Source organism: Neurospora hispaniola (assembly GCF_033458365.1).
Source record: "Neurospora hispaniola strain FGSC 10403 chromosome Unknown B0T23scaffold_8, whole genome shotgun sequence".
In the NCBI taxonomy this organism is placed as follows: domain Eukaryota; kingdom Fungi; phylum Ascomycota; class Sordariomycetes; order Sordariales; family Sordariaceae; genus Neurospora; species Neurospora hispaniola.
Genome location: NW_026944413.1, coordinates 21297 through 93385, shown reverse-complemented (window position 1 = coordinate 93385; position 72089 = coordinate 21297). Strand labels below are relative to the sequence as shown.

At 32.6% G+C, this 72089-nt stretch overlaps 8 protein-coding genes and 1 pseudogene across 9 annotated transcripts; 4 read left to right on the top strand and 5 right to left on the bottom strand.

Annotated features, from left to right (window-relative positions):
• The first annotated feature begins 19075 nt into the window (after positions 1–19075).
• B0T23DRAFT_t351 lies at positions 19076–19162 on the top strand (annotated as a pseudogene). The gene has a single exon. The product of its transcript is annotated as a tRNA-OTHER (tRNA).
• Positions 19163–37331: 18169 nt separating this feature from the next.
• Positions 37332–39214, bottom strand: B0T23DRAFT_407398 (threonine dehydratase mitochondrial precursor; the record flags this gene model as incomplete). The annotated part of the gene is made up of 2 exons (XM_062839184.1): positions 37332–38864; positions 38993–39214. The coding sequence occupies 2 exons, from the start codon at positions 39212–39214 to the stop codon at positions 37332–37334; spliced, it is 1755 nt and encodes a 584-aa protein (XP_062688987.1).
• A 658-nt stretch (positions 39215–39872) lies between these two features.
• B0T23DRAFT_225283 (altered inheritance of mitochondria protein 31, mitochondrial) lies at positions 39873–40985 on the top strand. The gene is made up of 2 exons (XM_062833802.1): positions 39873–40156; positions 40265–40985. The coding sequence occupies exons 1-2, from the start codon at positions 40074–40076 to the stop codon at positions 40845–40847; spliced, it is 666 nt and encodes a 221-aa protein (XP_062688986.1). The 5' UTR covers positions 39873–40073; the 3' UTR covers positions 40848–40985.
• Positions 40986–41090: 105 nt separating this feature from the next.
• B0T23DRAFT_422952 (TLD-domain-containing protein) lies at positions 41091–43328 on the bottom strand (the record flags this gene model as incomplete). The annotated part of the gene is made up of 2 exons (XM_062839814.1): positions 42897–43328; positions 41091–42821 (listed from the first exon to the last, which is right to left on the bottom strand). Exons 1-2 carry the CDS (start codon positions 42963–42965, stop codon positions 41091–41093), a joined length of 1800 nt encoding a protein of 599 aa, XP_062688985.1. The 5' UTR covers positions 42966–43328.
• A 10344-nt stretch (positions 43329–53672) lies between these two features.
• B0T23DRAFT_324452 (uncharacterized protein) lies at positions 53673–53828 on the bottom strand (the record flags this gene model as incomplete). The annotated part of the gene is made up of 1 exon (XM_062835425.1): positions 53673–53828. A coding segment is annotated over one exon (156 nt), but the record flags the coding sequence as incomplete, so codon positions are not given.
• Positions 53829–54899: 1071 nt separating this feature from the next.
• On the bottom strand, positions 54900–55064 carry B0T23DRAFT_325101 (uncharacterized protein; the record flags this gene model as incomplete). The annotated part of the gene is made up of 1 exon (XM_062835481.1): positions 54900–55064. A coding segment is annotated over one exon (165 nt), but the record flags the coding sequence as incomplete, so codon positions are not given.
• Positions 55065–62444: 7380 nt separating this feature from the next.
• B0T23DRAFT_225162 (uncharacterized protein) lies at positions 62445–63584 on the top strand. The gene is made up of 3 exons (XM_062833801.1): positions 62445–62801; positions 62897–62952; positions 63020–63584. Exons 1-3 carry the CDS (start codon positions 62660–62662, stop codon positions 63128–63130), a joined length of 309 nt encoding a protein of 102 aa, XP_062688982.1. The 5' UTR covers positions 62445–62659; the 3' UTR covers positions 63131–63584.
• Positions 63585–64252: 668 nt separating this feature from the next.
• B0T23DRAFT_324545 (uncharacterized protein) lies at positions 64253–64561 on the bottom strand (the record flags this gene model as incomplete). The annotated part of the gene is made up of 2 exons (XM_062835435.1): positions 64253–64362; positions 64423–64561. The coding sequence occupies 2 exons, from the start codon at positions 64559–64561 to the stop codon at positions 64253–64255; spliced, it is 249 nt and encodes an 82-aa protein (XP_062688981.1).
• A 371-nt stretch (positions 64562–64932) lies between these two features.
• B0T23DRAFT_407394 (uncharacterized protein) lies at positions 64933–65608 on the top strand (the record flags this gene model as incomplete). Its single annotated transcript, XM_062839183.1, has 4 exons — positions 64933–64981; positions 65308–65359; positions 65460–65483; positions 65521–65608. 4 exons carry the CDS (start codon positions 64933–64935, stop codon positions 65606–65608), a joined length of 213 nt encoding a protein of 70 aa, XP_062688980.1.
• Between the last annotated feature and the right edge of the window lie 6481 nt (positions 65609–72089).

Genomic DNA, 72089 nt, shown 5'->3' with positions numbered 1-72089 from the left:
TAATAATCCTATGTTCCCTATTTAAATTAGCCCTTACTACTAATATATATATATTTATAATTATCCTACGTACTAACCCCTACTTCGCTTTCGAACCTAATTAATATATTTCTTTTTCAACCTTCTACCTTTCCTTCCATTACTCTTTCTTTATATTCCTTACTAACCCTTCTACTTTTCTTCCCCTCCATTTTAATAATATTCACCCCCTTACTTATTTAAAATATAATATCGCTCTAATTTAAACGTTCAATAACACTCCCCCTCTTAATTTATATATTATTTTCTATTTAATTACTAAATATACTTACTAAATTAAAGGTAATCCCTTCCTTTTACTTTCCCTACCTCCTTCCTTACTAATACTTTCATAGAATTTATAAAAAAATCGCAATATTCGCTATTATAACGTAAATATATATTAGAAGTCCCCTATAGTATACGCAACTTATAGAATACTTTATAAACTATAGCGGTTAAAGTTATAACCCTCGTTATAATTAATACTCCCTTACTTACTTTAAATTTATAATAATTTAATAATATATATTAATATTCTACAATACAATATAAATATACTTTATTAATAACGGTCTCCCTATAATATTGCTTAATATATTCTATATTAATAATTTCAATCGTAAACAATATTCGAAATTCAATTACTATACTATCGGTAATACTAATAATAATATTAATTCAGTAATTATAATTAATAGTCCTCCCAATAGTAATAATAATTCCCCTATATAAATTTCATTACAAAGCTCCCCTACCCCTATCGACCCTTCTCCTAATTATAATAATACCCTTCAATATTATAATATTAATATAAAATTAAAAATTATAAATAGAAAATTAAATAAATTACTAATACTTATAAAAGTAGATCGTAAGGAATAGATAATATAAAATAGTATTTACTAATAATATCGATAGGTATAATAGCATATAAGAGTTCTCCTCCTAAAATTGTAAATTCTAATCCTATATCAATTATAATAGTACTACTAAAGAATTTTTCGTATTTAGGGGTAATAATAGAAAATATAAATTATATTTTTCCTAGCGCTTTATTAATTCCCTACAATAATTCTAAATTTCCTCCCGTCTTCTATTTAATCCCTACTCTTCCGACTTAACTCTATATTTTATACTTACATCTTACGTCCGTATCTCCAATTTTACATTTCTACTTTTATATTTCTACTTTTACATTTCTATTTTATATTTTACATCTATATTTTACATTTAAATCTTATATCTACATTTTACATCTACGTTTTACATTTACATTTTACATCTCTATTTTTATATCTCTATTTTACATTTTATATCTACGTCTTACATTTATATTCTTACTTTTACATCTCTACTTTATATCCTACATTTACATTTACATTTTGCATCTCTATTTCTACATTTCTATTTTATATTTTACATTTACATTTCACATCGGCGTCTTACATCAGCGTTTTTAAATTCCAAAAATTTAACATTTCTTACTTATTAATTAACTAATTCTTATAAATTTAATAGTCGGCCCCCCTCTATCCTTTTACCTTTATATTTCCTTAACCTCATAAATTTTAAAAAGGTCCGGGTAATTCATATTTTTTCAAAGGACCTACGAATTCTTATTATCAAAATACCCCTTCTATTTAACTTAAAATTAATAGTAGCGACCGGACCCGCAGTACTTTATAATCGACTTAACTTCGTACTATAAGTCGTCCTCCTTAATATTTACTACTTTTCCTTAGGGTATTACCGTAATAGAATCGCCGTAGTACAGTTCTAATAAAGTAATAGGAAATATTAAATAAATATAATAGTATATAGAAGGGGTAAGTCGGTATACTATCTTCTTATTTCCAACTACTTCAATGATTTAGAATAGCCTTAGGAATTTATTAGTTAATTTAGCGTTAGGATAGTATTATTTAATATATTTCGTATTAAATAAGACCTAACTCCCTACGTTAAATTCCTTAAATTTCCGAACTTTATTATATTATTTAATATACTTTTAACTAATAATTTCTAAGGTTATAATTATTTTAACCCAGCCTCGAAGCAATTCTTTAATTCAATCGGTAGTTACTATAGGGAAAATTATTCTTCGTCCTCGTTCTAAATCTACTAATCTTTAAAAGTAATACCCAAAGAGTAATTCTAATAAGGATTTTCTAATAGCAGTATAGAAATAATTATTATACGTCTATTGGATTAGTATAAATTTTTAAGCCTAATTGATTTATTCTATCCTATAGAAAATTCGAAAGTATAATTCTAAATTCTAATTCTACTTTTCTATTTATTTGTCCGTTTAAGGGTACTAAATAGTACTAAGGCGTTGGCGGATATCTAAGAATTTGCAATAAGTTTTTTAAAATTAATTAGTAAAAAAATTACCTTTATTAGAAATAATAGAGTTTAGGAAATTAAATTATTAAAATATATATTATTAAAAGAGGAAAGTAAATTATTGGGCATTGATTGTCTTCTATATAGGGATATATAAGATATATTTAGTAAAATAGTTAATAACAATTAGGATTATATTATATATTCGGTTAGAGATAGAGTCGAATATTTTTAGTAGTCCGGTAATAAAATTATATAAAATATCTTATTAAAGAATAGTAGGGATAGGCAGCAATTTAAGTAGATTGTAAAGTCGATAATTATAAAATTTAACCTTTTAATATATTGGATATTCGCGAATATATATTTTAATATCGGCTACAATAGTCAGTTAGTAGTAGAATTAATTAATATATTTTAATATTCTCTACTACTTTAAATACCCGGTTATTATAATATTATAATAAGTATAAAGTAATTCGGCCTATGTATATTCTTAGATATAGATTTAATATTAATACCGAAGAGTTCTATCCTCCCCTATTTTCTAATTCTTCGCCCGTTTCCCTCCTTTACTATTCTTCTATAATTTTTTAATAATAAATAGGTCCTCCTTCTACGCCACTAATAGCTATTACCCTAATAGTAGGAAATATCCTTTGTCCTTTTATACCCTTATTATTACTATATATACGTTTATATTCCCTTAATAATTCCTTTTATATTCCCTTCCGTTTTAGTAGCGATTTTATTTACGAATTTTATTCTCTTTACCGCCGACTTTTCCCTTTCTATATTATCCTTAACCCCCGTCCGCTTTCTCCCCTTTTTATTTAATTTATTTTTTCCCTTTAATTCCTTCCCTTCTTCTTATAATTCCTTCCTTCTATTTTCCAATTCCTACTCTTCCTCTACTTCACCCGCATCCTACCGCCATTCTTTTTCTTCTACCGCCGCCCTTTAACTTACCTTTCCGATTAATACTACTTACTTTACTAATATTTTTAATATTTAACCTCCCTTTCTTACTTAATTTTTTTTACCCCCTTCGATAATTCTAATTAACGAATATTCGCCCCCTTTCTCCGGCTCTTCCCCTTACAATTATAATCTTTTTAATAATCCATCTACTAAATTCAATTTTCCCGGCTAATATTCTATTCCGAAATTATACGCCGCTAATTCTAATACTTACCAATTTTACTTTATACTAGCCCGCTCCTTATCTTAAAAATATTATAGGTTTAAATAGTTTATAATTATTAAAAACGGTTTATTTATATATAATAAATATTATTTTTATACTTTTAAAGCCCTAATAATTATTAATAATTCCCTATCCCTAATTTTGTACCTTATTTCTTTTAGCGACTTTTTCTTCAAAAAGAATATTACTAAGTACTATTCATGATTATACAATTATATAAAAACTACCCTAATTACGAAGTTCAATACATTTATTTCTATTCGAATTTATAACGCCGGGTCGAAATATCATAGTATAAAAACTTCTTAAAATAACCTTTTTAATTTTATAAATACTTCTTTCGCTTCTATTATAAATTCGAACAATCTCTATTTATTTCCTTTTAATAGTTCGGTTAAAGGTATAATTACTTTCGAATATAATATTATAAAATATTAATAGAACTTAGTAAACCCTAAGAAGATTTAGATATTATATATGCTTGTTAGGGCCTCTTAATCCGTAATTATTATAACCCTTTCCGGGTTTATTAAAACGCCCTCCGGAGAAATAATATATCCTAAGAATAGTACCCTTTTCGTATAAAATTCGTACTTACCCAGGTTTATATAGAAATTCTAATCTTATGAATATTGTAGGACTTCTTTAATATAATTAGTATAATCTTCCTTATTTTTACTATAGATTAGAATATTATTAAAATAAACAATATATATTATATTTATTAGCCCCGCTAATATATTTTTAATATACGTTTACAATATCGCTAGTGCATTTACTAACCCTATAGATATAATTAAGAATTTGTAGTACTTATATTTTGTATAAAACACTATCTTCTCTTCATTTCCCTTCCAAATCCGAATTCTATAGTATACGTCCTTTAAATCCAATTTTATAAAGACTTTAATTAACGATAACCGATTTAAAATTTCTCAAATAAGAGGTAATGCCGTCCGATTCGTCTTTATTACTTTATTTAACATGTTAAAATTAATATAAAGCTTTAATTTCCCACCCTTCTTTAAAATAAAGATAATTAAGGTACCTACTGGGTTAATTGAAGGGCGAATTTACCCTTTTTAAAGCGCTTCTATTAATTATTCGTATAATATTTTTAATTCCTTGATATTTAATAAATAAATTAGTCCCTAAAGTGCCGATTCTCCTTTAATTAAGTTAATATAGTATTTTAATTAATTGTATTAGGGTAAGGGTATAGCCGAGGCTTCGAATATTAATTGGAATTCTTTATATTCCGGTGGAATCATTAGTTTAAAAATAGTAGTTTTATTCTTTAATTCCTTTAATAATTCTAGGGGTTATAATAGTATTAGTTCCGTAGGGGTTATTAAAGTAGGGTAAATGCTATTGAAGGCTATTCGGAAAATTTTTATTAGGGGGGTAGGGGTTAGGGGAATTTCGGCCGATTCTAATATAATAGGTAGGGTTACGAATTTTACTATGAAGGAAGGGGGAATTTTAAATAGAATATTCGTATACGTAGGAGGACGGAACCCCTCTTCTGTCCTCGCTATTTCCTAAAGGTTTAAAAGTGGGATAGAATCCTACTACGGCCTTGCTAAAATAATTATAACGTTGTATACCTCCTTTACCAGTGCTATATTTAATTTGAAATCGCTGGCCTTAATATAGAACCGAAACGACTACCGTCGCTAATTAATATCGGGATTCTATTTACGAAATTAGGAGTAACCGAAAACAATTTTTATTATTAGGAATTCAATAATAATAAATATAATTCGCTTTATTTACTAAGTACTATAGGAGTTATATATTTTAATAAAATAAGTAACAGAATTATATATTAGAATAAGCCGAAGAGAGAAATTAATAAAATAATAGGGTATAAGATTAATTTTCGTATTCGATAGAAATAAATATTTATTAATTAAATTTAATTCTACGCCCGAATTTATTAACCCTTGCGTACTCTGCCAATCTCTATAAGTTTTTACTAATAATTTTATTTCTAAGTATAATTATAATCTACTTATATTATCCTAAATAGGTACGGCCGCCAACCTAGCTGCAATTAGTATAGCGTTTGTATTGTATAAGGGGACGCTTGTAGGGAGAAAGTAATTCCATATTTAGTAACTAACCCTATTACAATTGAAATAAGCTTAGTTCGGGTATATTACTGCGAAATAGCCTATTATACTATACTTATAGTAAGTATTTAATAGTTTTAATTAAGTATAATAATTATATATATATAACTTTGTTATTAATAAAGGGAATAAATAAGATTAGATTTATTTGAAAAGTTAAGAGGGGGTAATAAGGTAAATTAGAAGAATTAGTATTACGGGATAAATAAGGAGGAATATTTAATAAAAAAGTAGGAGGGGGTTGAAATAAAAAAATAATTAGATATACTTTAAAAATAATTAATTTAAACGATATAATACAGATAATTTAATATTTTCTAAGCCCTTTAACCGTTCTGTGTACGCTATTACTTTATTTATAGTATTAATACTAATTTTCGAAAAGACGCTTTATTAGAAAAAAAGACGTAACTAATTAATTTATACGACGACCCGAATATATTCCGGCTGGTTGTAGGATAGGTTGAATTCCTTAATATAGTAACGATTATAGAAATTACGAACGGTTTTAGAGGCGCCCTAGTATATATATTCGAATTTATTAAAAGTAGATTATTTAATAGTCTAAATATTACTATTATATTCAATTTCTAAGAAAGTACGGAGGTTGGTCTATATAGGTGTATTGTAAGTAGTATTATACCCGGGTTTATTGCGGAGGGTTAGTATATATTTAATTTAAATATTTTTAAAATTGCCTTCGATATAATTGACGGTAAACAAAAAGGAGGTACGGGGGTATTCACAAAAGTACGTATTAATATTATAGAAATAATTCCGGAACTACGAGAAATTCTCGCCCATAAATTTAATAATATTATATTTAGGGCGGTATTTAGTACGAATTAATAAGGCTGCTAATAGTAAAAGGGTAATTATAGTAATGACTACGGAAGAGAGGGTAGTAAGGGGAGGTATAGTAGAAATATAGGTTTGATTATAGAAAAGGTAATTTTAGTAATAGAATTTAATAGGGATAGAAGGATAATTCTTAACCGAATTTTATTTAATAAGGCCTACGAAGGCGAATTATTCCTATTAGGATATATATAAGGGGAAGTAGTTTAAGAGGAGTTTAATAGTAGTAAATTAGAATTTGAAGAATTATTATTTATATATAAATTTATTAGTTTTAATTAGGTGAAAGTACATATAAGAAGCCTAGAGCGGCGTAGGGGGGTAATCTTTATTACTATTTACCTTAATAAATTCTATAGTAGGTTAGTAAAATTATAATAAAAGTAGAGGAAGTAGTATAATTTCGGTAGTAGTAATTAAAGGGGTCGCGGTACGTAAGCGACGAGGGGTAGCTTCGGTAATATAAAAAATAGATTAGTTACTACGTATATATATTTTAATAGTATTAATTCAATTCCTAGAGGAAGAACTATTAATTTATTAGGAACGTAGGGGAAAAGTAGGCTGAGGTGACTATAGTCGTAGCTATACGTAGGGGACGGCGAGTTAGGGGTTAATTTAAAGATATATTAATAGTTACCGATTACAATAAACTACACTCCTTTACGCCCCTTTTATACTAATACAAACTTTACTTCTTTATAATTAAATATTATGAAATCTAGTATTAATATACGGCCCTAGCGCAGCGCTGGATTATCCCTCTTGTATATCTAGTTCGCAATATACTTTACTATTATTAGTTCGGCGTTTTGTTAGGAAGAGGAGGGCACCGGTCGCTGCAACCCCATTAGGCAGAAGCTTTGTGAGGCGAAATAGGGCCTCGGCGCTGTAGGCCTGTAGAATCCCTTCTTCAGTAGTCGCCTCTTAGCCGCCTAACATTATTAAAGATTGTAATATAAATTCCATTGGAAGTAGTAGAAAATATATTATAGTAAGAGAAAGTATCTTAGCCTCTTTAAAACTAGTATCGATATAGTTTAAAATATAATTATCGGCCGTCGGACTACTCTCCAGCTAACTACTAGAATTATTACTTATTATATTAAAGTTCATTACTCTCGACTATAAAAGGTACAGATTATATAACAGGATCTTATAATATCTGGTTCTCGCTACAATATTAATTATCGGATTCTTATAACTTAAATAGTTAGTTATATTAACTTCAAATACTCTCAGGTTCTCATTGCTAATTACAATCAAATAACTTCGGGTATCGGGATCATTTAAAATATTATAATTACTATCCCTAATTAAGCATTCCACCAGCCGACTAAAGTTTACGGGAAATTGAGAAGGCTAGTAATTAGGCTAGCGAAATACTAGACTAAGTATTTGAAAATTGTCGCTAGGGTATATAAGGCTACGCCAGTACAAAACCTAGAGATAGAAACCTTCTATCCGCCGCTCGACCTCTACCTTAATAAAAGGGTCTGAGCTTTCGAAGAGAGGTTTGCTAAAACGGACTAAATTAAATTCGTTCGGGGGATTGTAGCCTAGGTTCTTAATTATATTTAAACCTGACGGGTTAGAGGTTAACTATTTACTAATAAATTAAAAAGTAATATAATTAAAATTCGGTACGCTAAAGTATAGGTATTAATAAAGAAACTATTAGCGATAATGATTAATCCCCCTTCGGAGTTAGGGACTTTATTATTATTATTATAAATCCTAGAACCGATAGGCGTCGACTAAGAGGAATAATTGGAGGATATAACGAATTAAGAATAAGTATTATATTATAACTACTATTTAATAATAGTAATAATTCAATTAAGTTAATAGTATAAATTTATTATTATTAACCTTACCCTTAAATTTAATAGAGAGGTTATTTAATAATATATAGTTAGTACGAAGAAGAAGAAGGGAAGATAATTAATATTGGAGGAAAAAGGAAACGAATTGTATTTATTAATCAAGAAAAAGAATTCCCTTCTAATCTAAGCTAGAATAGAAGTTATCGGCCTCTAGGTTTTCCTTTACTAGAGGAGAGTATTGGACGTCCTAATACCTATTTGCGTATACGGGTTTAAAAAGGAGATTTTTATTAATATAGTTTTAAATTGCTTTAATATAGATATTCTCTTTTAGTTGGACTTTGAAAATTAATCATTAGTCAAGGAGGAATTTTAAGAATATTTGGATGACGGAATTCAAATTGAGAGGATTCTTTGATAAGCATTAAGGTTAGGGAAGTTAAAGGAATATGATTTGGTAATTAAATCGGAAGAGGAGTAATATAAGGAATTTGCGAAGTATTCCTAAGAAGGGAATAGAATATTAATGATATTGGAATAATTGGATGGAGGAATGAGGAGGGGATAATTATACTAATTATAAGTATTATTTAATAAAGCGTTTAATTACATTTAAGAAATTGTTCGAATAGTGCTATTATACGGGTTTAGTTTGTAATAACTTTATGATACTATCAAATTCAATCTTTATTTATAGTAGGGCGGCCGAGAGTATCGATAGTTATAGGATTATTAGGAGTAGAATTATTACTATTAATACCGGAAATTATATAAATAGGAATAATAATATCACTACAATTAAATACAATATATATAAGAGTAATAGCGCTATTATTAGAATAAAAAGTAATCCGGACCGGATTTATAGCGTTACTATTAGGCAGGGAAGGGGTATAGTTATAATTAATATCCCTTATAATTAATTTATAATAACGCTTCCGTTAGAAATTAAAAATATTATAGTCCGGAGTACGAGGAAGATTACGGATATTAGTAGGTAGATTATCCTACTTTAAGTACGTATATATACGATCGATAAAATTATTAGTAGTATAAATGAAGGATTTTAATGTTTGATTAAATTTAGGTTAGCTATCTAACAATATAGTAATAATAATTATTTAGATAGTATTATAAGTATCATAAAGGCCGGTAAGGACGTTTAATATATATTTATTAGTAGTATAGACGTGGGTTACATTTTAGGAGCCGGTATTTTTATATAAAAATTAAATAATAGTAAAGGAAGAAAGAAAAAAAGGATAAGGAATTTATTGGACGTTGAAATAAAGTAAGTTTTACTAATAATAATTATATAAAAGGTATTAGTAAAAGTAGGCCTATTATTAATCTTTAGGAAGGTAATAAAATTTAAATTATAGTAAAGGTAAGGAATTTTATGAATAATATTAGTTGGGTTAATATATAATTTGAAAAGAAAGGGGAGGAAATTATATTAATTTAAGGGAATTACGAGGCTAGGAAGGCTATAGAGAATACGAACGAGAGTTGTGGGTTTTAAATATACTAGGAATATAGGGCCTAAAAATAAATTAGGGGAAGAGTCTTTTATATTAGAAGTTAGATTAATTAAATTAGGGTAATAATGGTTAGAGAAAATTATTTTAGGTAAAATTACAATAGGGAAAGAAGAGGAAGGGAATTGGGAAGGGGTACTATAAAGAAGATTATATAGAAAAAGGAAAAGGTCTTTATACTATCATAAATAGAGGTAGAATTACGGGGTAGGAAGTAAAGGGACGGGGCGGAAATAATTATGAATAGGGTAGGACGGTTGGGTTGCGGTGGCGGAACGCCGAGAGGGACGGGACTATGTTATATGGTGCCGTGACAGTAAGGAGGCGGAGAAATAGGGAAGCGGATAGGAAAATAAGATAGGAAAGTAGGGAGAAGGCGGAGGAAGGAGTAGTAAATATTGGAATAAAGAAATGGCGAAGGAAGGTAGCGCTTTAAATTCAAGTCTTATTCCTATTATCTTTATTATTTTGGTATCAGAATAATATAGTAATAAAAGAGACGAAATTAATTCGCTCTAGTCGTTGGTAAGAATTATTATAGTTATAAGTAAAGTAGGAGCGGTATAGAGATTTATAGCCGAAATATAGTTAGAGGTTTTTATCCGGCGGTGTTTAATATTGTACGGCTTTCCCCTTTAGAGAATTAGAGAAGGACCTTATATAATAAAGCACTATAGTTATATAGTATAGAGAATAAGATTATTATTATTATTCCTAGTTAAATAATAAGTTTTAATATTAAGATTATGTAAGGACGTATATAATTACGGGAGAAAACTAATTTAAGGAGGTTGTAGTACAATTTAAATATAATATTAAAATTAAAAAAGGAAGAAGAAGAAAAGTCTAAAGGTAAGCTAGCTACACGCGGTTAAGTATGTGCGTGCGTGTTCAGCCCTACTTTATTAGCGCGGGGTATACGCGAAGGCGGTACGTGTCTACGTAACTCGATCCTATACTACTTGGGTGGTTATAGTTTTGGGCTATAATATATACTAAGAATATAGATTAGTAACTTTATTATAGTACAAAAAGTGTAGCTAATTAACGAAAAGTTACGGTTGAAAATTCTTAAAACCTTTACAAAGACGATTTAGGAATATATTAAACTATATAATACCCGTCTCTCGAATAAAAAGCTATTGATTAGTAAATACTGTAAGGAGAAAATTAACCGCTAATACTACTTTCAAACTAAAAAGTAATATATTAATAATAATAATCTTGTTCCCTGTACTATATAACCATAGTGCTTTATTAGCATGGGGTCCTTCTCTAGTTCTTTGGAGGGGAAAACTGTACGGCGTTAAATACTGCCGGATAAAAACCCCTAGTTATATTTCGGCTATAGATCTCTATATTACTCCTACTTTACTTATAGCTATAATGGTGTTTATTTATTACTATAGCGAGTTAATTTCGTCTCTCCTACCATTACGCTATCTTAATATTAAAATAATAAGGATAATAGGAATAGGACCCAGATTTAGAGCGTTACTTTCCTTTGCTATTTTTCCTTTTTAATATTTACTACTTTTTCCTCCGTTTTTTCCCCGCTTCCTCATTCTATTTTCCTATTTATTTCCTTACTTTTCTACCTCCTTGCCCCGTTTATAATTACTTCCGCCCCGTCCCTTTACTTCCTACCTTACAATTCTATTTTTATTTATAATAGTATAAAGACCCTTTTTTTCTTTTATTAATTCTCTTTGTAGTACCCATTCTTGATTCCCTTCCTCCTCCTTCCCTATTATAACTTTATTTAAAATAATTTCTTTTAATTATTATTATTCTAACCCAATCGATTTAATTTCTGAAATAGAAATCTCCTCCCTTAATTTATTCCTCCGGACCTTACGCCTTTCGTATATTTAGAACCTACGATCCTTAATCGTATCTTTTATATTTTTTTAGCTTTATGATTTCCCTCAATTAGTATAGTTTCCTCCTTTATCTTTCTAAGTTATATATTAACCCGACTAATATTATTTATAAAATTCCTTACTTTTACTATACTTTAAGTTTTATTACTTTCCTAAAGACCGGCGATAGGCTTATTTCTACTAACGCCTTCTATACGGTTATTATTAGTAAGATTTACTTTATTTCAGTGTCCGGTAGGTTCCTTATCCTTTTTTCCTTTCCTCCTTTACTATTATTTTATTTTTATATTCAATTATTAGCTCTTAAAATACAATTTATATTTATACCGCCGGTAAATATATATTGAATATCCTTGCCGGCCTTTGCAACGCTTGTAATACTATTTAGGTAGTAATTATTATTATATTGTTAGGTAGTTAGTTTAGATTTAATTAGAGATTAGAGTCCTTCGTTCGTATTACTAACAATTTGATCGATCGTATATATACGCGTTTAGAGTAGAACGGTTTGTGAGATCACCAACGAGATTAAGCGGTTGGATACGATTGATTGAGTGTGTGCTATCGAGAGAGAGAGAGAGGGAGACTAGCGGAGTCTGGAAGGCTAGATGTGGTGCGGTCTGGGCAGGGCACAGAGTGGGGACTGGGCCCAGTGAATGCCGGGACCCACCAACACACCCCCATAGACTAGAAGACCGCCAAAGAGTGTCTAAACCTCTATATACTATTTATATTGTAATATCTTTTATAGTATTAATAGTATTTCAAGCCTAGGGAACCTTCTTCTAGACTATACTAATCAATTTAATGAATTTAACGTATTTATTTGGCGTTAACGATTTTATTAGACAGTTAGTTGGTATTTTATTACTTAGTAAGTGCTCTATTGTAAATGCCTTCTTGTCTACCTCTTAAATTAATTATTTATATTATATATTAATATATTTATTTCTAGCTAGGAGATTGGGGTTGAGAACCCGGTCTTTGGCGTTGCTGCTGTCCGTATAAAGAATTTTGTTAATTTTGTAAAGATCCAGATTTACGTTTGAATTATTTAGTATACTACTAACCTAATCGAGCGCTTTTATTGTAGGAATTAGGTTAGTAAATTCTACTTTAATCGTATTAGTTGTAATAAGATTTTATTATTTAGTCCTCTAAAGGATGGGGCTATAGGTAAAGAATATAATATAATTAATTATATTTTTCTTTAAAGGGATATTATTAGTAAAAGAGGCGTCCGTATACATATAGAAGGATAGGGCTATTAATAGTAAGAATATACCTCCTAGTTTAATGCTTAAATTAGGGTATTCAAATAAATACTGCTGTAAATATTTTATAACGACGAAATAATAGTCGGTTAGGTTCTTAATACCTTTTAATAGTTTATTGACGGTAAAGGAGATATCTAGCCGGGTGTTTATCAAAATCTGGTTTAATAAGCCAATTTTCTTAGGGTAAGATTTAGCTTCTTTTAGCGATATATTATTACTCCTATAAATCTTATAATCCAATAGCTATAGTATTTTAACACTATAGAACTTACCGTTATTAAACTTAGCGATAACCGACTTAATATACTATTATTGGGATATAAAGATTATACGAGTCTAGCAGTCCCTTATAATATTATAGCCTAGAAATATATATATTTGTCCTAATTCTTTGAGTTTAAAATAGTTAGCCAATTGATTCTTGATTTAATTAATAATAGCTACGGTTGGCGCGGCAACGAGAAGGTTATTAACGTGGAGAACTAGTAATATTCCTAGCACTTATTAGTAAGTAAGTAAGAATCAATAGAGATAGGGATAAATCCGGTTTCTTTACATATTAGGATAAGGGTGTTAAATTAATAAAGTAGTAAACGTTTAAAATTATAAAGAACTTTAGTAAGTTAGTAGACTACATCTTCTTTATTATAATTAGGAATAGGCTTTTTAAGTACTATCGGTTATTTAATATAATATTAAGTAGCGTTAGGAATAGAAGCGTTTAAGAAGGTAGTATTAAAATCGAATTAGTAATATTCGTAATTATTTATAATTATAATAGCTAAGAACAATTTAATATTAATAGAGTATACTACCGTTATATAGATCTTCTATACCGCCTAGTTACCTTATTCGAAATTATTTTAAATTACCTATTTAGCTCTAGCTTTCTAGTTTTTAGTATTAATATTGTATTTTTTATTATATACTTATTTTTTAGATAGTACTTCTATATTTAGAAATCTAGGGACTAAGGTATAGACTCCCCTATCCTCGAATGCCTTAACTTACTTTTTTATTACTAGTAACTAATATAATTTAAAGTTATTTTACTTTTATATAATTCGATAATACTCAAGGATAAATTATTGAACTTTACTAGCGGCGATAAATATTATATTATAATTGACTTTAGCGGTAGTAAAGTAGTATATAAGTAATGCGCGTCTTATTAAATATCCCTCTACTATATTATAGAAATTATTAAATAATTTTATGGAATTTTAAATAATATTACTATTACTATTTTTTATTCGTTAGATATTGTATTTGAAATTTAGGAGTTTGGCCGTAGATTATTAAAGTCTGCCTTCATTTACCTTTAAGTGTGATATTTAAATATTGATTTTAAAAGGTTAACTTCCCTATTCTAATTGTATTTAAATAAACGGTTAATCTATAGGGTCTAATTAATTTGTTGTAGGCCCCGAATTCGAGGTTGGAGGGCCTGAATTCGGGTTCGGAAGGTCCGAATTCGAAGTTTACTATTCCGAATTCATCTTCGGTTAACATTATAGTTTACTAACTTGCAATACTAGCAATAGGGTGTATTATCGCGTATAAGAAGGGTTCGGTATACCTATCGGTAGTAATTAAGTGGCTAAAGCGGGTTATTAAAAACTATTAGACAGTAGGGTACCTAGAATAGTATACATAATTAATTTATTAGAATCGTATTAATCGTATTAATCGTAGGGTATAAGATCTTCTTTATTAAGATTTTTAAGATTAAGAAGGTTATTGTTATATTCGATAGTATCTCTAATTGTAGAATCCGATGGTTAGTATTATAGTAGATTTGGCAATAACGGCGCTAGAGAGCTTAGTACTAGAATTGGTATTAGTAATAGGGATATTAGTAGCGCCGTTTTGACCGGTATATTAGGAGGAACCGTTATAGTTATTAGAATAATCGGGTTAATTGGAGCAATTATATTGATTGGAGCAGTTGGGTTGATTAGAGCAGTCGGGTTAATTAGAATAGTTACGACTAGAACGGTTGAGGGTATTAGTATAACCTCTAGCGAGAGTAACAATATAATTATGATTTCCTATATCTTTTTACCTTTTTATTAGGGTTGTTCGATTATTTTTTATAAATATGGCTACAGAATTATACTATCTATTTCAACCTAAATCTGGTAACCGCTGTTTGTAATTTTATTAATTTTATTTATTATTTGATTTGAAAAGAGAATATGGTATTTAATAACGTTACTATAATTGTTACGGATTAGATCTTTATAATTGATTAGATCCTCTTTAAGAAAGGTTTTTGCGCTAACTCTAACGATTTTACTAATATAGGGATTTTAAATAAATATAATACGATTGTGGATATTGTTAAAACTAATGAAATAACCCTTCTAAATTCTAGTACGAAATTTATCGCTTTATAATTTTTTTTCTGGTTTAATGAAGTAGTAAACTATATAGAAGTAAAACTTTAAATACTTAAGATATAGTTATTTGATTTTATCCGGGAAGTTGGCCACTTTAGTAAGTAATTCCTATAGGCTCTTGCCTCCAACGTTTACTTTAGAAGGTAGAAGGTTAAATACTCTAACGAGGTAGTTTACTATAAACGGTTATAAATATTCTAAGATATTAAATTTTATTATTAAGGTTTTAGTTCGTTATACTTAGCTGTGAACCCCCTCCACCGACATATAGTGGATTGACCGTCAATCGACGGTAAGTCGGACACTACCGTTGTAACGAGTCTACCGTCCCACTGTAGTAAATAGGTTTCAATAGTTGATTTTTAAACTATAGTAGAGATGTCTACACTTTCCCAGGAGGTCAGATCTATCCTAGACTCATGCAGGCCAGAAAATCAATCCCTATTAAAGAAAATGCATCCCTATCACCTGCATGTATACGCATGTAGGCGGGTACAAAAAAAGAGTATTGGAAGTTGCAATTAATGTGTATACATTTATCTACAGAATTACCTGCCTATTGCCCGCCCGCCCGTATATAATCTACTATACTACTACCCCGACCCCGACCCCGACTCCGACCCGGTATTGTATAGTACTATACGGTACCGCTTCCCGGCGGCCAGCGTTATACGCTAGTACTAAAATATAATATAATATAATAAAAGTAATTATATGTAATATAATATAGGAATACGCTATAATATAATACGATAGTACTATTTAACTATAGTTAATTTATTTATACAAGTAGGAGTTATTATATTAGTAAGGATATAGAAGGATAGAGATAAAGCGCTATATTAGCAAAGATATAGAAGGATAAAAATAAAGCGCTATATTAATAATTAAGAAGATTTGAAGAATTTACGAATTTACGATAAACCTTTATATAGCCTTCTATACGGTAGTAATAAAATATTAGACTAAACGATAGGAGGGGGATATAGCCGATAATACTATAATATATTATATAATAATTCTAATTACTATAAATAAATTAATATATTTTGTATAATAATTAATAAGGCATTTAGGGTATTCGCTTTAATACTTACTATTAAAAAAGTATTTATAATTAAATAATATTCTAAGTTACTTATACTTATTTCAATTAATAATAAATAGTTTAGCGTTTATAAACCTTCGAAATATTTATAATATATACCTTTTTATCTATTAATACTATTAGTAAGCTAATAATTAATACCTCCTCGGTTTCTTCAATTAATAGAAGCCTAAGGCTCGCAATTATTTCGTCTATAATTATTATTTTAATTAATATAAGGAATATATAGCGTTTATTATACTACTTCTATTTATAAACGTAAATATAGTTAATACGGCCTATAGTAGCACCGTTGCAATACCTAATATAATCGCCAATTAAAAAAGTATAGCGCCTAAGGGTACTGTAATACCCCTAAATGGTTATGGTTAGTATGGTTTCTGTGTGAAAATCCGACTTCGGGGCCGGGCTATATACGAAAAGTATAGAAAAGATAGCGGAATTTACTAATTCTAATAGTATTTAGTAGATTCTAGCGTATTTAAGGGAATTTAAGGGGAATTAAAGGGATTTAGAATATTATTATCGATTTTATATATTTAACGATACTAACCGTATAATTACGTTATATTTAATATACGAATATATTACTATTATGTAGTACTATAGCGTAGATTGGGGTTTAGGCCTTTACTTAAGGTATAAGGTAAGGAAGATATTTTAATAGTTAATTCCCGTATATTGAAAGGGTTCGGAATACAATAGTATTAGCTAAATAGAAGTATTTGTAGGGTAGGATTAGGAACTTATATTGGGGCGTTCGAACTATATATATGTATTTATTTAAAAAGGATAGCTCTTTATTATATTATAAAGTACTAGGAACGAATTTTAAAATTCTAATATTGTAATTTAATTTGTATACTCGTAATAAAGTACGATAGAAGTTATTAATTATTATATAAGATAAAACGGGTAAATTCTAGTTAGGACTAGTAATAGGGTATTAAATCCTACGTATTACTATAGCTTCGAATTTTCCAATTATAAACGGCCGGATATATATATAATTAATAGTAATTGGAATATCGAATTCCTATTCTTTTCGTACAATTAATCCTATACGCTATTTATCTTCTTAATAGAATAAGTTATCGAATAAATTAGGGGCTTCCTTAGCTATATCCTAGATTTATTCTATTAAATCGGGGTTGGTAATAATAAACGAATTGAGTAGGGTAAATCGAATAGTATAAATAATATACTTTTATTCGAGGATCTCTTTTTTAATGTTTTTATTATTAGTAATTTAGGCTATAGCCTTTAATCGTCTATTTTATTATTATTAACTTCAATTCCTCAAATATTATTATCCTAATTATAAGTATTAATATTATATATTAAATTCTCGTACTTATATATATTATATATAAGTCGGACCGGTGTACCTACTATATTGCGGGCGCCAAGACTTTTTCAAGGGTAACAGAACTTACTTATAATATTTCTCCTCCGCTATTATATTTAATAATCTAAGAGGACTATACTTATTATAAATACGGCTATAATATACCCTTAAATAAATATTTAATTGAAGAGTTTTACGAATATACTCTTTTATACGTTTTGGGAGGTTTAATAGCGGTACTACTACAATTATACTACCCTCTTTGTCTTCGCTATCCTCGGCCATCTATATAAAGGGATCTTCTAGACCGTTTACTATAGATAGTCAAAATAATAATACTTAAGAAGGACTAGAATTTATATAAATACAATTCTAAAATACCTTCTATACCCGGGGATTACTAACTATAATTGCTAATACTATTTAATATAATTTTTTATACTACTATCTACTATACTTGGCCTTAATATTAATATTATTATAGACGTCCCTAATATTTCGGGTATTTATAAAAATCGAATTATTAATAGCTATTATAGCTAATACCCGAACAAAATAATTAACAAATCTATTATTTACTATAATATCTTTATCTTTGTTTTTATCGTCCTCTTCTTAATAATATAGTTAATAAATATCCTTCTATACCTTCCAGGCGTATAAATTAATATAATCTTTATATAATTATACTTTAAAGAGTATTAGTATAATAATAGACTATTAAGCGTAGTATGTAAAATTATAATTTAGAATATATAATAAAGGTAATAGTAAGGTACTATAGTTAGGCGGGAATAACTAATTTTTCAATACGCAATTATATTCGACCTTTACCTTGGGAATTAAAAAGATATCTAATAGTATCTTATAAGTGGCGGTTATAATACCTTTGTATTATAAATAGGTTAGATTAGGCGGGCGGGTTATAATAATATCGAGTATAGGTATTAAATCGAATAATATTAGCCGAAATTTATTAATTCCCTATTACGTACGGTATACTATTTTATTACCTATTCGCTAAATATTAATATCCACCTTATATTCTATTTATATATATTAATAATAATACTAGTTAATTTCCCGACTATCCGTAAGTATATCCTTCTTATTAATAATATATTCGGGGGGGATAGCTCAATTGGGAAGATCTGAGCTTGGCCCCCTTTCGGTTTTATCCGAAAGGTCGTAGGTTCGAATCCCGCTCCCCCCCCCCCCCCCCCTTTTCATCCGGTTTTTCGCCGCCGGATCGGATAAAAAGATCTTCCCCGCTATTACTCTACTAAGCATTTATAGCGAAATTAAATGTAGGGGCCCACCCTAGTCTAAAACCCTAGGTATATGTAATTAGGTACGTATTAAAAATCTTATTCTAATCGAAGACGCGCCGGCCTCTCCGTTCTATTAATAGGGTTTAGGAATTAGAACCCTACTTCCGAAATCTATTCTAGAGCTATAGTTCCGCTTAGATAGAACCCGTCTAGTCCTACAATATTAGACTAATTAATATTATTTTACTAAAAATTCCGGCCAATTAAAAATAAAACGAAAATTTCGATTAAAAAAAGTAAAACCCTACTTCCCTACCCTTACCCTAAAAATAGGATAAAAGAAGAATACCCGCTTCCGGAATAAAGAAAAAACGTTATTGAAGCGTTGGGTAGGGAAGTGGGGCTTTAAGGAACCGACCAATTAGAAGCCGCGAAGTCCACCGGGACTAAAGAGATAACGTACCGAGAGAAGAGACGAAAGAAGTAACTAAGGCTCCCCGGGCCCCCTACGGTGAGGTGAGACGAAGGGTTCGGGTTAGGGTTAGGGTTGGATATAGAGAAGTTGAGGGTTTTTATTCGGATTTTAATAACACGGTTTTTCCCTTAGACTACGAACGAAGCAGCACCGCATACCCCCCTAGGTAGACTAATATAGCTAGTTAGTGTGTATAAGACTAATATATAATAATATATTCGGGCTTAATAAAGCAAAATTAATAAAATTTATAGCTACCTATACTAATAATACCGGTATTTTAATTCTATTGTAGTATATTGCCCGTATAGTATAGTATAAATATTAATATTAATATTGGTCTTCCTTATACTTCTATTATAATTCTATAATCTAAGGGCATTATATAGCTAATAATTTTAATAATATTGTTGAAGTTAAACGTATATAGTCCCAAAATAATAAGGAAAATATTAGTATTTCTAGCGTAGGTATTAAAAGATAGGCCAACGGGTAATTGGTAAACCCCTATTACAAACCGGTAAATATTATAGTAAATACTAAGACTATTAATAAATATAAGTACCGGGCAGTTTAAAATATCGTTACCGTACCTTATATATACTTTATCCTATTCTTTTTCGAAATATTACTTTCCGAACGTTTTAATTTCGAATTCGGTACGAGGGAGTAATATATATATAAGGGGGTAAATCTTTATTATTTTACTTTCTTAATTAATTTCTATTTAGTAAGAATTTAGTTCGGATTTAGCAATTTTATTTAAAATATAGCGAACTAAAAAGCTTTTTTTCTAGTATTTAATATCTAGTTTTATTGTATATTTTAGGAATATTTTCCGACTTCGTAGTATATAATTTATAAAGGTAGGCTATAAATTAATTACTGGACTAGGATCGTTCAAATTGTTACTGTTAAAGTAATTAATATTAATAGGTATAAATTAATTGGCCTATTTTTAAAGAATTTATTTGTTTTAGTTAAGGCGTATTATTAGTTCGTACTTTTTAAATTTCATATTATAATTAAATTAGAAGTATAGTCTAAAACCTAGGAATTCTTCCTCGATTTAGTCAATAGGAATATATTCGTTAATTATTAATATAATTTCACTTTTATACTTTCGAAACTCGTTTGTGAAATTTTTACCTACGGTTTTTATATAATTAATATATATTTAATATTCTAAATAATCGTTAAGTAAGCAATAGTAATATTATATATAATTATAACTATAGTTTTCAATATAGCTATCTTCAATATTATAATAGTTATTGACGTCCCTAATATTATAGATAGTATAATCCCTACAATAGTAAAAGTAGATAAAATCTAACGGGAAAATAGCTTTGCTATTGTTTTTAAAATCGTTAATAAAGTAGGTATATTCGCTAAAGGTAGTCTGGATGAAGGATAACCAGCAAAGAGCATAGTACAGTTCCGTCGGATTATTAACTAAATATACTATACCCTTATATATCCTAGTAGTAATTTTAAAATTCAAGAAGGCCTAAAATAATAACTTAGGGTCCATAAAATATAATAGCGCTAGCACAATTAATTAATCTTTAAATTCGTTAAATTTTAATTTATCCGCCTATTCTTATTATTATTATACCTAGCGTTTAATTTATTCTTTCTTTTAACGGGCAGACTCAATCTTTATCCTACTTATTTATAGCGGCACCTATACTATCTATATATTTAATAATAGAAATCATCTTATAAACTAACTTTTAAGGGTCGTTAATTATCTTAATAAAATTTAAACTATTAAAATTAAACGGCCGTTGTACCCTTACAATAAATTAAATATTTCTAACTAAACCTTATAGTCCTTCAATAACATATAACGTAAATAAGTATATAGACCGAATACTATTCCAAAAAACAATATATATTTGTATTTATTATAATAATATTTAATAAACTACGAGAAATCCGTAATTTAGCCGGTCGGGACTTCTAGTACTAAAAGTTCGGGTTCTACAAAGTAGTCAGCTTAATCTACTACCTATTTATTAACAAAATCTTCATTAAACTCAATTATTTCTAATTTGGGAGGATTAAAGAGCCTTTTAACATACTTAATATTAAACCGTATTTAATCTTCGTCTAAAAAATCATTATTACCTTCAAACTCAGCTAGTCTATAACGAATATTTACCAGGTCTAGATCTCTAAATAGATTATTATAATTAATAAGTCTTATTTATAAATTAGTAATTAGTAAGTAAATCTATTTAAATTTAAATAACTAACTAACTTTAATTAATATCGTTATCGATATCTTCCTAATTATTAGGGAGTACCGTAGGGTTAGATATAATAATATTACCGTCGCTATTATTATTATTATTAAAAAAAGGGGCGAAATCTATATTTTAGACGGTTAGGGACCCTAATTAATATAGTACTATTAATAATTTTAAATAGCGAATTTACTACTATTATTACTACTACTACCTAGAATAAAAGTAAATATTAGGGATAGGCACTCGTCTCCTATAACCAATTCTAATTCTTACTAATTTATTAATAACAATATCTATTTAGAAGGGGTCGTCTTTTAAGCGAGGTTGGTATAGTATAGTACTAGCTTTATTAAAATAGTAAAATTAATATAATAGGAAGGATTAAATTCGAAAAAAGGAGAATCTTAAAATTGCCTATTAAATTAAAACCGGGCGAATCCAATCTAATTACAATTATTCACCTACCGGTAATATACAATATAAATAAATTAAATAAAATAGGATATTATTCAATAAGGATTATCTTATTCTATATATAAAATAATAAATAATATAATATTACCCGTATAATTACGCGTTTAGACCTATAGTATTATATTTAAAGGTAGTACCTTACTATAATAGACTTTAAATTTCCGGCAACCGTTATATAAATTTCAAATTATTAAAAATATTATTTAATTTTTTAATCGGCTAGTTACCGAATACTACTAATTTCGTTATTTTCCTTTACGGGTATATTAATTTATATATTATATACCCCAGTATATAAATAGGGTACTAATATTTAAAGGTACTATTATTCCATTAATTATAAAACTTTTAATCCCTACTAAGACAATATAATTCTAGGCCACTTCAATAACCCACTTTCAACTTCTAAATAACCTTTTATTTAAAATACTATTATTATATTACTACATTTACTTATTAATAATACCCTGCTAATTCTACCCCCCAACGCTGTAATCCTTACTATTTAATCTAATATTTATTAAGTAACTAATAAATATAAGTACTATTTACGCGTATAATAAAATAGAAAGTAGTAGAAGTTTATTATTAGTAATACCCCGTATATATAAACTTTATAATTAGAATTGAAATTATTTTCTTTTTATTCTATATAACCAAACCTCACTACTTAATTTACTACTATAAATATTTTCTTAAAATTAACTTTTTTAAATTAATTAACTAAGTGATTTAATTAAATTAACTACCTAAATATATTATATAGTAGTACCAGCTTACAATCACCGTAAGTATAATCATTATTATTATTATTATTATTATTATTACTACTTCAAATTTATTTAGTTAATACAAATCTAGATAATACCCACCAAGAAACTGAGTAATAGTCGCCCCCGCGGTCGCCCTCCCAAGGGTACGCCAGCCGATAAGGGTAAAAGGACTGTTAATTTTAATATATAGGGTTTCGAAAATAATAAGCCGGATATTACTAATAATTAGCCGAACTCACCTACTAATACGCCTCCTAAATTTACCGTACTTAAAATACCGCGTTCCTTCATTAGCCAAGATAGTATTCAATTTCCTACATATTAAAATCCAATAAATTGATTTATAGCTTTTCTCCTTTTCTTTTTTTTTTTTTTTTTTTAATTATATATATATTCTAATACTATTTTAGCGCCGCAATATTACCTCGCTATACAAAGAGTAATAGTAATATAACGCTAGTCGCTTTAAATATATAGTTAAATATATAAAATCTAATGTATTTACCGATATTTTTTAAAAGGATTCTTAATATATTAGCTCTAGTATTAATTCTAGTTTTATTATTAATATTAGTATTAATTCTACCCTAGCAATTAATATAATATTATTTGATTATTAATAGCAAGATTTATAAGGTAATAATATGCTTAAACGCTTAGAATTTTTATCGGACCCGCCCGGCCTATTTAATAATCAGGCTATACCTACTTCCGGTATTTAATACCCTCCTATCTCTAAATATCCTACTTTTAATTATCCTCCTACTCCTAAATATTTACCTATTTCTAAATATCCTTCTATTCCTAAATACCCAGTTATTTCCCAGGTATTTTCGCCCAATCCTTTTATACCCTAGTATTTAATACCGGTTTAATATTTTTTACCTAAATAACCCCCTTCTAGTAATTATATTCCGTATAGTTATATACTATTAAGCTATAACCTTTCCTCTCACTTTATAATACCTATATAGTAATAGTATTAACATCCGCCTCTAGCATTTTCGCTTTATTATACTTTTTCCCCTAACTAAGTATTTATAGATCTGTAATAAATTGAATAAGAAATCCAGCAACACGTTCAATAGTAGATGTAGTATATACAATAATAGATGTAGCAATAGATGTAGGAATAGATATAATAATAAATATAGTAAATGCAATAACAAATACAATAATAATAATTGCAATAACAACAGTTGCAGTAGCAGTAGTTATAACAACAACAGTTGCAGTAGTAGCAATTATAATAACAATAATTATAGCAGCAGCAATTATAATATTAATAAGCCTAAGACCAGCCTGTTACTATTACTAGTACTTCTGCCGAAACATTACTACCTGCTCCTACCCCTACTAATCAGAAGGATTTGGAGCGTTTTCTTCGTAGTAGAAGCTTTACCGATATAAGTGATTTTTTACAAGTATAATTACAGAGGGTTATATTAGAGTAAGTTAATCAATAAACCTATAAGTGCGAGATTAATTGAATTGCCGCTAAGTAGGTTGAAAAGAACCGTTGGGAATAGGCCCAAAAAAAGCGTTAGGAGTAAACTAAGCAATATAAATAGGATAAAGTATAGAAAATTGAATAATAGCGTTAAATTAAAATCCAATAGGATAAAATTCAAATTTAAATTTAAATTAAAGCTAAAGTTAAAGCCTAAATTAAAGTAAAGACTAGACTGCCTATACTACCCTTTAAACCGACTACCTCTTTAACTACTAATATATTTACTACCCTTAACCCCGGAGTATCTAATACTTATTCTAATTTCAACTTCGAAAAGAACTTCTAGTAGCTACCTTAGTAAAGTATTAAAAACGACGATTTTAATACCAATAATAATAATAATAATAATAATAATATATTCAATAATATTAATACTCCTTTTTATTATCCTACTAGTACCGCCCTTAATAATAAAAATTCTAGTTCTAATATTCCCCTAAGTAGTAGAGGTCCTAGTACCTCTAATTCCGGTACTATTCCTAATAATAAAAGTTCTAGTACTGCGTCTAATATTGCATTTAGTGCCCCTAAAGGCACCCCTAATTCCAGCGCTAGAAAATATAAAAAGGGGAATAGTAAATAAAATAATAGCCGTCCCTTATAGGAATCCTTCCTTAAATTCTTTCACAAACCTAGCCGTACTAGTTTATAGAGCTTATAAAAATAGGGTATTCCTATTAAATTAGATTTTAATATAATAGATAGCGATTATATTTACCCTACTAATATTAATGAAAACAACCCTATACGAAGTATAAAGAGAATTAAAAGTATTAAAATTCCTAATAATAACGCTATTATTCTTAATGAATTAAATAAGGAGCTTCGCTAGGCCTTATTCTTATACTATTATAATTAATTTTCTAGCGCTTTAATTACTAATATAATCGATAGTATCAATACTTGCTTAAGGCGCTTTAAAAATCTTCGAAATTATACTTTTATAATTTATTATTCTAAGAAGTCGAACTTCCTTAATTATACTTTAATATCCTTTTTCTAAGACATTATTTCAAATAACCTATTTCTTTTAAAATATAATATTGAAAATAATAATAAGTATAAGGCACACTACCTAGAATTAATTAAAAATTAGATTAATAGAAGGACCTTTAACTAGATTTATACCTATATTATAAAATATATTAATTATAAAGTAATTTTAAAAAATAGAACCACTCTTCCGTTTTACTATATTAAAACCGAATTACAAAATATAAATATTGTAATACTAAATATTATTAAATCCGAATATATTATAAATAAGCGCCGCCCGAAGTCCGAAAGGGAAATTAATAAGAATTTTCGAAGAATTATATACTAAACTTTTACCGCTCTACTATTTAAGGATAGGTATAAGGACGTTAATCGCTAATAATTTGTTGAAATACCTTTAGAATTCGTACCCAAATAAATTAAATTAACTAATACGCCTAGGCTAGACCGTCTCAATAGAAGTATTATTATAGAATAACCGCCTCTACTACCGAAAGTAATAGCCAATTATTTTAATATTAATAAATAGCACCGCTTACTACTTATTGACTAGGGTTTGGAACCCCTTAGAATTCTAAGTAGTAATTATAGTATCCAATATAATATTAGTTTAGGCTCTAATAACTAAAGTCCTAAATATAGCCTATATAGCGGTCGCCCTAATAGAAGCAGCAATAATAAGGGTAATTATAATAATCGGAATAATAAAAGCGGTTATAATAATAAACGTAGCCGTAACGAATAAGGTAGCCGTAATAATAAATATAACTATAATAAGAGGGGTTATAACGATAGACATAATAACCGTAATAGCTATAATAACCGTAGTTGCAATAATAAATATAGTAATTATAGCGTCCGTAATAATAGAGGCGGTTATAATTAGAATTCCTATAAATAATATACGTTAATTTATTCTTCTTTTAAATATTAACGTTAATACCCTATTAGTACTTATAATAATAATAATAATAACCGTTATTTCGAAGAAGATAATAAGGATAATAATATCAATAAGGGACCGGTTTATCTATACTACAAATGGAAGGGCCGTAATACCAGTAGTAGTAGTAGTAGTCGTTATAGTAGCTAAGCTATATTTTAATCTATACTCGATATCACCCCTTATATTCCTAAGCGCAACCGCAATCCGGCTATCGAATTTACCTTCAATATTACCCTCTATATACTTAAACGTAACTATAAGGCTACTATCGGCGATAAAGTACTAATATTACAATTAGCTATTTTGGACGAGAGTATAGAGTCCCTATATCTTTAAATTATATTATTATTTCGAATTCTATATAAATAATATTTATATCCACTTAATAACCCAATATCGCACTTAATATCACACTTAGTATCGCATTCAACAATATTAATTTATTATTATAGTAATTAATTGGCATTCAATATCGCTACTAGAAAACAATATAAAAAATCGTTTATAGATAAATATTTCTAATATCATAATATTTTATTTACTATACTATCTATTCCCCTTTATCCTTTATATTTAATTATTGTAATACAATTAATTAATTTATTAATATACAATTATATTGTAAATATACTATCTTCCCCCCCTAAATACTATACTTATAGGGATATTAAACGCCGCCAACCGAAGTTTATTTAGTAATATCTTCAATTAAATAGGAGCGCCAATATACGTTAGTGTATATACCTTCTATATTAGCGTAATAATAGCCGGAGTGATCTATTTTTGTACAGCGCTAGGCCGGATTGATTTGACTTATGACCGTGATATGGGAAGGACCGCTATTATTGTAATTACTATTAATATAATTTAACTTCTACGATTACCCAAAATGTAACTTAGCGTTCTAGGATTCCCAACGGTAGTCTTTCTCCCAACGCTACATGGCGCCTAACAACGGTAGTCTGACATCTACTATTAATTAACGGTAGTAAAGCACTTACCGTAGTCTAACGGTTATACTACGGCAAATGCTTTCCTAGGGACCGGTAGCTAAGTATAATAATAGTACTAGCTCTCTCGATCTGTCCTTATGTTTATAGGGTATAGGGTATTGATTTTAGAAGTTCTACGCCCTCGGTACGTACTTAGTCGATAATTTTGTTACGTTGAAATTCTTTAGTATTGAAGCTGAATTCTGGGCTATTGTTAAAATTAAATACCCTAATTCTGAGCCTACCGCTTTGAAGTTTAGCCTATTTCTTAAACTCTTTAATTTATATAAAGGCATTACCCTTCTTAACTATAAACTTTATTTAGTAGAAGCCAATAACCTAATCGATAAAATAAATTATATATTTGTAGTTTTTATAATTAGGGAGAGTATAGGAAATAACGTTAATATAAATATAAATCATTAGTTGAATTATTACTTTATTAGCAATTTTAAGGATTATATCGTATACCTTTACCTTAATATAAGTTTTGCAAAAGTAATCTTAAATATTATTTAATTTAATACCGGCTGCTTCGTAAATTTTGAGAACCTAGTCTTTACTTGCGTATATAAGGCGGCGGTATATTATTGAGTAGTTAATTAAGGTTATTATAGCGTGGCGGACGTTTTGGGGGAAGTCTGGTTAGGTAAATACTAGAAGAATTAGAAGGCCGTTAATCTATTTATATTGTATTGTAACTTTACTATATACCGAAATTTAGTTAGTCTTTATATCCTAAATTATATTGTTATTAAAAAGACCTTTTATTATTAATAGATTCGTTAGGGTAGAAGGATTGTAAATATAGTCTTTAATTTTAAGTTCAATAGTTATATTACTTAAAGTGGCTATAGTCAATTTAATAGTGCCAATATGGTAGGTATAAGTCGAAGTTCCATTACCGACCGTATAAACTACTAGATAGGGAACTGGTTGTATATCTATAAATTATTTAAGGTAGTTAAAGATATTGTTTATATAATTAGAGTTGTAAATAATTAGATTTCGAATGCTATTTAATTGTTGAAATTACTTTAGAGCCTGTTAGACTTTAGCGGGATTACTGTAGGCATATTGAAATTGAAGTTAATATTAAGAAGAATCGATTAATTGACTATTTTAAGTACAGTCAATATATTCAATAGTATCGGTTAGGGGTTCTAGTAAAAATCTATATTACTACTACCCAAACCGCTTAAGCCTATAAATATTCTACTTTTATATAATAAAGTAGAGTTAGTGATAGTAGCGGGAATAGTTAGATTAATTGAAGTATTATTAGCGAAAGTATTAGTACTAACGTTAGTAGTAGCGGCTATCTTTTTAACCAATATTTCCTTCTTAGGATTTTAAGTATTAAGCATTTTCTTAGGGAAATAGACTTAGTAGACGTCGGTTTATTTATTAATATAGTAACCGTAGGAAACATGCTTCTAATTAGTATAGATCTTTCTAGTGTAGTTGGTATAGTCGATTTTCTTATCGTCCTTCTTCTTATTAGTCGAACTAGTATTATTATTATTCTTACTAGTATTATTATTAACTAACTTCTAAATATCAACGTTAATATCAGTACGGGACTTAATATTACTAATATTATTGAATTTAACTAAGAAAATACCAATATCCATTTCATTAACCTTTAAAGCGGCTGCCTAATATCTAATATTAATAGGGTAAACAATCTTTATAGTACTGTAAAAAAGAGTAATTTCAAAGTCCTTATTAATTTTAAATTTAGTATTTTTAATATATTTACAGAGTAAAGTGTAATAGATAAAAGAAAGAAGCTATAGTATTAAAGTTAGTATATTTTATAGCTAAATATTCGCCGAGGACTTTACTACGAGCCTTATTGATAATATAAGCAATATAAAACTGAATAAGATTATACGTAACCTTAGGGTCTCTACTAATTCTATCCTATTTATTAAGAATTAAAATTATAATAATAGTAGGGGTCTTAAGAGTAGAGAGTAGAATCTCATTAGTATTAGTACATTTAATCTATTAGGTATCATACTTTTCAGGATCCGTTGTTTTATTGGGTTCTAGGATTATTTCGAAGATATATCTAGCGAATTAAAAATAATTAAATTCGGCTATAAATCCCTAATTCTAATCGGCAATATTTTAATTACCGAGAAGGGGAATTAGCGATAAGCTAGTAATTGTGGTTGATATAGGAGGGTTCGATATGTTGGTAATTATTAAATTAAGATTGTGTGTCTGAAAGAGAAGAGGGGTGGGAGTTGCTAGATTAGCTATTAATTAATTTAATAATAGAATTGTTTAATTCGATAATAGATTTAATAGAACCGATAGCTAATTCGATAAATAAATCGATAATTAATTCGATAGAGGGGTCGCTAAACAATAAGTATTAGCGAGAATCTTTATATAGCGAAGCTGGCTTGCGGACGAGCTAGCGAGTCGTTAAATAGATAAAGGTCGCGATAGTTTAATAGACCCGGTACTGTAGCGCCTTAATAAAACTAGTAATACTGTGAGATCACCAACGAGATCAAGCGGTTGGATACGATTTATTGAGTGCTATGGAGAGAGAGGGAGACTGGCAGAGTCTGGAAGGCTAGATATGGTGCGGTCTGGGCAGGGCATAGAGTGGGGATTGGGCTGTGCCTAGTCTAGTGAATGGCTCAGCCTAGTGAATGTCCGGGACCTACTAATATACCCCTATAGATTGGAAGACTGCTAAAGAGAGTCTAAACCTTTGGTATACTATTTATATTATAATATCTTTTATAGTGTTGAGGATATTTCAAGCCTAGGGAACCTTCTTCTAGACTATACCTATTAATTTAATAAATTTAGCGTGTTTATTTAGTTTTAATGGCTTCGTTAGACTGTTAGTTAGTATTTTATTACCCGGCAAATATTTAATTATAAATGCCTTCCTATCCACCTTTTGAATCAATTATTTATATTGTATATTGATATATTTATTTCTAGTAAGTAGATTAGGGTTGAAAATCCGGTCTTTAGCGTTACTACTATCTATATAAAGGATCCTATTAATTTTATAAAGTCCTAGATTCACGTTTAAATCATTAAGTATACCACTAACCCAGTCGAGGACTTTGGCTATTGGAATTAGATTGGTAAATTCTATTTCTATTATACTAGTTATAACGAGATCCTGCCGTTTTGACTTCTAAAGGACGGGACTATAAATAAAAAATATAATGTAGCCCGCTATATTCTTCCTTAAAAGAATATTATTAGTAAAGGAGGCGTCCGTATATGTGTAAAAGGATAGGGCTATTAACGGCGAAAGCATACCGCCTAGTTTAATACCTAAGTCGGGGTATTCGGATAGATATCGCTATAAATACTTTATAATAACGAGGTAGCGGTTAGTAGGCTTCTTAATACCCTCTAATAGTTTATTAATAGTAAATACAATATTTAGCCGGGTACTTATTGAAATTTAATTTAGGGAGCTAGTTTTCTTAGGGTAAGATTTAACTTCCTCTGGTAATATATTGTTACTCCTATAAATCTTATAGTCTAGTAGCTATAGTGTTTTAATGCTATAGAGTTTACTATTATTATTAAATTTAATAATGATTGATTTAGTATATCGCTATTGGGATATAAAGACTATACGAATCTAACGGTCCCTTACAATATCGTAACCTAGAAATGTACGGATTTGTCCTAATTCTTTGAATTTAAAGTAGTTGGTTAGCTAGTCTTTAATTTAATTAATAATAGCTACGGTTAGCGCGGTAATAAGGAGGTTGTTAACGTATAGAATTAGTAGTGCGTTTAGCGCTTTATTGGTAAGTAAGTAGGAGTTTGTAGAGATTGGTATGAATTTAACTTTTTTGAATATTGGGACGAGGGTATTAAACTAGTAAAATAGGGAATGTTTAAGACCGTAAAGTGCCTTGGTAAGTTGGTATATTACGTTTTTTTTATTATAATTGGGTATAGCCTTCTTAAGTACTATCGGCTATTTAATATAGTATTGGGTATTGTTAGGAATAGAGGTATTTAAGAAAATGGTATCGAAATTGAATTAGTAGTATTCGTAGTTGTTTATAGCTATTATTATTAAGAATAATTTAATATTAATTAAGTGGGCTATTGTTATATAGATTTTTTGTACCGCCTAATTGCTTTATTCGAAATTTCTATAGACTACCTATTTAGCTCTAACTTTCTAATTTTTGGTATCGATATTATACTTCTCGTTATATACCTACTTTCTAGGTAGAACTTCTATATTTAAAGATTTGGGGATTAAGGTATAGACTCCCCTGTTTTCGAGTGTTTTAATTTGCTTTTTTATTATTAATAATTAGTATAATTCAAAGTTATTCTATTTATATATAATTCGATAATTCTTAGAGATGAAATGTTGAATTTTGCCGACGGTGATGGTTACTATATTATAATTAATTTTAATGGTAGTAAGGTAGTAGATGGGTGTACATTTAATGAGACGTCCCTCTATTGTACTATAAAAATTGTTGGGTAAGTCTACCGAATTTTAAATAATATTATTATTGCTATCTTTTACCCTTTAAATACTATATTTGAAATTTATTAATTTAGTTATAGTACGACGAGGTTTACCTTTATTTACTTTTATATTTAGTTATTATATACTAAATTCAAAGGGCTGGCTTCCCTGTCTTGGCTGTACTTGTGTAGATTATGAATTTGTAGGGTTCGGCGGAATTGTTGTAGGGTCCGAATTTGGGATTGGAGGGCCCGAATTCGGGTTCGGGGGCCCTGAATTCGGGTTCGGAGGGTCCGAATTCGGGATAGCCTATTGCGAATTTGCAGTTTATTATTTTTGGTTCTTCGGTTGAAGTTGTAGTTTGTTAACTTGCAATATTAGCGACGGGGTATATTATCGCGTACGAGCGGAGTTCGGTATACCTATTGGCGGTAATTAAATTATTAAAATTAATTGTTGAAGATTGTTGGGTTGTGGGGTACTTAGAGTAGTATAAATAGTTAATTTGTTAGAATTGCGTCGGTTACGTTAATTGTAAGGTATAGGGTCTTCTTTATTAAAATTTTTAAGATTAAGAAGGTCGTTATTATATTCGATAGTCTCTCTAACCGGCGAGCTTATTGGTTGACGTTGTAGCGGATCTGGTGATGATTGTGTTGGCGAGGTTTCTGGAGCCGGAGTTGGCGATAGGATTAGTATTGGTAACGGTAATACCGGCGGTACTATATTAATTAGAGTATTCGGGGGAGTTATTATAGTTATTGGAGTAGTTGAGTTAATTGGAGTAGTCGAGTTGATTGGAGCGGTTACGGTAGCCAACGCGGTCGTAGTGACTAGAAAAGTTAAGGGTATTAGTGTAACTTCTAGTAATAAAGGTAGTATAATTGTTATTTCCTATATCTTTTTAATTTCTTTTTATTAGGGTGATTCGATTGTTTTCTATGAATATAGCTGTGGAATTGTACTATCTACTTTAACCTAAATTTAGTAACTACTATTTACTACTTTATTAATTTTATTAATTGTTTAGTTTAAAAAAATAATGTAATATTCAATAATATTACCGTTACTATTATATATTGGATCCTTATAATTGACCGGGTCTTTTTCAAAGAAGGTTATTACGCTAGCTCTAACGATTTTGCTAGTATAAGGATTTTATATAAATATAATACGATTATGGATATTATTAAAACCGATAAAATAACCCTTTTAAACTCTAGCGCGAAATTTATTACTTTATGATTATTTTTTTGGCTTAATAAAGTAGTAAGCCGTATAGAAGTAAGACCTCAAGTGTTTAAGATATAGCTTTTTAATTTCGTTTAGGAAGTTGGCTATATTAGCGAGTAATTCCTATAGGCTTTTACTATTACAAGCTTTTAAAGGTAGAAGGTTGAGAATTCTAACGATATAGTTAGCTATAAAAGGCTATAAATGTTCTAGGATATTAAAATCTATTATTAAAGTTCTAATTTATTGTATAATAATAGCGCTAACTCTCTCGATCTTTCTTTACATCTATAGGGTATAGGGTATTAATTTTAATAATTTAATACCTTCTATACGAGTCTATTTAACGATTTTACTATATTGAAATTCTTTGGTACTGAAACTAAATTCTAGGCCGCTATCAAAACCAAATACCTTAATTTTAAGTCTATTGCTTTAAAGCTCAGCCTACTTTTTAAACTCTTTAATCTATACGAAAGTATCGCCCTTATTAACTATAAACCTTACCTAATAGAAGCTGGTAACCTAATTAATAAAATAGATTATATACCGATATCCTTTATAGCCGGGTAGAGTATGGGAGACGATATTGATATAGATATATACTAATAATTGAATCGTTACTTTATTAACGATTTTGGGAATAATATTGTAGGCTTTGGCTTTAACGTATATTTTGCAAAAGTACTCTTAAATATTACTTAGCTTAATACCAGCCGCCTTATAAACTTTAAGAACTTAGTCTTTACCTGCGTATATAAGGCGACGATATATTGTTAAATAATTAATTGAAGTTATTAAGGTATAGCGAACGTTTTAGGGAAAGTCTAGCTGCGCGTATATTAGTAGAATTGGAAGGTCGTTGATCCATTTGTATTAAATCGTGACTTTGCTGTACGTAGATATTTAGTTAGATTTCATATCCTAAACTATACCGTTATTGAGAAGACTTCTTGTAATTAATAGATTTGCTAGGGTAGAGGGACTATAGATATAGTCCTTAATTTTAATTTTGATAGTTATATTATTCAAAGTAGCTATAGTTAATTTAATTGTGCCGATGTGGTAAGCGTAAGTCGAGGTCCTATCGCCGATTGTATAGACCGATGGATGTGGAAGTGGTTGTATGTCTGTGAACTATTTAAGGTGGTTGAAGATATTACTAGCACAGCCAGAATCGTAAATAACTAGATCTCTAATATTATTTAGTAATTGCCTTTGAGCCTATTGGACTTTAGCGGGATTACTGTAGGCATGTTGAAGTTGAAGTTGATAATCGATTAATTGACTACCTTATTTACAGTTAATACGCTTAATAGCGTTGGCTAGAGGCTCTAGTAAAAATCCATACTACTACCGCCCAAGCCGTTTAGGCCTATAAATATTCTACTTCTATATAATAAAGTAGAATTAATAGTAGTAGCGGGAGTAGTAAGATTAATTGAAGCGTTATTGGCGAAGGTACTAGTACTAGCGTTAGCTACCTTCTTAACTATTATATCTTTCTTAGGCTTCTAAATATTAAGCGCCTTCTTAGGGAAATAGACCTAGTAGATATTAGCCTTCTTACTAACGTAGTAACTATAGGAGATATACTTTTGAGTAGGATAGATTTTTTTATTATAATTAATATAGTCAATTTACTTACCGTTATCCTTCTTCTTATTAACCGAACTATTATTATTATTATTCTTATTAGTATTATTACTATTATTAGCCGACTTCTGGATATTAATGTTAATACTGGTACGGGACTCAACGTTACTAATATTACCCAGTTTGGATAAGAAGGTACCGAAATCCAGTTTCTTAGCTTTAAATACGGCTATTTAATACTTAGTATCGATAGAATATACAGACTTTACCATATTGTAAAAGAAAGCAATTTTAAAATCGTTATTAATTTTAAATTTAGTATCTTCAATATATTTGCGGAGTAAAGTATAGCGAGTAAAAAAAGAAGTTATAATATTAAAATTAATTCGCTTAATAACTAGATATTTAGCGAAAACTTCGCTACGAACTTCCTTAGTAATACGAGCGATATATAATTAAACAAGATTATACGTAACCTTAAAGTCTCTACTAGGTCTGTCCTATCTATTAATATACAATATAGTAATAATATTAGGGTTCTTTAGAATAGAGAGTAGAATTTTATTAGCGTTGGTACGCTTAGTCTATTAGGCGTTATATTTATCGGCGTCCGCTTTATTAGGCTCCGGGATTATCTTAAAAATATATTCAACGAATTAGAAATAATTAAATTCGGTTATAAAGCCTTAATACCAGTCGGTAATATTCTAGTCGCTAAGGAGGGGAATTAATAATAAATTAGTAATTATTATTAATATAGGAGGGTTTAATATATTAAGAAAAAGAAAGTTAGTAATTGCTAAACTAGCCGTTGATTGATTAGATTAATTTGAATGAATCGCTTGATTCGATAATGGGTTTGATTAAATCGATGATTGATTCGAAGGATAAACCGATAATTAGTTTAATAGAGGGGTCGTTGAATAATAAGTATTGGCGAGAATCTTTATGTAGCGAGGCTGGTTTGTGGGCGAGCGGGCGAATTATTAAAAACGAAGGTCGCGGTTGCTTCTTTTTTGACCCGGTGCTGCGGCGCCTTATTGAAGTTGAGGCTGGCGATGCGCTTGATGATGCGCTCGTCAAATGCGATTACAAGGAAGGTTAGAGAGGGCTCATAACCTGTGAGATCACTAACGAAATTAAGCGGTTGGATACGATTAATTAAATATATGCTATTAAGAGAGAGAGAGAAGGAGACTGGCGGAGTCTGGAAGGCTAGATGTGGTACGGTCTGGGCAGGGCACAGAGTGGGGACTGGGCCCAGTGAATGCCGGAACCCACCAACACGGTTCGCCTACTAATATTTATAATCTTCCTTATATTCCGGGCTATAACGTTACCGACTTTTAGTAGAAGGGTTTTTGTAAATTGATCGTGAGGGATATTTGTTATAGTCGTACCCCCTCCCTCCCTGGCGGTAGCGCTATAAACCCAGTCTGGATCGCTTTTAGTTTTAACGAGAAGTAATATATTATTAATTAAAAAGTTAAGCAATTAGAAAGTAAACGTATTATTAATAATATAACTTTACTTTTCTATTAGTAACCTTCTAGTAATCCCCTTAAATTGTATATTCTATAAGTATTTAATAAAGTAAGAAAAAAGGTTGTAAATAATACTATTGTATTATAATTAACTAGTAAGGGTATTATACTATCAAAGGATGAACTAATTAATCCTAAAGAGGTTAAAGTTAAAAATAATAAGCTAGTAAATATATAGAAGGATCTTAATTAGTAGTATCTTAATAATAAATAATAGGCGTAAATAAATTAAAAAGATGAAGCGTATAAGGAATATAAGGATAAAATTATTCAAAACGATAATAACGACGATAAAGACGAGTTATATAGGAATTCTAATTATAAGGAGGTTAAATGTAATTTTTAGTATAAATAATCTATATTATTAGATTTATATATATGTAAAATAGTAATAATTTTACGTGTTGGTAGACATACTGGTTAAATTAGTAATATTTAATACAGTTAAGAAATATAAATATATTAATAAAAAATATTATTAGCCTTAAATAGGTAATTTCCGTATACTTGTTAAAATATGTATGGAGTAAGTACCCCGCTCGGTACGAGTCGCTATTTATATACGAGTCGCTGTCCCTAACTAGTAGCTCGCCCGCTAGTTAAATAGTCGATTTTATAAACTTAACGAGTAACATCCTCTCCACACCTAAAATCTTCTATTATAAATAGAATCTTAGCTTTATTCTCGACTCAACCATCCTATGCCCTTATACGTTCTAACTATTACCTGCAAATATACGTACCTTCGTATTTAGAATTTAGTAAAAAGCCTAGACGTTAATATATTTTCCCTGTTAAACTCTTGTTTATTATATATTTAAATCAAGTTCGTAGGAATGTTTTGAAAACAGGTGAATCTGTACAGTCTTCCCATGGGTATCCGATCTCCTTTAAAAAGCTTTGTAGTTCGCCAACTTCCTCGTCAGGGCACTGAATACCCGTCAATACCTGGCCAATATCTCCCCCGTAGTTTCGATATTGGAAGAGGCTGATGTTGTACTTTGGTCTCAGTAGTCGCAAAAAACGCTCGAGGGCGCCTGGCCGCTCGGGAAAGCGGAATGTGTAAAGCCTTTCACTGGGAACATTTGAGCGGCCGCCAACCATGTATCGAAGATGGCTCTTGGCAAGCTCGTCGGCGGACAGATCTGTTACGTCCATGTCACCTGATTGTTTGATACGGCCAATGATGGTCTGCAGTTGCTCTGCCCGGCGGCTGCCGGAATCGGCCAGAGAAATGCCAACCATGACGTTTGCCTTGGATTCGGTAGCGTATCGGTAGCTAAACTCGGTGATGGCGTGCGGCATGATGGCGTTGACTAATTCGGCAAAAGCGCCGGGGCGCTCGGGGATGTTAACAGAGAGGAGGGCCTCTTTGCCTTCGCCATATTTGGCACGCGCCGAGACAAAGCCCAGGCGATCAAAGTCCATGTTTGCGCCTGAGGTGATGGCAACGACGGACCGGGTGGAGTCAGCGGATGGGTTGGCGGCAACCCACTTCTTGAGTCCGGCAACGGCCAGCGCGCCAGCAGGCTCGATGATAGAGCGCGTGTCCTCGAACATGTCTCTGATGGCGGCACAAGCCTCGTCCGTGGTGACTTGGACCATCTCGTCGACGACTTCTTGACAGATACGGAAGGTCTCCTCACCAACTGTCTTGACGGCGGCACCATCGGCAAACAAACCCACATCTTGAAGAAGGACACGTTCACCCTTAGCGAGCGACTGGGTCATTGCGTCTGCATCGTACGTCTCGACGCCGATGATCTTGACATGGGGGGCAATACGCTTCACGTAGACCCCAACACCAGCAATCAAGCCACCACCGCCGACAGCACAGAAGATGGCCTGTAGCTTCTGCAGATTGGTCTGTGACAAAATTTCCATGCCGATGGTTCCTTGGCCGGCAATTACGTACGGATCATCGAAAGGCGGGATGTTGATGAGGCCGTCCAGCTTGGCCCTTCGAGCACACTCCTCCTTTGCTTCGTCGAAGTCGGCACCATGGAGAACGACGTGGCTACCCATACGGGAAACGTTGAGGTGCTTGATGCTGGGAGTGCCCTTGGGCATGATGACAGTGGCGGGGATCTTCAGCTTACGGGCGGAGTATGCAACTCCTTGGGCGTGGTTGCCGGCACTGCAGCAGACCACCCCCTTCCAGGACTCCTTGGGGTCGAGATGGGCCATCTTGTTGTAGGCGCCACGAAGTTTAAAGCTGAAGACGGGCTGTTCATCTTCACGCTTGAGTAGGACGTTGCACTCGAGGCGGTTGCTCAAGTTGACAGCCCGGGTTAAGGGCACCTCACTGCAAACTTCGCGGACACGTGGGTAAGAGGTAATGATGAGGCGCAAGTACTGACGCGAGTTAGCAGAGGTCGCACAGCATAGAATTCTGGTGAGTCACCCAGCAGAAAGGGCCATGAACAAAGCTCGCCGTTGGAAAACGAAACCAAGCAGCAAGAATCTCGGGTGCTCCAACTTACATCTGGATGACCGTTAGGAAGCAGGAACTCATCAGGAACAATGCGCTTCATCTTGTTGGCCGTGGCATCCTCCGATGGCGGCGATGGCATCGCGCTGTACTCGGTCAGTGCGAGGTTGCCGACCGAAGACGGGCTCGCCGGCCTCTCGCTGTTGAGACCGTTGACTACGTGCAGGGAAGCACCGTTGACGAGCAACGGCTGTGCACTTTGTGTCGAAGCCATCTTATGGTGTGCCTTCAACACTGGACAATGAGGTGTGAGTTTTGTCTGGGAAGGAAGTCAAGAAAACGCAGCGCCGGTGCCGGTGTCGGTGCCAGTGTCAAACTCGGTGTCAGAAGTCAGAACCCCCGGATGATCTGCACTATTTTTGTCAAGCGTCGCCCTGAGTGGGTCCCCCTGCCCAGCGCCCGATACGTACGTTGCAGTTACCTCTGTACACAGTACACTAGTAGTGTCGCCTGCTGCAGCTAGCTTGACAACAGCTACCCGAAGATACTTGAACCGAGAACGGGGCCAGGGTCGCGCTATTGCCTCACCATTGGGAAAAGATGGCCTTTGAGGAAGGTGTTATTTGAAATCCCAAGTCGGGGCCGCTGCCAGGGCTGGTCTATCTGCGCCACCCAATGTGTACCTGGCTTGACAGGCAATGACGGGGTCAACCACGAGGGGGCCCGCGCGAGAGTAGAGGTAGATTTTGTTTGGCGGGCAACGAACAATGCATCCATGTTTCTAGAATGCTGCCGCTCTGTGGCGATGAACCGCTGTGCATGTTGCGCGAGGGGACCCATGGTGTATGTAAGTGATAGTGCACATGTACACCAGAGGTATCCACGGTACCTGGACCGTCCTGACGTTGCGGGGCCGAGCCCCGGCGAGAGTTGTGGGGTAGCTCGGCCTTTTTCCGCCCTTCATGTAGCAGGCGCATCGCCATCGCTATCGCCCGTCTCCGTCTCCGTCGCCGTTGTTTCATCACCGAGAACCCAGTTCCACCTGTCTCGACAGTCAACACGAGGCTCCAAATCGCCCGCCAATCTGCCTTATCTCAGCTTCCCAGAGCCCTATTGCCAGACATAGTATAGACATGCCCAATTCTACAGACAACCAAGGCTCGGCCCCACCGGGCCTCTCCTCTAGGCCTCTTCCCTCCTCCTTTGACGACAACGCGTAAGTCAAGCCACCCTTCGTTGCCCTTCCGGGCGCTGGATTCCCTTGCGACTGCAGGCCGCATGCGCCCTATACTGACGAGGCCTCACTGTCTTTGCCCCCAAACAGGGACTTTTACAACGAGAATGGCTTCCAAAAGGTGTCCCGCCGTCTCCGCGAGGAGCCTTTGATCCCCATCGGTTGTATCGCCACCGTCGCCGCCTTCACGGGCGCCTACCGCGCCATGCGCCGCGGTGACCACGAACAGGTTCAGCGCATGTTCCGCGCCCGTGTTGCTGCCCAGGCTTTTACCGTTATCGCCATGGTTGCCGGCAGCTGGTACTACGCTGCTGATCGCCAGAAGCAGAAGGAGCTGTGGAAGCTGAAGGAGCAGCAGGACGCCGAAGAGAAGCGCCAGAAGTGGATTCGGGAGCTCGAGGTTCGCGATGCCGAGGACAAGGCTCTGCAGGAGAGACTCGAGAAGAGGAAGAAGAAGAAGGCAGAGCGTGACTCGGCTGCTGGCGCTCCGGATGGCGTTGCCGCCCAAGCCCAGGCCGCCTATGCTAATGCCAAGGAGAAGGTCAGCAGTCCGGCCGGAGACGTAGCGCCCGAGGATCCCAACAAGTCCAACATCACAGGTGTTCGCGAGCGACTACCCACTTGGCTTGGGGGCTCCAAAGGAGCCGATGGGTCGTCGCGGGATAAGAACTAGGCTGAATACAAACGTGATTGAAGGTAGCCACTCAGGTATGTAAGTATACGTGAATGATGTACGATATAATATGGAGAAGTCGGGGACATGGCTTGCACCCGTAAAGGCAGTCAGATCATGAGGCCATAAACGTTCCGGCCTGCTAGTCTCCCAATGTTTCGTTGATATGAATTTTGTTATCCGGTAGAAGAACCTCACATCCGCTCTTTGGATAATGAAGCTCCCTATGGCAAACTATTACTGTTATGCCATGCTACCGCCATTCCTGTTGCTCCCTACAAGCCCGGCCATCTCGAGCAATGCTCTGTCAGCTTCGATGTCGCCTGTGCCCAGGTTAATCCTCCTTCTGGCTTCAGCTTCTCTTGCTTCCCACGCCCATCTCTCTGCTTGGTCCTTCGCTTCCTCATCCCCGCCGCAGCCCCAAACCTCCACACTTCCGATTTCAAAACGCTCTTGGAAATCATATTCTCTGATCATGCTCGTATGGAATGCCCCTCCCTTTGAAGCATAATCGTGGGTGAAGCAACCAAACTCGAAGCAGCTATCCAACATCAAAGACACGGGCCCAAGTGCGATTATGCTTGAGCGGTGATATACTTGGCTGGGCCTGGGCGGTGGACAACCAAAAGACACCCCGGCATGGCTCGGCGATGCCGAGGGCCTGGCGAACGAGATGTGATCCTTGTTTAGGGATGATGCCCGAAAGAGGTCATGTATCGGTTCGAGCTGGAATAAGATCGTGTCCTCTCCACCAAAGCACTCGCGATGAGTGAGTTTCCAGGGCTCGGGGACATAGACCCCAAAGGTGAGTCGCTCGGCGTCGCCCGAGCTGCCACGGGGAAAACGTCTCGGGGGCAAAGAAGCCCAGAAAGCCGGCGCTGATCCGTTGCTGTGATGGTCAGAATCGTCCCGCAAGCGCGTTCCGCAAACAAGCAGAATTGTCGGCGCCTTCCACTTGAATACTTTGGCCTCGAAACTGCCCATGCTGAATCCATCCTCGTCACCTGCGTATAAGAGGCGTAGGCGTCGGAAGAGCAGATTACCAGGGAGAAAGAAGGAGATTTGTGATAGGATACTTGCGTTCATAATGGATCCAGCGTCTTGCAATATCGGTTGCTCTGGCTTGGGGAACATAGTTGGGGACCTGGATGTACCCTCCTTGCCTTTGTGGAAGTCGAGTTCCTCGGAAAAGAGAAAATGTTCAAAAAGGGGAGTGAGGCCTCTGAAAAGAAAGGGTAGGCAACTGGCTATGACCTTGCTGAAGCGGAGATATTCGACGCCTGGTTTCTGTTCCACGTCCAGAAAGGCCGCCAGAATTGACTCAGCTGCTGTCCTCAAGCATTGTAGCCCAGCCCCGGTCACTCGATTGGGATCGGAGTCCAGACGTCCCTGAGGATCCAGTGGTGCGACAAGAAGGAGGAGCATGATGAACTTCCGGAAATTATCCCCCGGTATCATAGCCTCATGAGTGGCAAGCATATTCTGCTGTTTATCGGGAATGACATGGCCCAAAGCATCGAACGCAGCGAGTACCAGTTCGTCATTGTCAAGCGCTTGCCTATCGTTTTCCGCTTGCTCTCTCGCGTTTGTCAAGCCACTGTGCATATCGGCAGCCGGTCTCGAAAGTTTGCGGTCGTAAACTGCCAGGCTCTTGAACAACAACTTAGTTTTATCAGCAGCATCCTTTCTCAACACGCGCCGGTATCTATCTGTCATGAGAGTGATCACTATGACCATTTGCTGCAAGCCCAAGAAGGCCGGGGCATCTTCCAAGAAAGGGAAGGCAGCAATGTAGGTTACCATCTGGAAGAGCACGGGAGAGACGCCGAGGATGTCGGGGACGTTGAGATATGTCGCAATGGTGCCCTCTTTGAGATAGCCCACACGCTGCTCATGGTGGGCCAGGCTCTTAAAGACTTGCTTCAGCGAATACAATTCGAGAGATGTGAAGCACTTGTCCGCAAAAATGTTGGCCTGCGGGCATATTAGCATAGTTCAGCGACATAATGGGCGGTCGGCGGTTCAGCGATACTGAACAACAACACTCACCAGTTCCTTGACCAACTCCTCGTGGGATAAGGGAGCCGGTTTCTCCTCTTCTGACAGTACTTGGCCCATGGTAGCTGAAGCCACAGCACTTGAAACATGAAGAAGAAAAATAGCAAGCAGCAAGTCAGGGAGAGTGGTTGTCGTATTGAAACAAGCTCAAGATATGGCATGTTGGTGCATCTGGCCGCGCGCTCACTCGAACTTGGTCTAAGCACAGCATGACCCATTTAAAGGATCGCAGGCTTGGGCCGTGAAAACCCGTTGGTAGATGGGGAGAAGGTGACCTAGAGTTATAGTCTAGAGCGCACCTTCAGCGCGAGTTGAAGCAAGGGAAATGCAGGAGCTTCGAGAGGCATCCGATCTGATGAGTGAAGATGCAGTGGTGTTCAGGGTAGAGATGTATACAGTAATGTGCCCTGTAAATGTCAGTCCCCATAAATGCAAAGACCCATTTATTGCTAGAGATTTTTGTGCCCGAATTATTTTACTATGGTATGGCCTGCTAACTGCTAAATGCAAGGCAGCCGGCTGGCCGCCCATACAAATTTGCAGCTGACAGGGTACTTAACAGGGGGTTCTTAACCCCTGTCATCCCTATCAGACTATAAGATCCCTTTATTAGAGCTGTCACTGGCTGTCACAAGCCCCCCCGTGCAGCTACCAGTAAGTGCAAGGACCTAGTAACTGCAAGGAAAATGACCTGCCCGGATTAGTTGCATTTACAGGGCACATTACTGTAAGTAGTCTCTATCACATTGACCCCCGACGACAACCTTCAGCGGACCCGCCCCACAAATATGTGGGTCTCCCCTTCTCGAACTTTTGTGGGGTGGGGTGGTTTTGGAGGTGAGTGGGTTATTAAGAACTAAGACTAATATATAAGTAGAGGTAGGTCGATACTGTGCTCAGGCAACCCAGCAAAGTGGGGTTATAAGACGCAGCCTCTTATCAATTCAACAAGGTGCTTAGAGGTACAATCCAGCCCTGGTAAGTACGTTAGCTTGGTACAAAATAGGGATTTTGTATCTTTTTCAACATGGGCCTTCAACTAGTAAAATCACATCCATCAGATCTACAAATACTACTCAGAGACTAAAAAAGACTAGGAATTAGTCGATTTCCTATACTAAAACTAGGGTTCTCTAGGTAGCTTTTAGTACCTAGGATACCCCCCTTTTACCCAAATATACTCCTAAATTCTACGAAGTATTAAATAAACTAACTTCAATAAATAATCCGGTTCTATAGCTTCCCATGCCTACTTAACTAATAATTTAAGGCTATTCGTAATCGGCCGTATAGGGTATTCTTTTTCAATCTACTATTTTATTACTAATTATATATATTTAATAGGGTTTAAATTAGGGGAATACGCGGGTCACTTTACGATTTCAGCATTAGAGAAGGTAGTAGTTATAAACGTTTTCATAGCCTTTGAGTTATAAGTGGGAATATTATTCTATTAAACTACGAAAGTAGGGTTCTAATATTAGAAATTGTAATAAAAAGGTAAGATACATTATTAATACGTATTACAATTAATCTTACCCTAATCCTTCTCCTATACAACGGAGGGACTTTTAACGTTACTAGTAAAGTAGCCTTAGAATATTTAATTATTTGCTCTTTAATATATTTTAGTAAAGTTTTAAGGGTTTTTATCTAGTAAAACGGTAAGGAATTTATAGTTAGAACCTAATCTATTAATTTACGTTTTATTATTTTAGATCCAATATTCCTAATTTAGCACGGTTAAATTAGTAAAGCGCAACGTAAATATTAAATATATTTACTTCGCGTTAGGGGTAAACGGCTACTATATAGGCTAGAATATTCAGCGTACACCCTATGTTTCTATAACGGGTTAAATGGCCCTGTACCTATTTAGTTTTAATATAGCAAATTGCTTTTTAAATTTATACTAGGTAATGTTATAGGGCTAGCGCCCAGGATCAAAGACTCGGCTTTGCCAAGTCTATTAAGGCGGGTCGGTCGTATTAATAAGGATGCGAGCCTCCTAATTAGTCGGATCTACATATTTGCCTAGCCCGTGCGCCCGGCTATAAAGCCTTCTTTCGACTACACCCTTCTAGTACAATTATCCCTTACTCTCTTTATTAAATATAGCATTTCAACCTCATATAACTACTCGGTATACAATATTCTAATAAACCCGTTATATTATATTTAACCCTCTTTTTAAATTAATATTATTACTAATATCTTATAAACACGCCCAAAGAATCTTCCCTATTTATAATAATAACGCCGTCCGCCTTCCCCGCAATCCTTTAATCCCAAAACCCCCAGAAATATCTCTAATAATTTATAGCCGCCTTCCAAATATTATTAACTGAAGTTATTTCAAGGCCCGCCGTCGCGCTTAAATAAGTACTTCCCTAATTCGAGAAGTTCTTAGGGAGTAAGGAAAAGTTCGAAACCTAGATTTTAAACGCTTAAGCGAAATTCTATATAAATAAATCTACTATTAGTAATATAGAAGCGCAATTTTACTATCTACTCGCCTATTTATCGCCCGCTATTAAAAAGCCGTTCGTTGCCTTCGCTACTACGCTACAATCTCCTTAAAAATTTATTAAGAAGTTCAAATTTACATACGGGGACCCTAATATAACTAGAAGGGCTGGCTAAGAACTCTACTAATTTCATTAGAAGTTAGGCGAATTAATAATAATTTTCCTTACCCACTTTGAAGAAGTATTTTATTGCGTTCGTATTAATTCCTAGTTAGAAGCAACTAAAGTCAGCTAATTTACTACAGCTTTAAATAATAATTAAAAATAATAATTTCTAGAAAGAACCAATATACTTAAATAATATTCTTAATTACTTAATTACCTTTACTAATTTAATAGCAACTCCTTTCTTTTTGCCTCAATATCGAATTCGAGGCAATCGGTTAAAAATAATAATATTAGTAATTCTATAAATACTTCTATCAATTTTATTGTACTAATAAAAATAAAAGCGAATAATAATATTTCCTGGAAATATAAGAATAAATAGAAAAAGGAAGGTAGGTATATTAATTATAATAATAGGTCATATTAATTTATAAAGTACCTTCGAATTTTGAAAATGAATATAGTCCGGTTATAACCTAGTAGAGGCTTAAATAGCTATAGTAGCAATATTAGAAGAGAAGAAAATTCGGACTAAGTAAAACCCTAATAAAACTACGGTAAAAGGAGGTTTATTAAGTCCGTAAAGGAGGGACTGCTAATAATTATTTTAAATATATAGCCTACTAACTAAATGTATAATTAGTCTTAATCCTACCCCTTTACGCGTAGCTAATTTGATACTGGTATCTATTACGATATATAATTATTGGAAGGTAGTAAATATAATATTTTATAAGTATAAGGACTATTAAATTACCTTTATAGTAATAAAAGTAAAGCTCCTATTAGTAGGAGAAGTAGAATAATACAAAATATTAAGTAATGGTTATAATTCTAATTACCTCCATTATACATTTAATTAATAAAAAGTTTCTAAATAAATATAATATAAATATATTCCCTGATTTAATCTTAGTACCCTAACTAGAGTATAATTTTATAAAGGTAGTTGTAGGCGTATTGTTACTAATTTAGGTAAAGGATAAGAATTATATAATATTTATTTAGGGGCTTAAATAGAGAGATTTTTCTTTTCTAGTATTATTAATATTTCGTACCTATTTAGTTGGGTATTTAGTATGGAGCGGTTATAGGGGATTTTGGTCATTTCTTCGCGTATTTAATAGAGTACTTTTTAGTACAGTAGAGCGCGCTCCCTAAGGGGGAGTAGGGGGGTAATATTATAGAGCTAGCGCCTAAGATCAAAGACTCGGCTTTGCTAAATCTGCTAAGGTAGGTCGGTCGTATTAATAAGAATACGAGCCTCCTAATTAGTCGGATCTATATATTTGCCTAGCCCGTACGCCCGGCCATAAAACCTTCTTTCAACTACACTCTTCTAGTACAGTCTTCCCTTACTCTCTTTATCAAATATAGCATTTCAACCTTATACGACTACTCGCTGTACAATACTCTAGCAGACCCGTTATAGGTAAAGTAGGAACCGTTTGGTTTTATTAGGGATATTCAAATATACTTTAATTACGTTAGTAATTTTATAAGGTATATTTAATATTTTACCCCCCTTTTAGTATTAAAGTATAGCGGCAGTAATATATATATATATTATATTTATTATTTAATAAGGTTAAGTACTACTATAATAGCTTTGTAATTTATTTTAACGTGTTTATATAATACCTTGACTATCACCCTCTCTTTGTATATAGGAGGGGTAAATTATCTATATACGCTAGTTAAAGTAGGGTAAAGTGTTTAATTAAAATTAAATTTAGAAATATTAATAGTATTATTATTAGTAAATTATATATTGAGAGAACGAGCGTTGGGGTATAGAAATGAGGAGAGTGGTGTAATAGGGGATGAGAGAGGTAGTGGCTACGTAGATGGTCTAATTATTATAATTAGTAGCGTGGAAATTTATAAGCGTTATAGCAGGGTTAGGCTTTTAAAAGTAGGAAATAAGGATAATTATAATATAACTAGTAGCGTAGGAGTTAGTTGTGTTACGGGGTTGGGCGTGCAATGCCAACACTGTTATACTAAGCTTTAACCAAAAGGTAAAGGATGGACCGTAATTCTATTTAAAATAGAATAACGGAATATACGTATATATACTCAAAGTTATAACATACCCTATAACACTACCTTCCTTCTTTCCCGGCTTTCCTAGGTTAAAGTACGTAGTATTACGGCTAAACTATCTTCCCGATTTCTTATCGGTCGCTCCCCAATCTCTTATTAGGCGCCGCGGGGTATATACACTACCTAAAAACTCTACAATACTTTTCAATAGGTTACATCGCGTATTAGAGCCTCGCTTCCACAATACTACTACAGGGAATCGAACCTACAACGTTCCCACCGTTAAATAGAATTAATTATTACGGGGTTAAGCTAGTCTCTATCACTTAACCTCCGTCGACAACGCTTCAGCGGACCCGCCCCACAAATATGTGGGTCTCCCCTCCTCGAACTTTTGTAAGAGGAGGTCTATTACGGTTTTGCGCAAAAACGCCGTCGGCTGCAGAAATTCCTATATAAACTTCAGATTTCAACTTTATATATTCCTTTATAGTAAAATAAAGAAAAATAATGGAAATAAGAATAATATACTCGGAAAATAGTCTTTTTAAACTCTTTCTAAATATATAATTTTTATAAAACTCGTACTACCTATTATAGTAATACAACCTCAAAGGTAAACTTTCGTCGGCTATAATTGCTTTAGAACCTTTAGATACTCCTTATTTTAAAGGTTAAAATAAATTGTATAATAAAAAAAAATATATATTGAGAATAGCCTTAATAAGACGATTCTAATAGTACCATTTTCATAATGCACGGACCACCCGTTAAGGTAATGCAACCTCGAGGGGGTAGTATTCTATTTTTCTATTTTTAAATTTATTTTATTTCTAGCCTTATTTCTAAAGTAATGAAAAAATTAAATATACATTGAGGATAGCCCTAATGAAACAGTTCTAATAATACTACTTTTATAAAACACAAACCACCCGTTAAGGTAATGTAGCCTTAAGGGGGTAAAAGTCTTTAAATTCAAAGCCTTACATCTCAATAAATATTAATCGTAGAAGAAAACTAAAACTACTATTAGAATTAGAATGAAAGGCTTCATATAAAAGGTATTTCTACCTATTTATATTAATTTTACTAAATTTATTATATATATTAATAGTTGGTTATTATTCTGCAGCCAACGGCCAAAAAACCCAAAACCCGCTCAGACTTGCTACTGTAAAAACGGGTAGGGTGGGGTGGGTTTTGGAGGTTAAGTGGGTCTAAGAACTGAGACTAGGTTAGGCGTACAATGCCAACACCGTTACACTAAGCCTCAACTAAAAGGTAAAAGATGGACCGTAATTCTATCTGGAATAGAATGACGGGATGCACGCATATATACTCAAAGCCACAGCATACCCTATAATAAGTTGTTTTATAAAAAGCTAAAATTCTATATAAAAGTACTTAGAAAAGGAAAAGGATATTTATTTTACTATAGGTACCTAATTTAATTAATTATAATAGATTATACATACACTATATTTCTATAGGGTTATTATAATTTATTAGGTATTTATATAAATATTTTTCGTAATTATTATAAAAATAACTTTTAAAAAATTAGTAGAAGCCTGTATAGGGGTTAATTCGCTATAGGTAGTCTCCCTTTTAGAATTTATTATCTTTATTCTCTACTTCGCTTGGATTTAAATTAAAATCCTTATTACTATTATAAGTAAGAATGACGGCTAGAGGAAGCCATCTTGGGTGAGGTTGCGATAGAGAAGAAGGAGGAAGGGAGTTAGGAAGGGGCGCCGTAGGGAGGATTATATAAAAGAAAGAGAGGGTCCTTATACTATTATAAATAGAGGTAATATTATAAAGTAGGAAGTAAAGGGCCGGGGCGGAGGTAATTGTAAATAGGGTAAAAAGGCGGGGAAATGAAAAAACGGATAGGAGGATAGGATGGGGAAGCGGGGAGAGGGCGGAGGAAGGAGCGGTAGATATTAAAACAGAAGAACGGTAAAGGAGGGCGGCGCTTTAAATCGGAATCCTATTCCTATTATTCTTATTATTCTAATATTAGAATAATATAATAATAAGAGAAATAAAATTAATTTACTATAACAGTAGATAAGAACCGTTATACTTAAAATACAGTTTCCTTGGCCGGAGCCTAAATGTGGCCAAGGAAGATAGAGAAACGCCCATGTTAATAGATATTTAGAGAGTAAACAGCTGGACCCACATGTAGCGGGATGCACCCAATCAAATCCATTTACTAAGACGGGAAGTACGGGAAGGTTCTTGGCAATTCGAATTTATACTTAGGGGTACAATACTAGCCAAAACATTACTAGATCTGACCCCTTCCGTAAATCTTTCTATTATCTTACCTATAAACCCAGTTAGATTTAGCAAATACGCTCAAAACGTTCCAATTAGCCTATATAGTCTACTTCCAACTACCCTACTATTACTAGCCCCCTTCCGGGGTGCTATAGGGACGCCCGTGGTATAGCGGTATAGAGGACGCTCCTACCGCTATTAGTGTAAGTATATAGAGAGCTCTTGCGTTTAATTCCTTGTTAGTGATTCGTTTTTCTCTTTAAACGCTTAGTTATTGTATTGCTAACCTCTTTTAGATCCTTCTTATCTTCTAATTTTGGTGTTGATTGTGTGTGGGCCGTTCTGGGGAATAGGAGATATAAGACCGCTGTAAGACGTACTATCTCTCGGTGCTGTTGATAGTTGCTTTGAAAAAGGGTATACTATAAGGTATTCAATTAGGGTGTACGGAATAAGTTGAGTTGAACTCCTTTCTTTTTTTTTTTTTTTAAAGCCGGTAGTGAGATTTAGTTACCTAAATCCCGAGTTAGAATAATTTAAGTTATGATTAATAATAAGGGAAATATATTATTTTAATTGGATAGGGAGAGAAAGTTGTTTAATAGTAGTAGTTTTGTAAAGAAGGTTATCTTTGGCTGGTAGTAATATTTTAGTGCCAATCCAATTAGTAGAAGTTTATTGTTGCTTAAGGGTGAGTAAATTACGGCGCTTTTCTTCTTCTTTCAATATGTTATTAAGGTGCTGTTCGAGTTTAAGATTGTCGTTTTTAAAGATGATTGATATAGTAGCGTTGGGGGTTGGTAGTTGGTAATTGAAGAAAGTAATAAAAAGGAGATAGAGGGAGATTGAAAATTATAAAAATTTATTTATTTTTATATCTATTTACTATAATAATAATTATTTATTTATATTGTTCTTACTAATTTATTTTATTTTTGTTAATCTATCCTCCTTTTAACTGCAGTAGTCTATTACTAGTATTAGTACTCTTGCGGGGTTTTCTACGGGGCCTTCCTCTTGAATTAGTTCTGTTAGAAGGAGCTATACTACTAATTCTTAAGCTAGTCCTTGATTTAGTTCTATTATTGGGCGGTTTATTATAAGGTTTTAATTTAGATTTATTATAGGGTTTATTATATATTGCTCTTCCCCGGAGCGGCCGGCTATTATTAGTATTATTATTATTATTAATATTACCCGGGCTGGGAGGAAGTTGGAATATATAATTGGAAATTGGGGGGCGGCCTGGGTTATAGATATAATATAGCGGTAAAGGGTGGCCTAGCTGCAATTACTTAAGTATATGTTTAGTAATATTTATAGTTCGGTGGGTATAGGTTTTGGTATTTTTGAATTGCAAGGTATTTATATCGAAGTTCTTTTTAAATATGATGCTGTTAATAGTGCGGGTATGAGGGACGGTTATATATAATAACCCGGTTGTAAAGTCTTTCTTCGAAATATTATAAATAATTTTATTTAATATTTAGCCCTAGGCTTTATATATAGTAATAGTATATATAATAGTTAATAGGAATTGGGTTCTTTTATAATTGCGAGCCCCTTTTAAAAAGTCTCAAATAAATCGGAATATCGGTATGGTACGCTCTAGGTCTTGAATATTGGGGTAATCCAAATTTTTAAAGTAATTAGATCTTTTATAGTAATTAAAATGTACTATAATAACGAAAAGGGGGTCGCCGGTTTTAGAATATATATTATATAATTAATTACTATCCTATATAATATTAATAATTGTATTAATCGAACTATTAATAAGGCTAGCTTTAATTTATAGATTCTCGGTAAATATAATTCTACTACCTTTGATATAAGTAAATTTGCAGTGTAAATTACTAGTATTAATATACTTAACGTCTTTAGCGCTATCGGGGTTATTGGTAGCCTTAATAGTAAAAGTTGGGTTTTTAAACTATTTTAAATACTTAAAGTTATATTTATTAATTATAGTATTAGTTAGGTAGATTCGGAAAGCGTTATTAAATTTGGCTTAGTCGGGTATCGATAATTTAAATTTAATACGGTTGGATAATACCTCCTAATTCTAAATAGTAGGGTTATTATTTTATAGTCCTTCTAAAACTGTGCGGAAGGCTTTTTATTTAATACCCTATTGCCGAAGAATCTACTTCAATTCGATGTTCCAATTAAAATTAAAGTAGTAAGTACGATTACTACGCTATATAAAGTCTAATTTTCTTACTAAATGCTTTCTTCTTTGTTCTTCGGTTTTATTAGAAAGCCGATCTGGATTATCATCTTCTCCAAGAGCTTTAAAAAGAGTATTAGGATTATTAGCGAATTTAAGGGGTTTTTAATAGAATAGAGCCTTTTATTCAATAGGCGTTAATTAAAAGAAATTCTTAAGAAGAAGGATATTAGTACCGCCAAACCTTTTACTCTAATCTTCAATAAAAGCTTGACGAAGGTAGGCGTTAATATAATATATAATTCTTATACCTAATATAGACTTTTTATTAATAATGAAATATTTGTACGGCCTAAACTTATTTTATATATAGGTAAGACTAGTACCTTGTAAATTAGCTAAACTTCTATTGTTAAAAGGAAATTGTAGAAGGGAGTAGATAGTATAGCTATTAATATTATTAATAATAATACTAGTAGGAATAATACGAATAATAAGGGTTGAAAGGTTATATATAGAAGCTATTTTAGTAAGTTTGTAAGATAGTAGTCGAATAAGGTGGGATTTTCTAATACTACTATAATTGTCGATTTAAAGAAGTAGTTAATTTAGAGCCTAACTATCGAATACTATTTGGTAGTAATTAATAAATTGATTAAATATTATACGTTACTTAGTATTAAGGTTATTATATAAGCGTTAAGTGATAGGCTTTGGATTAGGAAGGTTGAAAGTATTATAATAAGATTTTTAGAAGTCTATTATTAGAGGAAAGAATTCTTAGAACCGAGTATAATTCTTATATTAGTCGTAGTTAATATTAATATTATAACGATCTAAAACCTTACTGTTAAAATTATTATTATTAGAATCGATACGGTAGTTGGGATTTTCTCTTGCAATATCCTCCTAATTAGGTTTATCTATTTCTTCTTTTTAATTAGGGGGCTCAAATTCTTCTTCTAGTTTAGGATCTGGAAATTTATTATAGTAGTCTTCGGGGTATTAGAATTTATTAATATAAGTTTTAAGGCATATTGTATATATATTATTGAAGTTATTATATTGGATATTATTAATAATATAAGAATTATTGGGCCTTCGATAAGGGTAGTATAATATAAGTTTAACTCTCTTAAAATTGTATTAATTATATTTATTATTTTATTTATATATAGGGAAATAATTAATAATTCTCTTTTTAGTATAATCCGATAAAGGCCTAGGTTTTAATTTTATATAACTAAAGGTAGTAATAAATTTAAAGTACGAAATATACGAGTAGCGTTCTTCTTGATTTATATATTTTTAGTAAATTAACTGGGTTTATTATACTTTATTAGTAGTATTAATATAAATACCTTCAGTATTATTATTATTATTACTATTAGTAGTTTTTAGTATAGCTCTTCTAAGATTAGGCTATATATTTTCCTCGGGATTGGGGATAATAGTACTTCGGTTATTTTAATAGTAATAATTTACTATAATTATTATGTGTATATTCTCTTATAGAGGAAGGTTGAATAGTAAATAATAGATTTTTTAAGTAGACTAGTCCTGTTTAGTAATAAGTTTGTTTATAAACTTTATTGTAAATTGTTTGATTAGGTTTCTAGCTGTTATTTAGGGTATTAATTCGGTGGTAATATTATTGTAAGACCTTATTCTCTTCTCGGCTTTTGAAATGTATTTAGTAACGTAATTAAATATAATATTTATACTAGTATATAACTGAACATCTATATTAACTATCCAACCTAGAGTAATAAATAGATTATATTAATTGAAAATACTATTATTTCTTCGGCCGTTAAAAAATTAGAATCTAGGGTTAATTCGTATAGTAAAGAGAGGGTATTTATAGAGTTTCCTAATGAAATAGAAATGGTATACCTTCTATTCGGGCATTAGGAGTTCGAAGTCTAGGATTTACCAGTCCCTAAGAAAGGTTTAGACCTAATAATATATTTGAAGATAATAAGTATTATTACAAATATATCTTTATATCCGGTTAATTATATTTAAAACCTCTTAGAATATAGGTTCTACAATATCCATCTTTCTATTTAAAATATTGTTACGTTCGTTATAGTTAGTTAGAAGCTGGCTAATAGGGATTAATTAATTCAAGGTATTATTTTAACTATTAGGATTTTAACTACTACTAGTAGTAGTAGTAGTACTAGGGGGAGGACCTTCTAGATCTTCATCCTTACTAAATTGAATTTTAGTTAATTGGTTAATACCTTCGAATATTAGATTTTATATAATAAAGTGTAAACCCTATATTTTAATGAATTACTAGCGGATTTGTAGATCGGATAAATTAGGTATATTGATATTATCTACCTAATATACGCTATAGGTATAGCTAATTCCTTAAACCTGAAATTCCAACCGCTACTAATAATTATTGAATTTAAATTTTAAAAATAGGATATATTCCTTAAAAAGCTTAAACCTTTAAAAGAAGTAGTATATAGCGATATAAGGGTTATAAAGAATATTCCGCTTCGAGATATAATATCGATCGTTATTGTTAAAAGTTAACTAAAGGTTATAATCAGGTATATATCTTACTAAACTTTCTTAATAAAGATTAGCCGCGCTAAATATAATAAATATAATTAATATTCCTAAGAAGTTAATATGTGACGATAGTTCACGGGATTTCTTAATCTAATATAACTAAGTACTACGAAGAGTATTAGAGAGTCGAATAATAAAATTAAGCAATTTTCTTGCTTTATTAGAGCAGTTCCTAAATTATTCTTTAAATCGATCGGTATTAATAAGAAACTCTAAATTAAATTGTATATTACGAATATAGAAGGAATTTTTACTATAGATTTAATTATATATTAAAGAATTAAAAGTAATATATTGGAATTGTTCGTACTGGGTAAAACGGCCGTTATACCACCGTATAATATATTGAATATATTTATCGTAATTTACCTTCTTTATACGGGGGTTAAAATATTCTCCTTGCTTATAGGGGTAAAGACTAGGGAATACTTAAGATAATAATATTTAGTTATATTTAAATTTATTAATAGGTTAGTTGCGAAGGGGGCCCTATTAAATATAATAACGATATTGGAGTAGCCGGCCGGGGGTTAGAGCATTGTTGGGGGTTGGATCCTAAATCGGGGCCTAAGTTAGAACTGGATCTATAAATTGTGATTATTAGCTTATAGGTTGTTCTTCTTAGCCTATAGGTTGTAATTACTAATTTATAAATTGCGGTATTAGAGGTTATTAATTGTTTAGTATATTTGTAAATCGAATTAGGGGAAAGTTCGGGTCGGGTATAGGGTCCCTACGAAATTAAACTTTAAACTGGTTAATATCCTTGAGTGTACTATTAATAATATTAAGCGCTACGCTAATTTTAGGATTAGCCTCGGTTAAAATCTCTTTAAATTTCTACTTTTAAAATTCATTAAATTCCTCGATAATAATATTATCTATATTAATATAAATTACGTTATTTATAATATTGCCGTCTTTTAGTAATGTATTGAGACGTTCTTCTATAATCTCGATATTCTAATATTTAGGGTAATAGGCTTTTAAGAAGTTGAGCCAAATAGCGACTTTGTAGCGATTAACTTTAAATTCCTTTTATATATTATTAAATTATAAATAATTCTAGTAATTATATAGTTGTAATAAAATAATGTTAATTTCTTCCGGTAATCTAAATAATTAAATATAGATATAGGAAACATTACGAAGGAAGTTAATACAATAACCTTTATATTTTCGCTATTATTAATTAAAGGTATAAATGTTTAGAGTAATATTAGTATTAAAATAGGATTGAAGAAGGAAATAATTTATTAATATAGATATAGATTCGTATAATAAGTATTTTTTCTATAGGGTCGAAAGGGGGAAAATAGTATTTACCTCTAATATTGTTAGGGCTAAAAATACTAAAGTCTATATTATTAACTATATTATATTTAAAAGGTTTATTAGGGTGTAAATTTGCATTAGTATGGAGATACTGATTATAAATATTCTAATTATTAATAATTATAACCTTTAATTAAAACTATTTTTCTTTATAACGGTTATAATATTCCATAATCTCTATATTTAGCGTAGCCTGGTAATTGCGAAGTTATTTATAATGGGAATCTGGGATTATTCGTGTATTTATGTTATTAGTAAAGACTGGGTCCCGTTTAAATTTAATGTTGGGTAAATTTGGGAATCGAGGCCCGGCTAATTGTGAGTCCGAGGGTGGTCTAAGGCGTCCGGGACTACGTTAGCCTTTCCTTTGTAGTTAGGAAGGCTGGAATTAGGGTTGAGATTGGGTTTTTAAAAGGCTATAGTTTTAAATAAAATTATTAATATTAAATATATTATTAGGATTATTGAGAGGGTTAATATTTTGTATTTATAAGCGGGGTTTAATTTAGAAAGGATTATTATTATCCTAATTATTAATAAAACGATAGGAATTATAATAATCATTATCCTCTTTAAATTAATTTTTATTAAGTAGCGCCCAATATTATTAGTAATAATTACGTTTAATATCGTATATATTAAAGAAATAACAGCGGGGGAAATTTTGAAGATAATCGAGATAAATTTTATTTTCTTCTTGGATATTGTAATAGGGGCTGGTATATACGTATATTATGCAAAATCCAGTAATCGGATCTTTATTAATGGGGCGCCGTGCTAATTTATATATTGGGTAGAAGAAGTAGGGTATTTCTTTGTTGGATTGAGTATTAGTATTATTATTGTCGGTAAATTATATTAGAGGATTAGGAGTAGTTGGATAATCCTTAGGTCTTTCTAAATATAATAGATAGTAGTTTTATTTTAAGAAATTGTAAATTATATAATTTAAACGGTTTACTACGCTATTACAAATAAAATAAATTTTATATTAAGAATTAAGGTTGTATTGTGTAGATAATTAATAAAGTATATAATTGCTAGTAATAGGGTTACATTCGTTAATATACTGAGAGAAGCGATAATTAGGATAGATGAATTGCTGATTATTATTATATATAATATAATTGCCCGTAGTTAGGTTGCGGTTTATAATAGTTCGAATAATATAGTAATTTGGGTAAGTAAATTGGTTATTACTATTATAAAATTAATATAAATTAGTAGTTAGATTACGGTTTATAATAGGCTGTATAATATAATAGCGGTAATATGTGAATTGTTTTAGTTCGTTAATATTCGATTCTAAATTAGAATATTATTAGGTAATTAATATTGCTATTAAGGGAGTAGGTATAATGTTTTATTCCTAATTACGTTTGCGGAGGCGATAATTATATTAGATTTAGTTTCTCTCGTAGCAGGTTCGAGCGGTCTCTTCGTTATCCTATTAAATAATGTATTAGTAAATATTTAAATATTAGATTGGGGAATTATATTTATAAATATAATCTACCTATTTTATATTAAATATTTTATTGAGTAATACTAGCTTTAAATTCAATAGATTGGTATTGGGGAATATAAATTTTGAAGCGGGAAGTGTTGGTAGTAGTAGATTGGGTATTGGTTTAAAGTTAAGGTTATAAAGATTGAATCGAACGATTAATAGGCCGTTCTAAACTAATTTTTTAAATTAATTAGGGTTGGACTATCTATTAATATTAAAATTATTAGATTTATAGTGGGGGGGGTTGGGGAGGCTATTGTAATTAACGTTGTCTAGTTTTAAACTCTTGACGTATAACTATATAAAGTCCGAATTCCCTTTACTACTATTACTACTATCGTTCAAAGTCGAGTAACTCTTGTATAGAGATATTAATATCCTCGCTATTAAAATATTAATAGGGATTTAAATATTAAAATGCCGGAGGTTGTAGTTATAGTTGTAGTTGCGGTTATTAAGGCTATATAGGTTGTTGGATTTACTAATAGGGCAGATTCTCCTAAATTTATTGCCGGGGGGTATTATTAAAATACTCTATAATTTCTAATAGTATGGGTCTCCTATTGTAAGGTCGGGTACGGGTATTTTTAAATAATGATATTAAGGTGGCTTCGGGACTTCGTTTATTATTGGTAGTAGGATTAGGAATAGTGGGATTAGGGATAGTAGGATTATTAGAGGTATTGGGATTAGCGGTATTAGAATTGGCGGTAAATTGCAAGTTTAATACTATTTAATATTGTTAAAATTAATTTTAAATAGGTAAAAGGTTAATTATTTAAAATACTACCTATTACTAAATAATTAATTAGTTAATATTATTTAAGTTGCACCCGTAACCCCCTGCGGCTCGGATTTTAACCTTCGAGGGCATTATTTACCCGCAAGTAGTAGAATAATGCGGTATATTAAGTTTATAATAGGATTTATGTATTTTAAAGGATTTACTGTCAAATAGGTAATATTAGTAGTTAATTGATTAGTTAATAGAAAGGGAAATAATAGATTAAATAAGAATGAAAGGGAAAGAAGATATATTAGAGTATGTTTATTACGGTAAATGTTATAAGTAATTATAAGAAAGTTTGGATTATTTTTGCTAATAAATATTAATATTGGCTTTTTTTTACTATAATTGTAGTATTGCCGAATTTAACTCTACTCTTAATTGTTGGGAGGCGGCTTTTAATTGGGATTTAACTCTATTATAGATAAATGTTTGATTAATTAATTAAAAGACTAAATTATTTGATAGGATGATTGAAAGATTGAAAGATTGAATTATTTAATAGGATAATTGAAAGATTGAAAGATTAAAAGATTGAATGTCTAACTTTGAGTGCGAGTCGTAATTCTGATGGGAATCGTTGATCTTATTACTATAGCCCTAAATTATATTGATAATTTATTTTTAAAGATTTAAAATAATATTATCCGAGCCGATAGGGTGGGTTAAATTAATGACCTCGCCCTTCTAACTTCGTCCCGATAGCCTACATATTACTAATTAGGTATTCTATAGGGTAGGATAATAGTAATATCGGATATTGATATTAGGTAGTAATAGTATAAGAAATTGAGAAAGTAAGCAAATTTATATAAGTTAAAAATTAGTAAATAATTAGATGGGGGTTGTTTAGGGGGGAAGGGGAATTTACTAATAAGTATTTATATATTTCTTTAATTTTATTTAATAACCGATATATTTTGCTAAGTAATGAAAAATACTAATATACTTTGTTATGGCGATATTAATAATAGATAAGAGGGGAGATAGGAGAAGGGGATTAACCTATTTTAGTAATTAATTTAGATAAGTAGCCGGTTATTAATAGGCGAATAGTTAAACCGCTTTACTAATTTAGAAGAGCGGCCGATTTTTAATAGGCGAATAATTAAACCCAAATTATTATAGGATAGTATTAAAGTTAATATTGAAAATTAAATATTAAAGTTAATTTTAAATATAAGGTCTTAAGTATATTAAAGAGGAGAGAGTTCGATAGTCGAAAGAGGCGGGGGGAGTTAATTTCTTATACCCTTTTAAAAAGGAGCTAATAAGTACTAGAAATTTCCGTCGGTTTAATTAATAATCGGATTTATAATAGGGTTGATAGTAAGTAAATAGTATTATAATTATTTTATTAATATTAAAAGATAGAAGGTAGTAGAATAATTTAAAATAGTGGTTATTAATAGTAGTATTATACCTTCTACAGTGGGGCTCGTAAATAAAGAAGTGACGGATAATTGAATATACTTTATTAATAATCGTATAAATAGTTGTGTAATAGTGTAGACAGTTACATAATTATTTGAAGGCTTCAAATTAATAAGTATCGATAATTCTAGATAATTCCTAGTATTGCGCGATAATTATAGTAATAAAAGGGTATTAGTATTAATAAAAAAGTGTTAGTATTGTTAATTGAAAGTGGTAGACTTGGTAATAATATAAATAATAGTATTACTAGGAATAATAGAATTATTGGGAGTGCTAATTAAATTACTATTTAGTAGGAGTACTAAATTTACCGGGAGTATTAGATAGCCGGGAACCCGCGTTATAATTGTATATAGAATTGTAAAACGGGTACGTAATTATTTAACAGGATTTTATTTATAATATTATATAACGCTATATTTTATACTATATTTTAATATAAATAATATAGGAAATATAATTAATTAAATTCTATTACTTAGTATTTTTTACGAATTAATATATATAATTAACGTAGAAATATAACTGTCTAAGCATATTGAAATACAGCACTGTCTGTATGTATTATTAAAACTGTGTCTTATTTAGCGCTAGAATTTCCCTTTTGGGATATTAAGACGGGTATTTTTTTTATATTCTAACCGTTAATAAATAGAACCGCCGCGCCTTCCTTACGACGATGTGGGGCCTATAGTACTACGACCTCTAGTGTAGGGTCTTTGACAGTTATGACACTTTTGGGCCCCGGACATCGCCTTCTCGTGAGGGCATGGGCGTTTCAATAAATAAAGTAGGAATAGTATAGAAATTTACAACCGAAACGTAACTAGGGGTTTTTATCCAGCGGCGCTTAACGCCGTATAGTTTTCCCCTCTAGGGAATTGGAGAAGGACCCTATACTAATAAGGTACTATAGTTATATAGTATAGGGAATAAGATTATTATTATTATTATAAGTAAGAGATAACGGTAGAGGAGGGAGGTTATTTTTAAATAGAAATAGAAGGTTATATTAGTAAGAGTATTTATATTGAAATTAGAATTCTTATAGTTAAGGTAAATGTAGAGAATGTAATTCTAATAGTAGAAAAAGAGGTTGAAGGCGGCGGAGTAATATAAGCTAGGGGAATTTTCGAAGTACTATAGAATAGTTAGCGGGAAGCGGGAAACAGAAAGTAGGACTAAGAAATTTGAGAAGCCACTAACTAATTAGAAATTTTTTTAGTATAGGTATACGAGCCGCAATAAGGTAAGTACTTAAGTAAATAATAGGTAAATAATAGGCAAACCTTAAATTTAAGATACGTACCCTTTTGAATGCTAGTAATTAATACAAATTATCCAAATTATCCAAATTACTACTCCAATTTTTAATTTTAAGAATTGCACTCAAAGCGACACAGGGAAGGGTAGAAACTATCTGTACCTTCTAAATCGAGGTTGAAAAGTAGGTATAAGTAGGTATAAGTAGGTATAAGTAGGACTAAATCCACTAGATAACACCCTTTGAGGGTAGATAATACTATAGAGTAGAATAGAAAAAAGTCTTTATATATAAGAAAGTTACTAATTCTATACTGAAATTAGTCTGAGCTAGTTCTACTCTACTTTAAGACCCTTCTAGCTAATTAGAACCCCTATAACCCCCCTAGTCTAAAATATAGGGCAAGAACTAAGCTAACAAACTTTCTAGTATTAGATTATAATATTTATTCACTTTGCTATCTAGGTGGAAGTCTAGACTAGTAGTAGCATGCTGACTGCTTAGAGGTACCTACCTATAGAACTACTATATAGAAGTACTACTAAGTATGTAGAGGTATACTAGGACAAGCTCAAGCTAGTAGTTAGTTTCCTTTGAAATCTAGTACTATTAACACTATACATAACAATTAGCTATATAATAATATTCTAACTATAATACTTAATATTTTGGTAATAGTGTAGATTAGTATAAGAGTAACGATCAAGCTTCGTATTACAATTTCCATCTAATTTCAAAACCGAGCTGCACTAAAATCATTATACCTAGGGGGTTCAGTTCAGTTCTGAAACGTTTAGTAATAGGCTGTTACAGCTCGTAACAACCCGGGGTGGGTTCTTTTAGCTATCACGAGTCTTACAATGGGTCTAGAAGCCTAAACTAGCCTACCTTATAGTAATAATAACCTGGGTATTACAATCAAGACCTCGGTAACGGACTTAATCATTATATACAGGGTTAACAGTACTTATCCGCCCATAACTATAACCCTGACCCACTCCTACTCTTTAGCTCAACATCCCATTGCCTCGGCCTCCCTGCTCAGAGGTGAACATTTTGGACCCAGCTGTCATTCGAGCTCACTGCATCATTGTTAGTTATTACCGGGCTGGAGCCACTGCGCATTTTGAGTAGCGGAACAAAAAACAATCGAGCACGTTGGCCCCCCCCCCCCCCCCCCCCCCCCCCTACCTCCAGGTCGTGCGTTTGGACTACTGTACACGTCCCTAATGCAGGTAGGGAGTACCTATCAAGCAGTACCGTGCTCTGTGTGCACGTATCGAGGATTCATTGCAGGTGCGGGGTGAAGTAGCTCAGGCTGTTACTTCGCTAGGCACAGTGCAGGTGACAGCGAGCGACCTGGAAGATCCAATCGTGTACAACACTAAGCCAAGGCCGGTAAATGACACCGTATTGGTTGTCTACGTGCCGCGATCCATGTGGCAGACGAAGACAGATTGGCTCCGTGGAAGCGAGGAACTAGCTTGCTGTAACCAAAAGCATCAGCTGTTTTGAAGGTCATGTAGGGGGGCCGCCATGCTATATAAAGCCGTTTTCCATCGTCATCCACGGGTCAAGCCGGACTTTGGCGCTTTCGTTCTACTGAGTGCAGAAAATGATATTTGAAAGATACAACGGCCACAGACAATCGACTTCCAACCCTTGAAGGTGACTATATCTTCGACATCATGGCCGACTCGAGCGACAATGTCAACCCGGCTCCTGCTATCGACGAGACTCCTATCTCTCCTAGCCGTCCCGACCCTCAGCGCAAGAACTCTCTCGAACAGCACCTGAAACATCGTCCGGTGCGCCAGGAACTGGTCAAAAGTATGATGTTTTGCTTCGAGTCCTTGCAACGGAACGCATAGTTGCACGTATTTTCGAACAAGATGTACTAATCTACACAAATGGTCCTGATTCAGAAAACATTCTTCCTGCCTCAAACGCAGCTCCGGGGCTCATAGCACAACAGAAAGAGGTAATGCTGTCATGTCAAGGTTGGCTTTTTTGGACTGTGCTGACATCCTAACTTGCCCCGGTCCCAGCTCGAAAAGCATATGCGTGCTGATTCTTTGAACGAAAGAATCGCCCACCGGCCCTCCCCAGAAGCATTGATCAAAGAAGGGGTCCTTCATGAAGACCCCCGCTCGCCTTGACAATAAGTACCAGGATGCTATCAAGGAAGAACATACGAAAAGAGGAAGCGGTGCTTGATTAACATCCACGACGCAACAATCCAACAATCGCTTCGAGAATGGGATGACGCATAGCTAGAAGGTGATCAAAATATTGATTCTACTACCCACATCCTCAGGGGCAGTAGTTTGAACAAACATACCTCTATATACCTATTTTTTGCTCAGAGGTCGTGTTCGCCCTGGCCTGTCATGTCAGGCAGGAGGGACCCTGCTAGGTCCGACCCTTGTCGGGCTCGGGACTCCAGAGCAGACATCCAACCTTAAGAGATCTATCAATCAATCAAGCAGCTGTTCAGCATCAAGTCTATCGCGCAAGTCTACCTGCATCTGAGTCGAACCTCCAACACTCTTGCCGTCTGGGCTGGAGAACAGACTGATAGGTACCAATCAACTACCAGTAGTAACAGTTTGAGTGCGGTGAGTGCCACCACTGATGGCAAAGGGATGAACTCCACTCGGCATAGCTAATACATAAGACAGGACGTTCCAGGTCAATTCTATACAGTTTTGAAGCGACTCTCAGTATATGCACTCTTGATCATCCCGCTGTGCAGCGTTACGCGTCTCTATTACAGATGCTTTATATACTGGGCTTGGATGATTGTGAACGTTAGTTCCGCAGCATACCTCCTCAAGTTATGTCAAGCCTGAGCGAATTCCTTATGTAGCTCCCATCACTTCTTCCGCAATGCTAGGACTTTGAGGCTCAGACGATGTGCAACACGCAATGCAACGTAGCACATTAACCAGAAAGTAGGAGTGTGAGAATTCATACAAGTGCAATACGCATTGTTTGGGGCAGCGCAGAAACAACTTATAGATGCAAGAAATATATTTTCTACCATGAGACCGACCTAGCTCCAAGTAACTGACCGTCTTCCTTCATTTATCCAATACTCTACACTAACTCCTACCATAACGAGAAAACTTCAGTCAACATTATGAAAGACCACAACCCAAAAGTAATCCCACGTCTGGTAATGATACAGAACGATATCGTACAATTTCCTGCATACTGAGACATGGACACCAAGTGGTAATCCATAGAAAGAAATAGCCACGGATGTATCCGCACTGCTGTCATCTTCTATAATAGTCTGACGATCGAGGCTCGTCCTTGGCTGGATTCGGCTGGTGGTGATTGATAACAACAACGTCGCTCTTTTTTTGAGTGGTAACATTGTGATTATCTGATCCGAAGTTAGCACTTGTTATCTATGATACCAACTGAAGGTTGAAAGTACACATACCTGCAGTGCCTGACCTGTAATAAACAGAACTGGCTGAGGACCTTGAGTTACTGCTCGATGATGGTGATGTAGTGCGTGGATTGTAGTAGGGGCGCCGGCTCCCGCTATTACTAATATATGTCTCTTGGTTGCCGCCCATTTCGGTCGTCGGACAGAAAGGTGCTTTGGCGTACTTTGGTGGTTTAAAGAGGAAAAGAAGACTTGGTAAGAAGATACTGATCAACTTGTAGAGGCTCAAAAGAACTTGCTTCTCGAGACAAAGGAAGAGATCGGATCTGGTAAGGACGGCAGTGAATAGATCTGATTATATAGAGCTTGGTTTTTCGAGTGCAAGTTGGCCATCCGGAGTTGACCAGATAAAACGAAGCAGATTGCGCATTGCTTTGTCAACGGACCAGGTGTATGCAGCAACACTTCGTTGGGTTTTAGGCGGAATGGTAGGCACTGGCCTTTATTCCTTCCATCGCTCTCTCCACAAGACAGCTAGGAAACGCCAAAGAACGAAACAGCATGACTCAATCCGGCCGCTTGGAGATTGAAGTCGAGGAGAGAGGACGGAGTAGGCAGAACTGGATGGCGCAGCCGGTGGTCACCGAGCCTCATTTCCAGCATAGCACGGTGGTGGCAGCAAAGTTACAACGAGGTGATCAAGGACTGCAAAACAACACGGCCCATGGTCAGGCATTCGGGAGTCTGGCTATGGGCGCCATAAGTACCTGCCGTATTTCAGTTATCAAAGACCGAGCAACACGGAAGACGGGAAAGCTTACTGGAGGAGGCATGAAGTGATATCACGGTATGTACCTGTAGCTACCGCTCACCATCATGCGTCGCTCCTCAGGCATCGCAGCTTGTAGATCGTACCTAACTAAAAGCCTCACCTAGGCCTTACAAGCCAAGTGTTGACCAATGTCCAGACTGCTGCCTGGGTTGCCTTGTATGTTGGAGATGCTGGTGACATGAGTCATGAGTTCTCGTGGTTGTCCTCTGAGGCTGTAGGCCAAATGGCTTTATACTAGGCTTTGCTGCCTTGGTAGGACAGACCGACTGAGGGGACACTGGTCCTCCTGTGAAAGCAGCGAGGCACCGTGGAAGCAGTGGTATTGTGTCGAGGTATGAAGTGGATAGGCGGATAATGCGATTTCTCGGTGAGACGAGGCAATGCCGGCTAGTAGATAGTAGGTAGGTGAAGCACAGTGACGAGGCAGAATGCTGGGCTAGTCTCTATCACATTAACCTCCATCGACAACGCTTCAGCAGACCCGCCCCACAAATATGTGGGTCTCCCCTCCTCGAACGGGATCGAGTATCCGGAAGACATGATGAGACGTACCTTCTGAATCTACCCGTATCGGAGAGCGCCGCCTGGGCGGTAGCACCGCCCCAATAGAGACGATAGAAAAAAACAATATAAAAATTCCATTCTTTTTTCTCGATTCTTAATAAGTATTAAAGTATCGTAGTAGAAACGCGTTAAACCAAACATTGAATGGCAATAGTATAATATAATAGTGTAATACTATGATTTGATATACTATAATGTAAATTGAATTATATATATATATTTTATTTATAAAGAGATTTCTACTATCCGTTTTAAATTTACTATAATTTTCGTTGAGTTATCGGTATTGCAATACGATAAGTCTCTAAGTGGTGCAAAATTAGTAGTATAGTAATAGTTAAATTATTCGGCGAAAAAAAATGAAATATATGGAAATTAAATAAACCGATTTACCCCTTGAATGTAGTTTTTAGAGGTTCTTTTATTAAATAATATTAAAGGAAACTACTACTGCGAATAATACGAATATTACTACTAATATTACTAAAATGGATTTTATGATTAATTATAAAGAAATTTTTCAATTATAGGATACTAAAATCGATTTTATAAACCTCCTACCCAATTTTTTCAATAATATATTATTCAATAGAGTATTATTAGTATTTAAAATAAATAAAGAAGAATTATTATTATAAATAAATTAGAATAACCTTATTAGGGGTAATAGCGCTAAATCTATTTAAATATTATTAGACCCTAATATTATTATTATTATTAGTCTTATACACGCTAACTATATATATAGTCCGCCCAATAGGCACGCGGTGCTACTTCGCTCGTAGTCGGTGGGAAAAACCGTACCGTAATAGCCGGGTGAAAACCCTCCGCTTTACTATTGCAATAGCACCGTATTGGCTCCGTACCTTCCCAATTTCCTTCCTCTCGGTATAACCTCACTGTTATAACCGAGGCTATAAACTTGTATTATATGCGTAGCCGACCCGGCTCCGGCCTGTAACCGTCCTTCCTTTATCCTCCTACTATAGCTTCTCTATAGTTGGCGGTCTTTTATTCTATTTTTCCTTAATTACGTTATCCCGGGCCGCCCAAATATTTCTATAAAGGAAACCTCGACCCGGCTCTCTCCTTCCTTCCCTTCTTTCTTCCTTATACTACGCTACTGCCTTCGCCGCGTTGTGTCCGCATCCCAACCGAGTCCGCCGCCGCCACTCGCCCGCACCCAAGGCCCTAATATTAAAAGGGAAAATAAGGTAAAAAGAAAAGAAAAAGGCTAATTTAGGATAATACTAAAAACCAATTTCTATTTTAAAAATAATCGAATTACCTATTGAATCCAACGTTAAATCCGATGCTAAGCCCGATACTAAGCCTAATACTAAACCCAACGCAAAGTGTTGGGCGACGAATCCGCCTCCCCTAGGTTTATATATACTAGACTATACCGAGCCGGATTCGGCTCGGCGCAACCCGACACAGTATAGAGTAAGTATAAATAGTTATAGGAGGATCCGTTATACTAATAAACTCTCCTCCTCAATTAATTATTATTTATAACTAGAAGTTCTTGTTTAATAATATTATTCATTATTATAAGCCCTAGGTTGCAATTAACCGTAGTTCCTTAAAACGAATCTATTACTTAGTAACGAATCCGCTATATATTAATTCCATTAACGAATCCGTTACTTACTGGATTCTTTTCTTAAAACGAATCTATTAGTAACGAATTTGTTATTAGGTAGTATAGTAACTATAGTCTTAATTCCTTATAATACCGTAGTAAGTGGTTTCTATAGTTTTAGAATCGAATTAATTCTTTACTTCTTTATTTTTATTTGTAAATTATCCTTTACTTATATAATATTTCTTCGTTCCCCCGGAATTGTATCCTGAAATAATAATTGAACATAGTATTTATTTAAATAGAAGCCAATATTAAGAGGGCCGATAATTTCTATAAATTGTCCGAGCAGTATTTTAATTACCCTATATAGGTAGATGCAGATAATTACGATATTAGAGCTTTCGATTATTATAGAAGAATTTAGTATCGATCTGACGATAATATTAAATATATTACTGAAAACGACCCTTTTAACGACGGCGATACTTTTATTTACTTTCCTTATTGAATAACCGATTATAAAATACCTCAGAAGTATTTTTATTCCATTACTATAAAATAAATCAATTCGTTACTAATATATAAATCGTTAGGATTTTTATTATTTAAAGAATAAAAAACAAGGAAATTAGGATAAGTATAAGGGAGACGGCTTTAATTTTATACTATACTAAACTCTTCTACTTAATTTAAATAGATGAGTAGCTTATTATAGAGGCTACTTCTAATGTTATAGTATAGTACTAAATTTAGGATATTAAAGGTAAAGGAAAGGAGGTGTAGATTTGGATAGGAGCGAGGCTTTTACCTTTTAGTAGTTTGATTTATTTTACTAATATTAATCGGATGCGAATTAATTTTATACGATTTAGCAAATTTATTAAAAGGTATTCGGAGGATTTAATACGTATCTAAGGTTAATTAAATATAATAAGGGTTACTTAAAGGGTTTTCCTTAAGGGATTTAATCCTGAAGAGGAGACGGATCTAGTACTATATTAAGCGTTACTAGTAATACTCTAGGTATTACTAATTATAATTATATAGAGGAAACTAGTATTAATCTTAGTATTTCAATCCTTTGTCGATATTGTAGTAGGAGTTACGCGCCCGGTTTATAAGCTAATAGTACAATTTATATTGAGGGTCCGATCCTATATTAAGAATACGGAGGAGGACTATTATATTACTTAGAGAATTAAATCTCAAATTAGTCTAACTACCTCCTTACTCTTACTATATATTTAAATATAATACTAAATATTACTATTTTTTATTATAATTAGAATATTCAAAATATACGTTCCTAAGTATTTTAATAGTAGATATTATTATCCTACTATTGAATTGATATTGTAGGAAATTAAAGTACGAGCTAATATTAAATTTAATACTTTTATACTTAATATTAAAAGAAGTAATTCTAATATTATAATAAAAAATCATTTATTTAGTAATCTTACTATTCCTAGTAAACTACTTAATATATTTAGTAAAATGAATATTAAAGGAAAAACCTTAGCCGGTCTATCGATAAATTTAACTACGCTTAAGGCCGAATACGGGACTAGCGGATCCGCTACTTACTTAATTAGAATAAGTACTAAAAATATTAATATTAAAGCTAAATATTATAAAAACACTTCTACTAATACTTCTACTATACCTATTATTTATAGTAGTTTTATATATTTAAGAGTAAGTTAAAGCGTATTATTATTATAGATTCTGTTATGGGGCATTCTGGGTGGATACCTAGATGCTCTATCTTATTATAGCAACCGCTCACTAGAGCGCATAGTCTGCCATATAAGACTGCTCGTCCTGTTAACCTTTGTTAAGGTTGACGGATTGATAATTTATATTATACTAACCTTATAGCTATCTTACTTATACTCAGTAAAGTCGTATACAAGGTCCCAGATTGAAGCTTACAATAGTTCTTATTTTTAGCTTCCTTTAATAAGATTATCGTTAATTATTACGTACTATTACTCTATCTAGTAACTAATTATTTACTTTATCTTTCTCTATTGTTATTACTTATAAAGTATATTTTTACGTAATAAGTAGTACCTATAATTTAATTTTAAACCAACCTTATTATTCTTTACATTTCTTCCTTTTATTAACGGGGGAAATATATTAAATTTAATAACGATGTATTAGACTTTTTAATTATTATTCAATTCTTACCTTTTCCGACTAAATATTTGCATTTTTATTCTTTGGAGTTCTTTTTTCTTTATTATTTTATTATTATTTATTTAGGTTTTGTGAAGGCACGTAACGGGCGAGGCAGGGCTATAGCGTTATTAATATTCAATATAGAATTTACAATTAAAGAGTAAAACAAAAGGTAAGAGTTGTACAGGCAGCTGGGCTGGAAGATATGCCTCCAGAACCGATGCGCCCAGACTACTCTTCTTATTTAATTTATAACTAATTAAATTGTTCGTATTGCAACGATCGTATAGAATAGCTATTGTCTGGGTCCGGGTATAGACCAGCGGATTTGGGCTATAATATTACCCCCCCTCTACTAAGGATTCTACCCTTAGAATCAAAAGAACAAAAAAAAAATTTTTTAATTCTAATATAATTCGAACTTATAATCTTCTCCTTATAATTATTTCTTAGGTAAAGGAGGGGTACCTTCGGGGTGGCCTATAATATAGTTTAGGGGCCTTTACTCCCGCTACTACGCTATTAAATTAATCCTACGAATTATTATTCTTTATATTAATACGATAGGTTCTTATAAATCCGGTTTGGACTATCCTTCCTATTACTTGCGCAAGCGATTTAATTTTCTTAACGGTCTTTCCTACGCTCCTTCTACCGGCAAATTATCTTCTTTATAATTTATTAATATTAAATCTTTTATTTAAGCGTTTTTCTAAATACGTAGGCGATATAGTAGGCCGGGCTTCTCCGGATTCGTATTGTAAAAGGCTTTAAATATATTGGGTATATTTTTAAAATTTTTAATGGGGTACTAGGTAGGATTCGGGTCCTAGCCTTTCTATTCCGTTTAGTAATAGAATTTCCTATTAATTAACTATATTATTATAATCCTTTTAATTTCCTATTCTTCTTAATCTCCGACTATTTCTCCTACAAAGTTCTTATTTATTTAATTTAGTAGGGGGTTATTTAAATATTTATAGAGTTGATTAGTGTAGTATATTTTAGTACTTCGCTATATAAGTAGGAAGTTTAATTTATAGGAAAATCCGGATAAAGCCTTAATATAATATAGTATATGCGTAAGGGAGAAATTGAATTTATTATTAGGCCGGTCGGTTGCTTAAGATTTTTTAATAATGAAGACGCGGTTTCCTACCCTAAAATTGGGTTCGCAACGGTACTTATTTATTTATATAATTTACTTTTCTTATTTCTTAATTATAGTAGCGCGCACAGATTCTTAAAACCTATATAGGATTTTTAATACTTCCTAGGCTTCTTCCCTTAAATATTTTTCCTTCGCCGGGGTAGGGGTTATAATATAGCGATCCTAATAGAATAGGAGTAGTATCAAGTAATTTATAATAATTTTATATAGGAATATACCGATATTTTTATAAGGGAGGGAGGTTTAAATAATATTAAATATTAAGAATGCTTTTAACTAATTATTCTAATTATAATTAATAAATAGTCGAAGATATTAATCGATGTATTAATTTATAATTTCTATTTAACCGACGGTTTAGGAGTATCTTAAAAAAGATAGCTTCTACTTAATATTAAGAATCTTTAATATTTTATTAGTAAATAAGGAAATAAATTGCGGTTTATAATTATTAACTACTTCCTTTAAATAGCCGTATATTTTTAAAGGCCGTAGTAATAGAGGTAGGCTATTTATTTAACTATTATAATATTCTTATATAGGATATACTATAACGCTTTGGACAATCGGTCTACTATTATTATTATATTATTATAACTTCTTTTATCCCGGAATATACTTTTAAAATCGATAATAATATATTGCTATAACCGGTTGGGTATATTTAAGGGGTATAAAAGGTTAAGGGTTTTATCGTATAGAACCTTTAAAGCCTTATAAATTTAATAATTATTAACGAATCGGTCGATATCGTTTAATATACTTACCTACTAATATTATTAGAAAATAAAGTAATATATTTTATTCCGGCCGGGGTATTCTATAATTAAACAGGAGTAAGCTTTATAAATAAGTACGCAATAAAGGTCGCCTTCGGGTACTACGAATTAATTAAATTATTTAAGTAGCAAGTTGTCTAATTGGATAGTGAATTCGGGGTCGTTATTCCTAGCCTTCGCTTAGTAAATTACTAATGCGAAGTCTTTTCAATTAACTTTTAATAATATATTAATTAATTTTATTCCGGATAATAATAGAGGTTCTTCTTTATTGTCTAATAAATATAGTTTAACTACTAGTACTTATACTTCAGCTGCGGGTATATTTCCTTTATTTCCTATATAAGAATATACTTTCCGGTTATTTTAATAAAAAAGACGGAGGGTTCTCTAATCCTCTTTTTTATTTTTAATAGTTCGGAAGTTTTTTAATTTTTGGGAAAGAGCGTCGGTAGCGATATTTTCTTTATTAGGCCAATACGTAAATTTAAATATATATTAAAATATAAATTTGGCTTAATTAACCTAATAGGAATTAAGGAGTCGCTTAGTCGAGAAATATTCTAATACTTAGTAAGCCGTTACAATTAAGAAAGG

What these genes read in the sequence shown, in the direction of transcription:
- B0T23DRAFT_225162 (XM_062833801.1), top strand. Translation starts at nt 62,660, where the DNA reads ATGGCCGACTCGAGCGACAATGTCAACCCGGCTCCTGCTATCGACGAG. An exon ending in GCGCCAGGAACTGGTCAAAA is followed by an intron (nt 62,802 to 62,896) that starts GTATGATGTTTT and finishes GTCCTGATTCAG; the next exon opens with AAAACATTCTTCCTGCCTCA. An exon ending in TCATAGCACAACAGAAAGAG is followed by an intron (nt 62,953 to 63,019) that starts GTAATGCTGTCA and finishes CCCCGGTCCCAG; the next exon opens with CTCGAAAAGCATATGCGTGC.
- B0T23DRAFT_225283 (XM_062833802.1), top strand. Translation starts at nt 40,074, where the DNA reads ATGCCCAATTCTACAGACAACCAAGGCTCGGCCCCACCGGGCCTCTCC. An exon ending in TCCTCCTTTGACGACAACGC is followed by an intron (nt 40,157 to 40,264) that starts GTAAGTCAAGCC and finishes GCCCCCAAACAG; the next exon opens with GGACTTTTACAACGAGAATG.